This window comes from Oncorhynchus clarkii, chromosome 27 (assembly GCF_045791955.1).
Source record: "Oncorhynchus clarkii lewisi isolate Uvic-CL-2024 chromosome 27, UVic_Ocla_1.0, whole genome shotgun sequence".
NCBI classification, from domain to species: domain Eukaryota; kingdom Metazoa; phylum Chordata; class Actinopteri; order Salmoniformes; family Salmonidae; genus Oncorhynchus; species Oncorhynchus clarkii.
Window position 1 is genome coordinate 4,913,070 of NC_092173.1, and position 72,089 is coordinate 4,985,158.

General features: G+C 45.1%; 2 protein-coding genes across 2 annotated transcripts in view; one reads left to right on the forward strand and one right to left on the reverse strand.

Moving 5' to 3' along the window:
* The first annotated feature begins 4,345 nt into the window (after positions 1-4,345).
* LOC139386277 (tetratricopeptide repeat protein 9B-like) lies at positions 4,346-38,099 on the forward strand. The gene is made up of 3 exons (XM_071131774.1): positions 4,346-5,118; positions 33,520-33,702; positions 33,947-38,099. The coding sequence occupies exons 1-3, from the start codon at positions 4,743-4,745 to the stop codon at positions 34,039-34,041; spliced, it is 654 nt and encodes a 217-aa protein (XP_070987875.1). The 5' UTR covers positions 4,346-4,742; the 3' UTR covers positions 34,042-38,099.
* Positions 38,100-41,310: 3,211 nt separating this feature from the next.
* The window catches only part of LOC139386247 (mitogen-activated protein kinase kinase kinase 10-like), a 31,556-nt gene continuing 777 nt past the window's right edge, over positions 41,311-72,089 (reverse strand). Inside the window, exons 1-11 of the mRNA XM_071131740.1 lie at positions 70,464-72,089; positions 49,400-49,580; positions 48,981-49,129; positions 48,155-48,330; positions 47,720-47,966; positions 47,329-47,451; positions 46,946-47,084; positions 46,659-46,771; positions 46,225-46,490; positions 45,422-45,950; positions 41,311-42,790 (exon numbers count right to left, since the gene is read on the reverse strand). The exon at positions 70,464-72,089 is cut by the window's right edge and continues 777 nt beyond it. Coding sequence (XP_070987841.1) covers positions 42,378-42,790; positions 45,422-45,950; positions 46,225-46,490; positions 46,659-46,771; positions 46,946-47,084; positions 47,329-47,451; positions 47,720-47,966; positions 48,155-48,330; positions 48,981-49,129; positions 49,400-49,580; positions 70,464-71,463 — 3,336 coding nt within the window. The 5' untranslated portion in view covers positions 71,464-72,089 and the 3' untranslated portion in view covers positions 41,311-42,377. The remainder of the gene's footprint in view (positions 42,791-45,421; positions 45,951-46,224; positions 46,491-46,658; positions 46,772-46,945; positions 47,085-47,328; positions 47,452-47,719; positions 47,967-48,154; positions 48,331-48,980; positions 49,130-49,399; positions 49,581-70,463) is intronic.

The following is a 72,089-nucleotide window of genomic DNA, read 5'->3' on the forward strand; positions in this document are numbered from 1 at the left end:
GTTTTTAGAAATGTATAAAAACATTTAAAAAACTGATACCTTATTTACATAAGTATTCAGACCCTAGCTATGAGACTTGAAATTGAGCTCAGGTGCATCCTGTTTCCATTGATCATCCTTGACATGTTTCTACAACTTGATTGTAGTCCACCTGTGGTAAATTCAATTGATTGGACATGATTTGGAAAGAAACACACCTGTCTATAGAAGGTCACACAGTTGACAGTGCATGTCAGAGCAAAAACCAAGCCATGAGGTTGAAGGAATTGTCCGTAGAGCTCCGAGACAGGATTGTGTCGAGGCACAGATCTGGGGAAGGGTACCAACAAACATTTGCCAGCATTGAAGGCCCCCAAGAACACAGTGGCCTCCAACATTCTTAAATGGAAGAAGTTTGGAACCATCAAGACTCTTCCTAGAGCTGGTCGCCGAGTCAAACTAAGCAATCGGGGGAGAAGGGCCTTGGTCAGGGATGTGACCAAGAACCCGATGGTCACTCTGACAGTGCTCTAGAGTTCCACTGTGGAGAACCATCCAGAAGGACAATCATCTCTGCAGCACTCCACCAATCAGGCCTTTATGGTAGAGTGGCCAGACGGAAGCCACTCCTCCGTAAAAGACACATGACATTCCGCTTGGAGTTTGACAAAAGGCACCTAAAGACTCTCAGACAGTGAGAGACAAGATTCTCTGGTCTGATGAAACCAAGTCTGAACTCTTTGGCCTAAATGCCAAGTGTCACGTCTGGAGGAAACCTGGCACCATCCCTACAGTGAAGAATGGTGGTGGATGCATCATGCTGTGAGTATGTTTTTTCAGCAGTAGTAGGGACTGGGAGACTAGTCAGGATCGAAGGAAAGATGAACAGAGCAAAGTACAGAGAGATCCTTGATGAAAACCAGCTCCAGAGTGCTCAGGATATTGATCTTGCAAGGGTCATGTTAAGAGAAATATGTTCTTCAGGTACATAACCCAATTTAATTATATTACTCTCAGCCTGAAACCCAGAATTTGTAGGAAATGAATCAGGCGGAGGCCCAGCTACAATAGTCAAATGTTTATTCACGGGAACGTTCCCCTTATCATTTCCTGTACATTGGTCTATATACCTCACTCCTCTCAGATACAATGGCAATATAGTTCACAAGTCTTCTCACATAGTCTGCCACCTGTTAAACAATCTACTACAAGCCCAATCGCAGTGCTAGCTGCGTTACTACAGATCCTGGTTCAATACCAGGTTGTGTCGCAGCCGGCCGCAACTGGGCGACACACAATTGGCCCAACATCGTCTGGGTTAGGAGAGGGTTTGGCCAGGATGTCCTTGTCCCATTGCACTCTAGCGATTCCTGTGGCGGGCTGGGCGCATGCATGCTGACACGGTCGCCAGGTGTAAGGTGTTTCCTCCAACACATTGGTGCGGCTGGCTTCCGGGTTAAGTGTGCATTGTGTAAAGAAGCAGTGAGGCTTGGCGGGGTTGTGTTTCTGAGTACGCGCGGCTCTCGACCTTCGCCTCTCTCGAGTCCGTATGGGAGTTGCAGAGATGGGACAAGACTGTAACTACCAATTGGATATGACGAAATTGGGGAGAAAAACATGTAATTAAAAAATATGTCCTTTCACTGGAACTAAGGGGCCTGAACAATGAAAAACAGCCCCAGACCATTATTCCTCCTCTATAAAACTTTACAGTTGCCCCTATGCATTTGGGCAGGGAGTGTTCTCCTGGCATCTGCCAAACCCAGATTCATCCTTCGGACTGCCAGATGGTGAACCATGATTCATCCCTCCAGAGAATACGTTTCCACTGCTCCAGAGTCCAATGGAGGCGAGCTTTACACCACTCCAGCCGACGCTTGGCATTGCGCATGGTAATCTTAGGCTTGTGTGCGGCTGCTCGGCCATGGACACCCATTTCATGATGCTCCCTACGAAAAGTTATTGTGCTAATGTTGCTTCCAGAGGCAGCCTGGACCTCGGTAGTGAGTGTTGCAATCAAGGACAGACACATTTTTATGCGCTTCAGCGCTTGGTGGTCCAGTTCTTTGCTCCTAGATGTTTCCACTTCACAATAACAGCACTTACAGTTGACTGGGGCATCTCTAACAGGGCAGAAATTTGATGAACTAACTTGTTGGAAAGGTGGCATCCTATGACAGTGCCACGTTGAAAGTCACTGAGCTCTTCAGTAAGGCCATTCTACTGCCAATTTTTGTCTATGGAGATTGCATGGCTGCAGTGGCAATTTAAGCAAAACAAGTTTTATGCATGCCGGCAAAGCCACAACACTAAACAATACATTAATTGCACTATAACGGTGACAAACGGTGCCCACAAACTGTTAATGCCTTACATAAAGCTGTCCCAACAGCAGAGCTTTCCTTCAGCACCATGGAGGGAATCCTTACCACTGCTACACCTGGCTATCAGCAGAGCCTTGTCTGGCAGCGAAACAGTTCATTCAGCCTCATCTACTGCCTTTTTAAAAAACATAGCTGATATGGCTGACTTGCTTAAACAAATTAGGTTTCTACTAACAATTGAGATGTACAAGCTATGACATAAGGGAACGACTAGTAGATAAGAGGTAATCCAAGCTATGACATAAGGGAACGACTAGTAGATAAGAGGTAATCCAAGCTAGGACGGACGTAGTCAATACACCTTTGTTAATTACTTTTGAAATGTACTATCGACAGAATTCAGAACATGGGCCATTCTTACAGTAAAATTATTAGGGTGAGGGACATGGGCTACTAACAGCTTACTACACAACATACACTTAGTATTACTTTCTTGGCTACAGTATAAGTATCTCCCTAGCATATTACTTGATTTATGCAGCAGCATAGAATACATTTTTGGACTCACCTTGTTGTGCTGTGCTCACTTGAACTGGAAGGTGGCGCAGCGGTTCTTTTTGTATGCTCTAGAAAGAGGCAAGAGTTCTCGATTTGGAATTCCCGAGTTGGATGACCGTTCAAAATCATTTTGTGTATTTTCCTAGTCGTCTTGAACTCACTGAAGTCTGAGATTTCCCAGTTCCGAGTTTCCAGTTGTCTTGAACTCACGAAGTCTGAGATTTCCCAGTTCCGAGTTTCCAGTTGTCTTGAACTCACTGAAGTCTGAGATTTCCCAGTTCCGAGTTTCCAGTTGTCTTGAACTCACTGAAGTCTGAGATTTCCCAGTTCCGAGTTTCCAGTTGTCTTGAACGTGGCAGAAGTCATGCTGGATTGACAGCATGGACAATGTACTCAAACTTTACCAATTGGATATCACGAAATTGGGGAGAAAAGGGGGGTCATTTTTTTACATTTTATTTCAAAGGATAAACATTCAAATGCAACGCCATGGACCAGAACTTATGATCTTGTCACATCGCTGCAACTTGTTTATGTCCAATGGCCGATAAGCAATGATACGTTTTATTGATAATTTTTCATCAAATGACAAGGATTGAAAAGGATTTGCCATTAGATTGTCAACTTGATTCATGATGATGACTGCTTGTCTAGCTTGCTAGCTAACATTTTGAAAGTATGATGTTGACATGTCCAGTACAATCAAAGCTACGGTAGATATAATGTGATTTGACATTATTTTATCTATGGCCAATTACCTTGAGTCTTCTTGGATGGGCACTTCTAATGTAATTCTATGGCAGCACCCAAGGGGCCTGAATGTCTAGCTCTACCTGTAGATTTTGCGCTGACGTAGTGTCCCATGAGTGACAGAACACTGAGCCAATCACGGCACAACAAGGGAACATCACCAACCCCTAAGCTCTGTATTTTCCGCTAGCTGCCCCACCACCACGGAAAGCACTGAGCTAGGCTGAAACACCTGCATTTTGGAGCTGCCTTACTCAAGAAAGCAAAAAACTAAAAGGCAAAGGAGATGCCTAGTCAGGTGAACAACTGTGTTGTGTGGCTGAAATAGCCGAATCCACTCATTTGAAGGGGTGTCCACATACTTTTGTATGTATAGTGTATATGGAATAGTCTTGAGTTCATTGATTTCATTTGCGCAATTGTCATTTGGATCAGAGCTAGAGCACACAGGCTTACTACAATCATGTTGTTGATTACAGGTTTTAAAACGACAGATTTGTAGAATAGATTTAGTCTCTACCCCCGGCATATTCATACAGTAATTTCAACTCCTGGTAATAAATGTTGGTGTTGTTTTTTTAGTTTTATTTCCCGTTTCTTTGCATACATCCATCATGACTCTTGATTGGTCATATGAATCAAAGTGAAGATTGCTTACAACTTTAAGGTGAAAGATCCGATTGAACTCCGCACGACTCTTCTCGATTTCCCCACAATGCATCACGCGCGAGCCTGAGTCCGCTGGCTGTGGTGCTGAAGCGGCGCATGCCGGGGGCTCGAGCGCAGACACACAATCGAAGGCATCCTCTCGCGCGATGGTCAAAAATAGATAGAAGAGGGCTTGTAATTCAGGAATCAGTTCATTTCAGCATTGTCATGTCTGGCCAATTATTTGTGATTTTTATATAAAATACAATTTACGGTAATCTGAATTTGTGTAAGCTGTTTTGATAGTTTATTGCCTATTTGCGCGGTGCGTGCTAGGTTTTTATTCTCTCGCTCTCATCTGTATTGTTGTTGCCTGCCTGTCTCGCGCTTTCTTTATGCACAGCACGCCGCTCCAGTCCTCTCGGAGTAATTAGACCTTCGTCGGAACAGCATGGCCCGGTCCAGTCGCGCCCACTGAGAGAGATGGAAGCAAAACAGCACTCCATAAAGAGCCTGAAGAGCTACCCAGAGGCGGGGGGCCGGAGCCTGGCGGCGGCTGCGGGGGACGTCGGCGTTGGAGGAGGGTGTCTTGCCGGCTCGGCACAGATGGAGATGGAGGCAAACATACAGAAAGCCATTGACTTCAAGGTGGAGGGCCACCGCTGCTACAAGGAGAAGAAATTCCGGGAAGCGATAGGGAAGTACCACCGGGCTCTGCTGCAACTGAAAGGGGTGCATTTAGTGGATGAAAGCACGGACTCCGAGGTCAACCTCCTGAGCCAAGCCGCCGTCAAGCTGACGGAAGAGCAGCGGAGAACCGTGGAGATCACGGAGATCGAGTGTTACGACAGCCTGACAGGTGAGGAGTAGCTAGCCTAGTCAGTGTTGTTGCTCAGCGTCGCGGGTCTTGAGCATGGACAGCTCGTATACTGAGATTCTGCCATTGTTCGTTCCGGTTCACGGGGTTAGGAAGGAACTCGTTTAGACAATTAGCAAGTGTCAAAGCATAATTTCCGCTGCTGTGAGGCCTGTATGAGGTTGGGTAATAAGAATAGGCATTCATACATTAATAGCTGGCGCTTTGCACGGTGGACAGCGCAATGGAGCTGAATATAAACGGGTAGATGGCGAATGTGTCCATATTTTTCATTGTGATATTCCTGTCCGTTCAACGTGAAATGTATTGCCATTCTCGATTAATGCACCCATTTTTATCTCAATATAAAATAATTTATGGGTAACAATTAAGTACCTTACTGTGATTTTTTTCAATAAAAAAATGGTCAAGAATAAACTAAAATAGCTTCTTAGCATAGAGGAATTCTTCAAGCAAGAATTTTGCTAGGACTGTCTGGTAGTGGTTTGAGTGGAGTGGAAAAAACTAAAACTAGCTGTTATTGACAGAGAGGTTTGGAACTCTGTTTCTTATTGTTCTATTAACTAATTTACCGTCTGACGATGTCACCAGGCAGGCCAAAACTCCATCCCACCAAAACAGGCTGCAATTTCAGTCAGTTTTTTCGAACAGCTCTTCTACTATAAGGGCTTTATCATTTTCAAAATGTGACAGGTATTATTCCAACCTCATAGTGTGGAAATGTATATAAAACACAGGAAAATTACATCTTTGACTGCACTGGGCCCTAATCATTATTTTATTAGTAACCGGCACAAAGGTTAATTATAATACATTATAGAGTTGTTTTTGCCTCAAGCCATGTCTTCCTCTTGTGATTCTCATCAAGGTTTTTTTTCACTGTCTATCTCTCTTTGTTGTGCTCCATTCAGTAAATGTTTTTGCTTCTCTTGATTCCAAACCTTTTCTCCCCCAAGTTAATTCCTTTGATAGCCACGGGGGAAACTAGTGATTCGATGGTAATCAGCTGTAGTCAGTGGAAAGGCTATATTAGCAGGAGTGAAGAGGTGTACATCCTGTGGAAAAGGGACACAAATACACAGTGGGAGCCTGGGGGTTAAATGCTGCCATATCATCCAACACATGATTCCTCCCACAGTGCAGCTGTGTTGTTGCAAAAACAGTTCACATGCTCTGAGGTGGAAAAACATGGCGTGGACCATCCCAGTTTACAGGTGAAATCTGTCTAAATGGAACCTAAAATGACCTCACAAATACAAGTAATATGCCACTATGGCTGCATTTCCACAGGCAGCCCAATTCTGATATTATACTCAATTATTGACAAAAGAGCTGATCTGATTGGTCACAAGACCAATTAGTAAAAAAAATATCAGAATTGAGCTGCTTGTGTAAACACGGCTAGTGAATTGAAACTCACAACACTTTTTATGGTTAGAATAATTGACAATATTAGTATTTTCATGTCTGCATTGTCATGTCTGGTCATCAAGGTTAATCCCTCTATCAAACCAACCACAAGTGTCAGTTAAATAGGCTATGTATGTGTAATGTAATTTGAAAAGATAAACTGATATTTTACTCAGAATCTTAAAATCTCTAACAATGAGATTTTAGTAAAGCTGAGTTTACAGATATTTGTTATTGGTAGTGCTTTGAGTAAGAAACAGGATCATCTATTCAATAGATGTGAGATTAAGAGATTGCCTACTGCCAGATAATCTATGAAACAGATGTATGAGATTTGATTTTAACAGATACAGTAGTCTGTCTGGCACATGTGAGTTGGCCTATAGAAGATTAGATGTGTCTGTGGGTCTAATGATGACAGTATAAATATTGTTTACCACAGTGACAGTAGTCTGTCTACATGAGAGTATGGCTAAAATGTTACGTAATGCATTGTGAAATCTATTTATTTATTTACATTAAAAAAAAAAAAAAACTTTTTAGGGGTGGATCAGCTTAATATTGTGGAAAGATTGTTGCTTCCATCAATGTAATTTTCTGCAACATTTCCAATCCCCCATATCTTTTTTTGGTAAATATATATATCCATATACATACACGTATGCATACATATACAGTTGGAAGTTTACATACACCTTAACCAAATACATTTAAACTCAGTTTTTCACAATTCCTGACATTTAATCCCAGTAAAAATTCCCTGTCTTAGGTCAGTTAGGATCACCACTTTATTTTAAGAATGTGAAATGTCAGAATAATAGTAGAGAGAATGATTTATTTCTTATTTTATTTCTTTCATCACATTCCCAGTGGGTCAGAAGTTTACATATACTCAATTAGTATTTGGTAGCATTGCCTTTAAATTGTTTAATTTGGGTCAAACGTTGGGTGAATTTTGGCCCATTCCTTCCTGACAGAGCTGGTGTAACTGAGTCAGGTTTGTAGGCCTCCTTGCTCGCACATGCTTTTTCAGTTCTGCCCACACATTTTCTATAGGATTGAGGTCAGGGCTTTGTGATGGCCTCTCCAATACCTTGACTTTGTTGTCCTTAGGCCTTTTTGCCACAACTTTGGAAGTATGCTTGGAGTCATTGTCCATTTGGAAGACCCATTTGTGACCAAGCTGTAACTTCCTGACTGATGTCTTGAGATGTTGCTTCAATATATCCATATAAAGTGCACCAGTCCCTCCAGCAGCAAAGCACCCCCACAATATGATGCTGCCACCCCCGTGCTTCACGGTTGGGATGGTGTTCTTCGGCTTGCAAGCCTCCCCCTTTTTCCTCCAAACAAAACAATGGTCATTATGGTCAAACAGTTCTATTTTTGTTTCATCAGACCAGAGAACATTTCTCCAAAAAGTACAATCTTTGTCCCCATGTGCAATTCAAACTGTAGTCTGGCTTTTTTATGGCAGTTTTGAAGCAGTGGCTTCTTCCTTACTGAGTGGCCTTTCAGTTTATGTCGACATAGGATTCGTTTTACTGTGGATATAGATACTTTTGTACCTCTTCCTCCAGCATCTTCACAATATCCTTTGCTGTTGTTTTGGGATTGATTTGCACATTTCGGACCAAAGTTAGTTGCGTCTCCTTTCTGAGCGTTATGATGGCTGCGTGGTCCCATGGTGTTTATACTTGTGCACTATTGTTTGTACAGATGAACGTGGTACCTTCAGGCGTTTGGAAATTGCTCCAAGGGATGAACCAGACTTGTGGAGGTCTACAATTTTTTTTCTCAGGTCTTGGCTGATTTCTTTTGATTTTCCCATGATGTCAAGCGAAGAGGCACTGAGTTTGAAGGTAGGCCTTGAAATACATCCACAGGTAGACCTCCAATTGACTCACATGATGTCAATTAGCTTATCAGAAGCTTCTAAAGCCATGACATAATTTTCTGGAATTTTCCAAGCTGTTTAAAGGTACAGTCAACTTAGTGTATGTTCTGACCCACTGGAATTCTGACCCACTGGAATTGTGATACGGTGAATTTTAAGTGAAATAATCTGTCTGTAAACAATTTGGCTAAGGTGTATATAAACTTCCGACTTCAAATGTATATACATACACATACCTATATAAATATACATACTTTTTTTATTTATTATTGTGAAATCTATTTGGTGAGTGATATACTTAAGCAATAAGGCCCGAGGTGGTGTGGTATATGGCCAATATACCACAGCTAAGGGCTGTTCTTAGTCACGATGCATCGGAGAGTGCCTGGGCACAGCCTTTAGCCGTGGTATAAAAAAACCCCGAGGTGCCTTATTGCTATTCTAAACTGGTTACCAACGTAATTAGAGCTGTAAAAATACATGTTTTGTCATACCCGTGGTAAACGGTCTGATATACTATGGCTGTCAGCCAATCAGCATTCAGGGCTCGAACCACCCAGTTTATAATATGATATAATTTATGGTGCTGTATTGTTCAATTTGTTGACTATCTACGAGGATTCAGCACCCTATTATTTAGAAGAATCTATAAAATATTCTAACAAACAGTTAACATGAAAACATAAAATGGGTTAAAGGCAGGCTGGGTTGCTCTGGTGCTGGCTGTGTCTCCTTGAGGTCTGTCTCCGATGGGTCCTGGCTCAACTGGCGTGACAGGCTGAAGGTCGGCTCTCTCGGCCCTGTCTTATGACCCTCTAGCCTGGGCCCTGTGGGGGAGCTACCCTGGCGGAAAGGAGAAATAGAGAGGAAGGTAGGAGGATGGAAAGAGAGGTTAAGAGACAGGGAGAGTAAACGAGAGCAGGAGAGAGAGAAGTAGAGGAAGAAGGAGAAGGAAGAGGGAAAGCAAGTTCAGTGGGTGATGAGGGTCATATTTACCATGGCAACTATCACTGGGCCTTTTCTTGTTGTTATTCTCGTGTCCATCACCGCATTCTTCTCTCACCTCTCACAATAACAAAGATTGTTTGATTTATTTTGTGACCTCTCCCTCAATCTGTGTTTTATTTTAGATTGTGGAAAAAAATACAATATGCGTACACATTTCATAAGACTGGAGACCTCTCCACCCTACCAACGGTCTGGCTACCCAGAGTCCTGCTGGACAGAAGGTGGCCCGTGTTGAGTTAGGCAGCATTTTGATTGGCCAGCTGTCTTACTTTCAGACGCATGATACAGGGGCAACAGAGTGGGCAGCCTCACCTCCAGCGCCTCTGTGTGTGTGTGTGTGTGTGTGTGCTTGTGGGTGATTCTGTTTGTCCCAGCGATCGTTCCTCTGAAGAACAGCAGCTAACCAAGGGGCTGTCTGATATGGAGAAGGGTGGGGGTACACAGATTGCTTCTCGCCCTGCCATTATCACAGTGCCAATGCTGACAATGCTGTGTGTGTGTTGTCTGTTTTATGTACAGGGATGTGCAAGCTCATTTTGTGCGTGTGCGCGTGTGTGCGTGCTAGACTTTTGTTATGACAAGGACAGGACTATTGTCTGTCTTGTGCCAGCCACAGCACCTTTTTAAATGACTTGGCTACCCGGACAAAGGCGGCCCAGAAATATTCACTAAATGCAGCGATTTTGCCGTCAGCATGGCGCAGACAGCGAGTTTGAGACAGAGATCCAAGACAGGTGATGGGATAGAAGCCGACATCAAAGGAGACAAGTAATGATAGAAAGAGACAAGAGGAGGAAACTGTGTGCGAACGACAAAAACAATAAAGAACTGCATACGGCTGTGATGGCGGTTTGGGAGAAAGAATATATACTGAAAAAAGAGAGGGAGAGAGAGTAACAGAAAAATGGAGGTGTGTGCGTACAGTGTTGCTACCTGATTCTTGTATGAGAGAGAGCTATTGAGATGAATGGCCTATTTGCCGTCGCCCTTGATAAAAGAGCCAACATGCTGTTCCCCCATGGGGCTGTGGTACTGTTTCTAAGTGGGTTACACCAGGCTGTAGACGCTCTGGAAATGGTGCTGCAACACGTTGTCCAGAGGGAGACCGTCAGCCACGCAGGTTGACAGTTTTTGGGATGAATCATGTTCCGCAGGCAGCACACCCACCCACCCAAACCACATGCTGTGCTCACAGATACATATGATAACAGCCAATATACTAACAGTTTTCCCACTGTTCTTTTCGTACATGGCGAAAGACGTTGAAAATAAGTCTTTTCAACGTCTTCTGCTGACTGGGGAGGAAGACTATGAAAACAGCAGGAAGCAGTTGCAGGATTATTAGATCATTTTAAACAATACAGATTGCTTATTCAGATAAAGAGAGATCTGCTGTAGAGAACAGACGTCAGTGTAAAAAAAAATGAGTCCGGTACTAACTCCTTTTGTGGGGGAGATTGAACCGTCTTTTTTCCCCTGGCCCTTTTCCTCTGATCGCTGACTCAATTATTCCTTTGTTCCGCGTGATTGGCTGCGATCGGTGCGTGAGTCATGAGTCACAGCCTCGGGTTGCAGCAGCAGCGGCACGACGTTCTGAGCGGAACCGCTTGTTTCGTAACACCCAGCACCTTTTATTCACCCATCAGGATGTTTCCTAACACCCAGCACCTTTTATTCAACCATCAGGATGTTTCCTAACACCCAGCACCTTTTATTCACCCATCAGGATGTTTCCTAACACCCAGCACCTTTTATTCACCCATCAGGATGTTTCCTAACACCCAGCACCTTTTACTCACCCATCAGGATGTTTCCTAACACCCAGCACCTTTTATTCACCCATCAGGATGTTTCCTAACACCCAGCACCTTTTATTCACCCATCAGGATGTTTCGTAACACCCAGCACCTTTTATTCACCCATCAGGATGTTTCCTAACACCCAGCACCTTTTATTCACCCATCAGGATGTTTCGTAACACCCAGCACCTTTTATTCACCCATCAGGATGTTTCCTAACACCCAGCACCTTTTATTCACCCATCAGGATGTTTCGTAACACCCAGCACCTTTTATTCACCCATCAGGATGTTTCCTAACACCCAGCACCTTTTATTCACCCATCAGGATGTTTCCTAACACCCAGCACCTTTTATTCACCCATCAGGATGTTTCCTAACACCCAGCACCTTTTATTCACCCATCAGGATGTTTCCTAACACCCAGCACCTTTTATTCACCCATCAGGATGTTTCCTAACACCCAGCACCTTTTATTCACCCATCAGGATGTTTCCTAACACCCAGCACCTTTTATTCACCCATCAGGATGTTTCCTAACACCCAGCACATTTTATACACTGTTCTCGAATGCTCTTCTTATTGCCATGATGATCCAACTTGTGTGTGTGTGAGCTCTACCACTCAGCAGCAGATCCACCCATAGTCCTTTCAGGAGATTGGCTTTCTTTTAGAGACAATGCATTAAGCCAAAGAGCTGCGACGAGGGCATGATGGACACTTTAGAAGGTTTAGGCTGTGTGTTATTTCATCGATGTCCATTAACATTTTGCCGCGGTATGTTTACACTAATCCATCAAGCTCCTAGAATGCTCATGGGGTTCATTTACAACTAACTGAAGGTAGTGGGTGTACCAGCACAACCTCCCTTAGCTCCATCACTGGCCAGTGTGTGTGCGTTTGTTTGTGTGTGTGTGTACGCCTGCATGTGTGTATCCGCGTCTGTTGCAAAGGGTCAATATTTCTGACCACATCCATTTCCACTCAGGGCTATTACATCGAGACCGTTGGTGAACTCGTGACCCTTGACTTGCAATTACAGGCCCCCGTAGCAACGAAACGTCAATGAGTGTGTAGATACAGCATCCGTTTCTCCCCAGAAAAGGAATAGACAGCCAAGAGTCTTAGAAGAAGACTCACAGTACCGCTACACTTCCCCAACCATCTTGAGATGCATGACATCACCCTCTAATTTTAATCTCATTCCAGAAGGGAACGGGGATGTAATACTGTCAGAGCCTGTGCCCAAATGTCACCCTATTTCCTATACAGCGCACTACTTTTGATCCGGCCCTGGTCAAAAGTAGGGCACTATATAGGGAATAGGGCGCCATCTAGGACACAGACTTAGTCCTCAGCGCTATATAATACTGCAGAGGGGGTGCTACCTGTCACGAGGCATAGCCTACGATACAGTCCAGTCAGCCCCCTCTTATAAAACCAGAGTGGAGCAGCAAAACGCCTCCCTTTTCACCCACTGCCAATAACGTCACTAGAGGAGGAGATGGAGAGGAGGATGTGTATGGGTGAGGAAGAGGAGGAGATGGAGGAGGAAGAGCGAGGGAGAGACAGTTGGTATGAGGTGTATGGAAGAAGAGGAGGGTGGAGGAGAGAGGAAGATGAGGGTGAAAAGGAGGAATGGGGGATTGTGTTTTTCCTTGGTTCGTATGTTGGCAGTTCAGGGGTTGCGTGGTTGTATGAGAGCCATGGGCGCATTATGCCAGGTCTGCAGATGGCATAGCTTCACTGTGGGGGCTCGACTGGGCATTCTGTACTCTCCTCTTTACCATTTCCGTTGCTGCCAAGAGAGAGGGAACAAGAGGGGGAGAGAGAGGGGGAGAGAGAGAGAGAGAGGAGGAGGGTCAAGGAGCCAAGAGAAGGGGCGCTGAGCGTGAAGAGGGGGAGGGTGGGGGAAAGAGAGCGAGAGAAACTGGACAGGATGTTAAGGGCACTGTTAAATATAAAGAGATTAGAAGAGGAATAGAGATGTTGAGAGTGGGGGGGGGGGGAAAGAGAGCGAGAGAAACTGGACAGGATGTTAAGGGCACTGTTAAATATGAAGAGATTAGAAGAGGAATAGAGATGTTGAGAGTGGGGGGGGGGAAAGAGAGCGAGAGAAACTGGACAGGATGTTAAGGGCACTGTTAAATATGAAGAGATTAGAAGAGGAATAGAGATGTTGAGAGTGGGGGGGGGGGGGGGGGGGAAGAGAGCGAGAGAAACTGGACAGGATGTTAAGGGCACTGTTAAATATGAAGAGATTAGAAGAGGAATAGAGATGGTGAGAGTGGGGGGGGGGGGGGGGGGAGAAAGAGAGCGAGAGAAACTGGACAGGATGTTAAGGGCACTGTTAAATATGAAGAGATTAGAAGAGGAATAGAGATGGTGAGAGTGGGGGGGGGGGGGGGAAGAGAGCGAGAGAAACTGGACAGGATGTTAAGGGCACTGTTAAATATGAAGAGATTAGAAGAGGAATAGAGATGTTGAGAGGGGGGGGGGGGGGGGAATAGTGAGGTGACTTTGGTGGACCTTTTTGACCTCTGGGAGGAGGATGTAACGTTGTTTTTCATTTCTTAATTTGCGTATCATTTGTCATTGTAAGTAAGGAGATGAGAAATCACGTCCAAGGCTAACGGTCTTATATCATCGCCCTGGCAGAGCTGGAGTGCTCTTGTCATGGCAGTAAATATGATCCAGTCATCTGTGAAGGAGGGAGGGCCTTTTTAGTCTTCAGTTGAAAGTCACGCCATTAGCTTAGAGGAGACTGAAACAGATGCCCTCTCTGAGAGAGAGAGAGAGAGAGAGATGCACTAAGAACATACAGAGCGTTTTTGGTCAACAGCTACAGTAATGAGAATTTGTACGAATAATTTGTGCATATCTAACTCACTGTGCTCCAGTGAACAGGAGAGACAACTTGTTATTTATCCAGAAAGCTGCATGTTAATATAGGCGGGGACCACACTATGTTCCCTCAGCCCTATGTTCCCTCAGTATCCACTGAACCAAATTTAATCAAAATTGGCACAAAATATTATTGTTATAAGGTAGAAAATGCTGTTTATTTTAATATCTACATATGTAATGGTATAAACTGAGTATACAAAACATTAAGAACATGACATACAGTCCATTCGGAAAGTATTCAGACCCCTTTACTTTTTCCAAATTGTTTTACTTTACCTCCTTATTCTAAAATGGATTAAAATGGATATCTACATTGTAGAATAATAGTGAAGACATCAAAACTATGAAACAACACATATGGAATCATGTAATATCCCAAAAATATATATTTTATATTTGAGATTCTTCAAAGTAGCCACCCTAGGCCTTGATGACAGCTTGGCACAGTCTTGGCATTCTCTCAACCAGCTTCATGAGGTGGTCACCTGGAATGCATATCAATTAACAGGTGTGCATTGTTAAAAGTTAATTTGCGGAATTTCTTTCCTTATTGCGTATGAGCCAATCAGTTGTGTTGTGACAAGGTAGGAGGTGGTATACAGAAGATAGACCTATTTGGTAAAATACCAAGTCCATATAATGGCAAGAACAGCTCAAATAAGCAAAGAGAAATGACAGTCCACCATTACTTTAAGACATGAAGGTCAGTCAATCTGGAAAATTTCAAAAACTTTGAAAGTTTCTCCAAGTGCAGTCGCAAAAACCATTAAGCGCTATGAGGAATCTGGCTCTCATGAGGACCGCCACAGGAACGGAAGACCCAGAGTTACCTCTGCTGCAGACGATAAGTTAATTAGAGTTACCAGCCTCATAAATTGCAGCCCAAATAATTGCTTCACAGACTTCAAGTAAGAGACACATCTCAACATCAGCTGTTCAGAGGAGACTGCGTGAATCAGGCCTTCATGGTCGAATTGCTGCAAAGAAACCACTACTAAAGGACACCAATAAGAAGAACAAACTTGCTTGGGCCAAGAAACATGAGCAATGGACATTAGACCGGTGGAAATCTGTCCTTTTGGTCTGATGAGTCCAAATTTGAGATTTTTGGTTCCAACCGCTGTGTTTTTGCGAGATGCAGAGTAGGTGAACGGATGATCTCCGTATGTGCAGCATGGTTACCACAGCATTCAGCAGTGATACGCCATCCCATCTGGTTTGCACTTAGTAGGACTATCATTTGTTTTTCAACAGTACAATGACCCAACATACCTCCAGGCTGTGTACGGACTATTTGACCAAGAAGGAGAGTGATGGAGTGCTGCATCAGATGACCTGACCTCCACAATTACCCGACCTCAACCCAATTGAGATGGTTTGGGATGAGCTGGACCACAGAGTGAAGGAAAAGCAGCCAACAAGTGCTCAGCATACTGTATGTCGGAACTCTTTCAAGACGGTTGGAAAAGCATTCCAGCTGAAGCTGGTTGAGAGAATGCCAAGAGTGTGCAAAGTGGTCATCAAGGCAAAGGGTGTCTTCTTAGAAGATAAAATTTGATTTGTTTAACACTTTTTTTGGTTGCTGCAAGATTCCATATGTGTTATTTCACAATTTTGATGTCTTCACTATTATTCTACAATGTAGAAAATCGTAAAATAAAGGAAAACCGTTGAATGAGTAGGTGTGTCCAAAACTTTTGACTGGTACTGTAGGTGCCAGGCGCACCGGTTTGTGTCAAGAACTGCAATGCTGCTGGGTTTTTCCACACTAAACAGTTTCCCGTGTGTTTTAAGAATGGTCTACCACCCAATGGACATCCAGCCAACTGGACACAACTGTGGGAAGCATTGGAGTCAACATGGGCCAGCATCCCTGTGGAACGCTTTCGACACCTTGTAGTCCATACCCTGAGGTTGTTCTGAGGGCAAAAGTGGGGGTGCAACTCAATATTAGGAAGGTGTTCCTTTATGTTTGGTGTACTCAGTCTATATGGAACCTACTGAATATGTTCAGTCACAATGACCTTGACCTTTTGTCAATATTACAGCAGCCTAAATGGCCATTTCTGAGATTTGTATTTTTTTTTTTAACTTAGCGTCTACTCAAGTATTTTTTATGATGATTGGCTTTCATATGCGAAATTATATGGCCTAGCCACTGAGCAACAACTGGTTGAATGAATGTTGTTTCCACATAATTTCAACCAAACAAAGTCAATGTGATGACGTTGAATCAACCTGGAAAACTGATTGGATTTGAAAAAAGGCATCAATGTAAGGGTTTTTCACATTTGTTTCACTCAACTTTTTTACCTAAATTCAATGACATGGTGACATGTTTTGTTGGATTCACGTTAGTTGACAACTCAACCAAATGTAAATCAAACCTAAACGATGAACTGACATCTGTGCCCACTGAAATATTGAATCATTAGTGACCGGAAACAAATTTCTCAGTTGAATAATATAATATTTATCTCCACATTTTTCGATCATATACAGTGCATTGCGAAAGTATTCGGCCCCCTTGAACTTTGCGACCTTTTGCCACATTTCAGGCTTCAAACATAAAGATATAAAACTGTATTTTTTTGTGAAGAATCAACAACAAGTGGGACACGATCATGAAGTGGAACGACATTTATTGGATATTTCAAACTTTTTTAACAAATCAAAAACTGAAAAATTGGGCGTGCAAAATTATTCAGCCCCCTTAAGTTAATACTTTGTAGCGCCACCTTTTGCTGCAATTACAGCTGTAAGTCGCTTGGGGTATGTCTCTATCAGTTTTGCACATCGAGAGACTGACATTTTTTCCCATTCTTCCTTGCAAAACAGCTCGAGCTCAGTGAGGTTGGATGGAGAGCATTTGTGAACAGCAGTTTTCAGTTATTTCCACAGATTCTCGATTGGATTCAGGTCTGGACTTTGACTTGGCCATTCTAACACCTGGATATGTTTATTTTTGAACCATTCCATTGTAGATTTTGCTTTATGTTTTGGATCATTGTCTTGTTGGAAGACAAATCTCCGTCCCAGTCTCAGGTCTTTTGCAGACTCCATCAGGTTTTCTTCCAGAATGGTCCTGTATTTGGCTCCATCCATCTTCCCATCAATTTTAACCATCTTCCCTGTCCCTGCTGAAGAAAAGCAGGCCCAAACCATGATGCTGCCACCACCATGTTTGACAGTGGGGATGGTGTGTTCAGGGTGATGAGCTGTGTTGCTTTTACGCCAAACATAACGTCTTGCATTGTTGCCAAAAAGTTCAATTTTGGTTTCATCTGACCAGAGCACCTTCTTCCACATGTTTGGTGTGTCTCCCAGGTGGCTTGTGGCAAACTTTAAACAACACTTTTTATGGATATCTTTAAGAAATGGCTTTCTTCTTGCCACTCTTCCATAAAGGCCAGATTTGTGCAATATACGACTGATTGTTGTCCTATGGACAGAGTCTCCCACCTCAGCTGTAGATCTCTGCAGTTCATCCAGAGTGATCATGGGCCTCTTGGCTGCATCTCTGATCAGTCTTCTCCTTGTATGAGCTGAAAGTTTAGAGGGACGGCCAGGTCTTGGTAGATTTGCAGTGGTCTGATACTCCTTCCATTTCAATATTATCGCTTGCACAGTGCTCCTTGGGATGTTTAAAGCTTGGGAAATCTTTTTGTATCCAAATCCGGCTTTAAACTTCTTCACAACAGTATCTCGGACCTGCCTGGTGTGTTCCTTGTTCTTCATGATGCTCTCTGCGCTTTTAACGGACCTCTGAGACTATCACAGTGCAGGTGCATTTATACGGAGACTTGATTACACACAGGTGGATTGTATTTATCATCATTAGTAATTTAGGTCAACATTGGATCATTCAGAGATCCTCACTGAACTTCTGGAGAGAGTTTGCTGCACTGAAAGTAAAGGGGCTGAATAATTTTGCACGCCCAATTTTTCAGTTTTTGATTTGTTAAAAAAGTTTGAAATATCCAATAAATGTCGTTCCACTTCATGATTGTGTCCCACTTGTTGTTGATTCTTCACAAAAAAATACATGTTTTTCTTTATGTTTGAAGCCTGAAATGTGGCAAAAGGTCGCAAAGTTCAAGGGGGCCGAATACTTTCGCAATGCACTGTATTTGGCACAAATAAGCAAGGCCATTGGACTGACTAAAAATGAAGGTCAAGGTACCGGTGTCCGGAAATGTACACTGAACAAAAATATAAACTGAAACTGCAACAATTTAAAAGATTTTACTATTACAGTTCATATAAGGAAATCAGTCAATTTAGATTAATGCATTAGGCCATAATCTATGGATTTCACATGACTTGCAATACAGATATGCATCTGTTGGTCACATATACCTTAAAAAAAACGAATTGGCAAGGATCAGAAAACTAGTCCGTTTCTGGTTTGACCACCATTTACCTCATGCAGGGCGACATCTCCTTCGCGTATAGTTGATTAGGCTGTTGATTGTGGCCTGTGGAATGTTGTCCCACTCCTCTAACGGCTATGTGAAGTTGATGGGAAATGGAACACGCTGTCGTACACGTCCATCCAGAGCATCCCAAACATTCTCAATGGGTGACATGTCTGGTGAGTATGCAGATCATGGAAGAACTGGGACATTTTCAGCTTCCAGGAATTCTGTACAGTTCCTTGTGACATGGGGCTGTGCATTATCATGCTGAAACATGAGATGATGGTAGCGGATGAATGGCATGACAATGGGCCTCAGGATTTTGTCACGGTATCTCTGTGCATTCAAATTGCCATCGATAAAATGCAATTGGGTTCATTGTCCGTACCTTATGCCTGCCCACACCATAACCGCACCGCCACCTTGGGGCACTCTGTTCATAACTTGACATCGGCAAACCACTCGCCCAAACGACGCCCGGTCATCTTCCCGTTACAGTTAAACCCAGGATTCATACATGAAGAGCACACTTCTTCTCCAGTATGCCAGTGACTATCAAAGGTGAGCATTTGTCCACTGAAGTCGGTTATGACACCGACGCAGTCAGGTCAAGACCCTGGTGAGGACGATGAGCACGCAGATGAGCTTCCCTGAGACGGTTTCTGACAGTTTTTGCAGAAATTCTTTGGTTGTGCAAACCCACTGTTTTATCAGCTGTCAGGGTGGCTGGTCTCAGGTGAAGTCGGATGTGGAGGTCCTGGGATGGCGTGGTTACACGTGGTCTGCAGTTGTGAGGCCAGTCGGATGTACTACCAACTTCTCTAATACGACGTTGGAGGCTGTTTGTGGTCGAGAAATTAACATTAAATGATCTGGTAACAGCTTTGGTTGGACATTCCAGCAGCATGCATGCCAATTGCACGCTCTCTCAAAACTTGAGACATCTGTGGCATTGTGTTGTGTGATGATCTGATGATGTCCAGTTAATTTTGTGCGTTCCTTACTGCACATTTTAGAGTGGCCTTTTATTGTCCCCAGCACGAGGTGCACCTGTGTGTAATGATCATTCTGTTTAATCAGCTTCTTGATATGCCACATCTGTCAGGTGGATGGTAAATCCTGGCAAAGGAGAAATGCTCACTAACAGGGATGTTTTTTCATTTTTTAGATAAATTAGGTTTTTGTGCGTATGGAACATTTCTGGGAACTTTTATTTCAGCTCATGAAACATGGGACCATGTTTAATTTCTATATTTTAGCCTCTCGTCTGATATGAGCATTTGAACACCTGAGTAAGCTCCACTCATTGCACTGGCGCCGTCCTAGCCTTGACCACGACATTTGTTCACCAATGCCCCCCTTGTACTTTCAATCAGTTGAATTTGAGCTTTTTCAAGACCAGGGGCCCTTTTTCAGTCACATTTCTGGAGCCCAAGAAACAAACACTTAGCTTCCTAGAACATATGGAAATGAAAAATGTTTATGAAGGAATTACTTTTTGGAGGGTTACTCTCAAACGGATTTATTACGTTTAAAAATGTTTTGACATGGATGCCAGGCGCTTGGGCCTCCAGAGCGGATCTGTTTTTGAAGTTCCTTACTTATTCATTCATACAACAGTGGATCAACTCTTGGGGGGGAGTGACGCAGCGGTCTAAGGGCGTCACTACAGTGCTAGAGGCGTCACTACAGACCCGGGTACGAGCCTGGAGCTGTGTCACAACCGGCCGTGATCTGGAGTCCCATAGGTCAGCGCACAATTGGCCAAGTGTCGTCCGAGTTGGGGGGAGGGCCGCAATCTTCTGCGCTAACGGCAAAAGATAGCGTCTGTCTGTCTGTCCTTAGTGACATCATCCACCTAGCCAGGTCATCCTTATCTCTCTCTCTGCTGCACACGGATGTCCAGTTAATTTGCTTGCTGAAGGCCACAACAACATCACAGTACCACACGAGGGACCCAGACATACAACATAGTCCCCTCTGTCTGGAGAACACAACAACACTTCAACATACACACACACACACACACACACACACACACACAAACACTTCTTGTAACCACATGCAAATGGAGAAATGGGCAATGGGCATGGCACTGATGTACAGTAAAGTCATATGAGTAGGGCTGTGACCGTATTACCGCCACACTGGCAGCCATGAGTCATAACCTCAGTAAAATTCCATTTGTGTCACGGTAATCTCCTCTTATGCTCTCTGGACATGCGTTGTTAGTATCCAACCATCAGGTCACTAATGGCCTGGTACTCAGGGTACTATTGTCCCTCTAACCACCACTTTTTTTTTGTTCATCAATGCAATGCTATCAAAAATCACATCAAACACTTATCGTCGAAACAGTATGTGCCTTTTATAACTCACCCTCACTGTGATGATCAGTTGATGATCAGAAAACAGTTCAATGGGATGAAACTGAGTGGAAAACATGGTCATTGGAGGTGTTGTTTCAAAGCCTATAACGCAACGAAATGGACGGCGCTTTCTGATTATTTCAAAACATCCATATGCGTATTAGAGCTTATGCCTAGGGCTTTTGCGGTGACCGTATTACCACCACGCCGGTGGTCACGAGTCATGAAGGCAGTCAAATTCCACATGACCATTAAGTCACGGTAATTAGGCTTCTCCAAGCTCTGATGCTGCTGCTGGTCATTAGCAGCCTAACAAACTTGCTAACTCTCTGGTACTCAGCACTCTTTTGTCCCTCTAATCCCTCTGACATCAATGCAAATGTATTCGAAAATCTAATCAAACAGTTAATGAGAGCCCATCAGCTCATGTTGTGCGACATTTCTATAGGCTATGCAATTGCGGGAGAAAACAGAGTGATGGCCTCTATTAAGAAGAGGAGGATCCCATCAGTTTTCTTTTGGCTAGGCCTACTAAATGTATTTCTCAACCTTCCTAATATTAAGCACATTGCTTATATTTAGATCAGGAGTATAGCCTAGCTGGCTGCCATGAAAATAAACCACGGGAAAAGCGTCCTCCATTCACTATTTATGTGCATAGATGACATGTATTTTTCCCGCTGCCCCTGTTTCAATACAGGTGCATGATAATGGTCCATTCTAAATTCTAACAAATGTTACGCATGTATTATTTAGTATATTTAAAGACACGATTAAATGAAGAATAGTCTGATTGGGGACAATATAAGCCTATTTCTTGTGAATTATATATTATCACTTGTGAATGATGCCCAGCATAAGAAACAATGCCTTTTTTTGTGACTTGTTCGATTCAGTCACACACCTCATGTGGCCTAGCCCGTAGGCCTATATCTTTTAATAAGGTTTGTATCACAACTAAAGTGGCCAAATAACTTCTTAAAATGAAGCACATTAATCTGCTTTACAAGGGGTGTAGAGCCTAACTGGCATATATAAGCAGCGCATGCGTTTCAAGTTTGGGGAAGTTCATTTTCACCATAAACATGCACCTTCATAATAAAAGTATTACATGCAGAATTAAATTTTTGGTCACTTTTGATAATGGTGTTTTCTGCTAATGGAACATTCATGCTTATAGTCTACTACCATGTGCGCATTTCTGTGCTTATAATGTGAAGAAATAGCCTAATAGTTTATCAACATTTTAAGCTAAACGTTCTGATCTGTTGTGTCAGCCACATTGCAATAAAAACGTTTTTTTTTTTAAACTAGCGTTGTATTCATTTGGGATCTATCGCATCCCACAACTGTCCCAGACTGTTTGGAATATTTATTTCTTGCACAGAATAGAATAGGGACTTTTGTACTATTGGGGATAGTAGATTGACATAGGCTAGTGCTTTTGCTTTTCGTTAGGCCTACTCATCTTGTTGGCTGACGAAAAGTAAATATGGACAGTTCATCCAAATCCAGTTCATCCAAAAGGCCTGGATTTCTTTAGGGTGCATTGCGGCCACAAAGGGGATGCTGCGTGAAATTCGAGCCATTATCAAATGATTGTCAAATTGTGAATGATAGACTATTGGCGACTGTACAGCCTGCGCCCAAAAAACAAAGCAGAGCTCATCCCTTTCAAGTGACTTTTTTCAAATCATCACTAGAGTCTAATCATGTAGCCTTACAATGTATTAAAAATCTAAACATATACCCCAACGTTTGTAGAACAACTAAAGTTACATCAACAACTCTAAATGAAGCATATAGGAGTACATATTTCTTTATTATTCGCTCAATACAGACTAGACGCACGTGCGCACTCCCTCAAATCGTTTGGAGAAAATATCATATATTTTATTGAGCTTTGTTCAATTGTATTCTTCATACTATAAAATAATGCCACGGAATTATAAGCAAACATTGTCTGCTAAATGAACTAGTGTAGCCCACAGCCATTTGGCAATAGCCACATCTGGACCTAACACAAGGACAACTCTGTATGCTATTCTTGTCTTCGGAAGTAGACTACATTTTCTTCATATCATGCTTCTTTAAGACCTGTCTAAAATAAATCATGTTTTTTTTTTTTGTGAAGGTGTTATGCTATATTCCATGGTTTATAATTAGACTTTTTAAAATGGTTTGTGTATAAGCCCGGAGACGCTAAATGTGTTTATGTTAATTAACGGTCAATTACCATGAGACCGACAGTTATTTGCTTGACAATCGCCAGCTGATGAAGTTTCGTGGCCGCCGCAGCCCTACTTTTGCGTAGGCCTATATATGAGCCCAAGATGAAAATAACCCTGAATTATAATAATGATTGTGCGTTAAATAACACATGGCCTACTGCATATTACTCATGGCAGAAAAACATTTAAAATATATAATTTAAAACGTCTTTGGTACATAATTGTTCTAGCCTATACTCAAAAATTCAACAAATTAGCCTAAAATTATTGAATTTCTATTTGATTTTGAATAGCCTAGTAATAGGGAATATGCTGACACATTACCTTTAGCTACAGAATATCTCACCACTGCGCGTTGCCTTCTCCTCCGCTCTCACCTTCATTGCTTTCTGCAGTGCCATAGAGAGGGGCTGTCAGCAGTTTAATGAAATATGTTTTGTTGTGATTTTTTTTTTACTATCGATTTTCGCGAACAGATTTCACTTGGTTTCCCATGGCATACAGAGTTTGGGAGGAATACCCCCAGTTGCGCAGCGAGGGGCTGCATGTTCCTCAAAGAGTGGTTGATGTGTGAAGTGAAATGACTGGAGAAGCCTATGCTGCCATGACTGAAAAACTAACCTGCGGGAAAGAGGCCTCCATTCACTTTTCGAGTGCGGTACAGATGACGTCTTTTCCCCCTACCCCTGTTCCTGCCCATTTGATAATTAGACATTCTAAATCGACACTAATTTGACATATTAGTAAAGACAAGATTCAATTGAGAGTCGTCTGATGGGTGAAAATATGATCACTTGGGAGAACAGCGTGAGGCAAAGAACAGAGCGCACGTTTTTTTTTTTTTTTTTGTGCGACCTTCTCAAATCATCAACAGCCTGTAGTCGCATCATGCAGCCCATATATGTTTTGATTTGAAAGATGTTCTAAGGTTTGCATCATTCACAACTTAAGTTGCCAAATAACTCTAAATGTATTGCATAGGCCCTGTTTAAAATGATCACTTTTACGCTCAACGTAGCCACTTCATATGCACACTTGCTCCGGAATAGGAATATAAACGTTCTATTTTATTCAGCCAAGTTCAGTTATATTCTTCTTACTATAAAACCATATAGTATAAAAATAATGGCACGGGACTTATAAGCATATCTTGTCTGCTAAATGAACAAGCCTACATCCTATGGCATGGCGCGTAGCCAGATAACACACAGTAGGCCAACTCATCTTCTGTTCTTCTGGAATACAATAAAGAATGGATTTATTGTGATGGTGTATATTCAATTGATTTATTAGACTTTTTAAAAAGTAGATCAGCGCATCAACGGCTTGTAAATGAGGCTTGTATGCAATGGAGCCCTGGAGATGCTAAACGTGTTTATGTTAAATTAACGTCAATTACCGCGAGACCGGCAGGCGTTTGCATGATAATCGGCTGACAAAATGTCAGGACCACCACAGCCCCTACATCTGAGAGCACTATTCACATTGGGCATGCTGAGGTCATCTTACTGCCGATGAAGCCATTACAAGGATAGCTATTTCAATCATATGAATATTTCAATAGATGAGCCATGAATTGAATCCGCTACTATTATGGGTGATGTAGCAATGCAGTGGTTGAGGTTTGGGGCGTTATTAAGGGAGGGAGAGTGGCAAGAGAGAAGCGCTGTGGCGCCATCCGGGGATGGCAATTAGAGAGGCGTGGAGGAAAACACTTGTTTCTCTGCTCGTTTTGCAGTTTCGTCTTCAGCACTCCATAGACGGATGGAAGCCTCCGAGGGTGCTGTGGATGTCACCGAGGCATACACATACACAGAGGCTCATGTTGAACCACTCAGACGAGCAACAAGAGGGTCTAATGATAAGTGATGATGTGTGTGTTTGTGTGTGTCTAATGACGATTTGGGTCTGCATTTGTCTCACTACTGCAGGGACACAGCAACCCAGGAAGCTCATTGGTATAACTGGAACAAGGGATGTAAATGATGCCCCTCAGTCCTATCAACCAATGAGCATTCAGGACTTGAATAAATTAATTGAGTTTTTTTTAATGTTGAAATTCTCCCTGAAACCTTGACAGGGATGTTGGGGATTACATCTGACGGGGGTTTGAATTATGCTTGCAAGTGAAGAAATATCAATGTGATCAACTTCATAGGTAATATATACACAGTTGATGTCGGAAGTTTACATACACTTAGGTTGGAGTCATTAAAACTTGTTTTTCAACCATTCCACAAATGGTCTTGTTAAACCTCTCTGGGATATGTGGGACGCTAGAAAATGCAGAGCGCCAAATTCAAATAAATTACTATAAAAATCAAACTTTCGGGAAATCACACATGTAAGATACCAAATTAAAGCTACACGTGTTGTGAATCCAGCCAACATGTCAGATTTCAAAAAGGCTTTTCGGCGAAAGCAAACGATGCTATTATCTGAGGATAGCGCCTCCATAAACAAAAGAGAGAAATCATATTTCAACCCTGCAGGCGCGACACAAAACACAGAAATAAAAATATAATTCATGCCTTACCTTTGACGAGCTTCTTTTGTTGGCACCCCAATATGTCCCATAAACATCACAAATGGTCCTTTTGTTCGATTAATGTCCATTTATTTGGCGCGTTTGATCCAGAAAAATACCGGTTCCAACTTGAGCAATGTGACTACAAAATATCTCAAAGATTACCTGTAAACTTTGCCAAAACATTTCAAACTACTTTTGTAATACAACTTTAGGTATTTTTTAACGTAAATTATCGATAAAATTGAAGACGGGATGATCTGTGTTCAATACTGGAGGAAAACAAACTGAAGCATGCTTTCTGGTCACGCTCCTCTATCTAACAGTACACTTCAAGTGACCCTCGTTCAAGATGGCCGTACTTCTTCATTACACAAAGGAATAACCTCAACCAATTTCTAAAGACTGTTGACATCCAGTGGAAGCGATAGGAACTGCAAGAAGGTCCCTTAGAAATCTGGATTCCCAATGAAAACCCTATTGAAAAAATGAAGTCTGGATGGTTTGTCCTCGGGGTTTCACCTGCTAAATAAGTTCTGTTATACTCACAGACATGATTCAAACAGTTTTAGAAACTTCAGAGTGTTTTCTATCCAAATCATCTACTAATAATATGCATATCTTATCTTCTGGGGATGAGTAGCAGGCAGTTGAATTTGGGCATGCATTTCATCCAGACGTGAAAATACTGCCCCCTGTCACCAAGAAGTTTTAGCAAACTATAGTTTTTGCAAGTCAGTTAGGACATCTACTTTGTGCATGACAAAATTAATTTTTCCACAATTGTTTACAGACAGATTATTTAACTTATAATTCACTGTATCACAATTCCAGTGGGTCAGAAGTTTACATACACTAAGTTGACTGTGCCTTTAAACAGCTTGGAAAATTCCAGAAAATGCTGCATTGGCTTTAGAAGCTTCTGATAGGCTAATTGACATCATTTAAGTCAATTGGAGGTGTACCTGTGGATGTATTTCAAGGCCTACCTTCAAACTCAGTGCCTCTTTGCTTGACATCATGGGGAAATCAAAAGAAATCAGCCAAGACCTCAGACCTCAGAAGACCTCATCGTTGGGAGCAATTTCCAAACGCCTGAAGGTACCACGTTCATCTGTACAAACAATAGTACGCAAGTATAAATACCATGGGACCACGCAGCCCTCATACCGCTCAGGAAGGAGACGTGTTCCGTCTCCTAGAGATGAACGTATTTTGGTGCAAAAAGTGCAAATCAATCCCAGAACAACAGCAAAGGACCTTGTGAAGATGCTGGAGGAAACAGGTACAAAAACATCTATATCCACAGTAAAACGAGGCCTATATCGACATAACCTGATAGGCCGCTTAGCAAGGAAGAAGCCACTGCTCCAAAACTGCCATAGAAAAGCCAGACTACAGGTTGCAACTGCACATGGGGACAAAGATCGTACTTTTTGGAGAAATGTTCTCTGGTCTGATGAAACAAAAATAGAACTGTTTGTCCATAATGACCATCATGTTGTGGGGGTGCTTTGCTGCAGGAGGTACTGGTGCACCTCACAAAATAGATGGCATTATGAGGGAGGAAAATTACGTGGATATATTGAAGCAAGATCTCAAGACATCAGTCAGGAAGTTGAAGCTTGGTCGCAAATGGGTTTTCCAAATGGATAACCCCAAGCATACTTCTAAAGGTGTGTCAATATGGCTTAATGACCACAAAGTCAAGGTATTGGAGTGGCCATCACAAATCCCTGACCTCAATCCTATAGAAAATGTGTGGGCAGAACTGAAAAAGCGTGTGCGAGCAAGGAGGCCTACAAACCTGACTCAGTTACACCAGCTCTGTCAGGAGGAATGGTCCAAAATTCACCCAACTTATTGTGAGAAGCTTGTGGAAGCCTACCCAAAATGTTTGACCCAAGTTAAACAATTTAAAGGCAATTGTACCAAATACTAATTGAGTGTATGTAAACTTCTGACCCACTGGGAATGTGATGAAAGAAATAAAAGCTGAAAGAAATCATTCTCTCTCCTATTATGCTGACATTTCACATTCTTTCCAGATAAGGGAAAGAAACCTCCTGAATGGAGAACGGAAAAAGACACAAAAACACTGGGTGAGAAGTGGACGGAGACAGAGAGAGGTAGACAAGTGCAAAAGGGAGAGGAGGAGAAAGAGAAAGAGTAGAAGGGCGGAGAGGAGGACAGTGCTGTGTCACCTCGTTGGAGCCAGTCTGCTATTAAAGGCAGCCAGCAGCAGCAGCTCCGGCCCTGCCCTGTCCTTCTGAATGACGGAGACACACATTCACCGTAGACTGGTGCTTAAGGGAGCTATTATTAACGGGCCTGGAGAGAATCTGTGTATGCAGAGAGTAGCCATGTTGAAGTGTGATGGCACTGCAGGCGTTATATTCACACACGCAGGCTAGTGTGTGTGTGTGTGTTTGTCTGTCTCTCTGTGTTTGTGTGTGTGTGTTGATTGGGCTGGTAGGACTACGAGGGCTGGAGTGGAGTACCCTACCCACCCTTTGTACCTCGAGATACCAGATATCCAAACTAATGAACATTGGGTATCAGCTAGGTACTAGATCCTTATGGCTACCAACATACTACATTTTCTGACGTGCAGATACCCAAAACATCAGCGTGTTCTTGTGGAGTTTAAGTTGGGCTTTATCACGGGTTCAGGGGCAGGCTCATAGCTCTAGGCAGCTGGTAGCCTAGCGGTTGGAGCGGTGTTTCGTTAAGTGAAATGTTGCCCGTTTGAATCCCCGAGCTGACAAGGTGAAACATCTGCCGATGTGCCCTTGAGCAAGGCACTTAACCCTAATTGCTCCAGGATTGCCGTTGATAAAGGTTGACTCCCCCACTGGGCTCAGATGTAAATGCAATGTCTTATTCCCACTCTTGGAAGGTGTGTGAGGGAAAACACATTTCCAAGTCACGCGTGTGTATTAATACACGCTTGTACAAGTGTAAAATATGTGAGAGAGAGAAAGTCAAGGCAGTGTGTCAGTGATTCAAGGGAGGCAGCGGTCGCTATATCCGCTCTGGTCAGTGAGTATCAGAGGTCAATGATGACACAGTGGGGAGGAGATGGGGAAGCGGCGGGATGACAAATAGATGGAGTCCGAGATTGATGCAGGTAAGGTAGCGTGAAAATGGATGTGCGAACTAATTATAAAAGGATGGAGAGCAAACTGATCACCACCATCATCAGTGGCTTTAAATTAGCCAGCTCACAGCTGGCCCTGAGAGAGAGGTGGGGGGCAGACAGAGAGTGTGAGGGGATCGAGGAAAAGAGAGTGAGATGGGAGGAGAAAAAAGAGAGAGGCCTCCTCATCAGGCAGTGGGAAGAGACAGGAAGAGTGAGCGCTGGCAGTCGATCGATGCAGAGTTTTCTCATACTTTACGCTGTTTGACATGTCTCTCCACCATTTCTTTCTTCGCCCCTCCTCACTCCTTCATTTACACTAGAGTATCTCTCCCTATCGCTATTAACCATCAACGTATGTGTTTCTCTCGTTGTTTATCACAACAGAGCTTATTTCTCTCTCTCCTCCTACACTCTAAATGCTTCTCGCTCTTTTCTCGTCCTTCTTTTGTGGTCTGATCTTTTTTATTTCGATCAGGCTCCTTTGTCCTCTCTATTTAATCTCTTCTCTCTCTTTCTGACATCTATTCTCCCCATCTCTGACTCCCCCGCTCTGGGATAAAAGGCAGTCTTCTGTTTTTCAGACAAAATGCTCCAGGCACATTAGTGTGAGGATTCCGAGAATGTGATAAACTGCTTGCTTCATCTCTCTCTCTCTCTCTCTCTCTCTCTCTCTCTCTCTCTCTCTCTCTCTCTCTCTCTCTGTTTCTCTCTCTCTCTCTCTCAAACGCACACTCACTTTCACTCAGAAGCTGTCATTGCACCTGTTAGGTTTCTCCCAAAAAAGATTTAAGAAGCTGGTAAATTCCAGCATTTTCCCAAGTATGTCGCACTATCATTCTCCTCCCTTCTTCTTCTCCTCTTCTTCCTCCTCTTCCTCCTGCTTTGAGTCTGCTCAGTATTCCAGACCGGTGTGGTGCTTAGCGATATGAAAAAGAGAATCCTTAGAGAGACGGTGTTTTCAGATCACTGACACTGACACTAACTCAATGTGCACAAGGTCATCGCCAAACCACTTAAAGACTCAGCTCTTTCCTGGTTTCTCCCTAGATAGCCTCTCTCTCTCGCTCTCTCTCTGTCTCTGTCTCTGTCTCTCTGTCTCTGTGTTATTCTCTGATGAGAGCTAGAAGAGTGGATGGGCGATGATAACAATGGATTGAAGTGAGAGTTTATTTTGATGCTACCATTATCACACCGTGTCCGGATGCAGCCCTCGATGCGTTTACCCTGACAACCCATCCATCTGTCTAACGGCTCAGTGGGGTGTGGTCAGGGTGCAGTATGTGTGTGCTTTTGTGCGTGTGTTTGTGTGTGTGTGTGTATGTGTGTGTGTGTGTGTGTGTGTATGCGTGTGTTTGTGTGTGTGTGCATGCATATTTCTACCCGTGTTTGTTCAGGCCCATGTTTTTACACTGTTTAATCGTGTACATTTCGACACATATTTCTGTGTGCCCGGGCACTCGCGTGCACGTGTCTGTGTGTACGAGCTTGTGTATTTGTGAGAAAAGAGAACACTCTAACAGCGTTAGCCATTATATAGGCCATTATGTGCTGGAACTGAATCCGCTGAAAGCTTTCCCGTACTCTACTGGCTCCCTTACCCTGTAGGATGATGGATGGGGGGGGGTGCGCCACGTTTTTATAGTTGGCTGGATGGAAAAACGAATATGGTTCATATCTAGAGTACACAGAGGGAATCCGATGTGGCTGGCAGGAAGACTGTTTAGAAAATCAGCTGAGTTTGAGGAAAAAATTTGACCTTTGGCCCCTCTGTTGTGATCTCAAATCTGCTGAGTCATATCCACTTATCAAACGTGAGAGTTCTCCATCCCCTAGCTTTCTATTTTAGCTCCCTGGTGGCTCGAATAACTTGAACTCGCTTGAACTACGCGCGCGTGCTTGTACGCGTGTGTGTGTGCGCCAACCCCTCTGCTCCCCCATCTCGTCCCTCCCAACCCGCCTTCTCATTGCATGCGAAGGAACAAGGTCTAGTGTCACGAAAGTGTAGGCATACATGTCTGGAGGCATTGTGGGTTTAAAAACAGAGTAGATCAACAGCGGGAGGGAGGGAGGGAGGGAGGGAGGTTTTTGTAGAACAGCAGAAGTAGGGTCGTTTTACGACCCGTGTACATTTAGCTTCACTTTTATATTTGAAGTAGAAATTGTACACCAATATTGCATTTTAAAAGTCTGTCATATTAAATGAAGTTCCCTTTAATATAGACTACCTGGGCCATTTTATAAATCTGATGTTTAATATGAATAAAGACTTAACCCCCAAACATCTCAGCGTTTTCACCATCATTATCATTTATTTTGTGTGACTAGCGATTCTTTTACGTCTCTCTCCCTCGTTTTGAGGTCAACCATTTTGACGTAAACTGAACTCTCGTTTTAATGTGATGAAACTCTTCCTTTCTTCATTCTTATTTTCCCCGAAAGTAACATTGAACAAAATCATAGTGCAAAATGGGGTGAGTCGGTTCCAGTCTTTTTAGCAGATTTCTGGTGTTTTGTGGTGGGAAACTGACCGCGTGGAGCATAATAGGTCAAACCCTGTAAAGAAGAAGAAGAAGCTGCATTCAATAGCCTCTCTCTATTACACAGAACATGCTTTCATTCCCCCCGTCACAGGGGGATTTCTGGCGGATTTAAGATGAAAACCTCAACCATGATATACGGTCAACACTGTACCTTTAATAGCACTTCATTGGCACTTACTATATTCATCTATTTTATTTAACCCCTTGAGATGGGAAACCGTGCGTTTTATGAAGTTGAACATGTGCTCTTTAGGACGAAATGTTACAATTCGGTAAAATGTGTAGTTATTTACTAAGTTACACTGTCCAAACATCTACTACATTCGTGGAACGACCCGCTACTTGACGTCGGTTGACTCTGGAGAGGACTGAAATGAACTGTGTAGCAGGTCTCTACCGACAGTCTGTAGACAGTCTGTAGACAGTCTCAGAACACAAACCGGTAGAGATCTATTGGATGGGATCTTGCGTTACTTAGAGTGATGCATTTGTGTTGCAGTCAGACGCCCAAAGCTAGATGTAATCAACATGGCTCCATTTCCTTATCCTATCTTGTTGTCAATTGGCGTATTGGCAGGACACAAACACGCACGCACGCTCGCCACGCACAAACACACACACACTCTCCCAGAGACCTCTTTGAGTTACAGGAAGGTGACAAGCGCTGGAACACATACAGTCTCCCAGTGTAACCCTCCCCCTAACATCTCCACCCCGTCCCCCTCCCACTGTGTCCCTGTCCCCCTCCCTCCCGGTCTCTCGCTCCTGACTCACCCTGGCTCCCAGCTAATAGACCCTGACTCATGCTATTCACAGAGCTGTCTGTGTGTCAAGGGCAGAGATAGAGGAGGGAGGGAGGGGGTGGTGGGGGGTAGAGAGGGAAAGGTTAGAGGAGACTAGTACAAAGTGGTGGAGGGAGAGATGTTCTTGTACTGACACAGGCTTCAGTGTGACGGGGGAGGGTATAACTATAACTGTGTGTGTGTGTGTGTGTGTGTGTGTGTGTGTGTGTACTAATGGCTTTACAGACATTAGCTGGTGAAAGGTGCTGCTGTAAGACACACCCATACGATTAATGACCACAATGAAACACAGTGTCTCCAAAGTGCTACCTTTCCATATCTCAATAGTGTCATCACTATCTCCTGCCGCATATATCACCTGTATCTGTCTTCTGTTCCCTGTGAACCTGTCTCCTCTCCCTCAACCCTCTCTCTCTCTCCCTCTCCCTAACTCTCTCTCTTTCTCATCTCATCCCCCTCAACCCTCTCTCTCTCCCTCTCCCTAACTCTCTCTCTTTCTCATCTCATCCCCCTCAACCCTCTCTCTCTCTCCCTCTCCCTAACTCTCTCTCTTTCTCATCTCATCCCCCTCAACCCTCTCTCTCTCTCCCTCTCCCTAACTCTCTCTCTTTCTCATCTCATCCCCCTCAACCCTCTCTCTCTCCCCCTCTCCCTAACTCTCTCTCTTTCTCATCTCATCCCCCTCAACCCTCTCTCTCTCCCTCTCCCTAACTCTCTCTCTTTCTCATCTCATCCCCCTCAACCCTCTCTCTCTCCCCCTCTCCCTAACTCTCTATCTTTCTCATCCCCCTCTACCCACTTCATGTCTGCCCTGTCATGAAATAAAACTTCACAGTAAATATCCTTCACTCTAAAGGTGTGCAAAGTTAGCTAGATTCCCCCCTCTTTTTCCTGGGCCAGTTCATCAGCAGTTATCTCTTTTTAAATGTACTCAACAGCATAAGCTAAATTCTCTATTTGAATGTGTAATACATTGACCAGATTTATTATTTTATTTATTTTTGCAGCGTCCTAGCTTCTAGCTATTTTTATCTCCCTGTCATCCTGAAGGAGTAGTGCGCTAGCTGAATTGTACACTGTTTAAAAGGCCTGGCCATCAGCTCTTGCCCTCTCTCGCTCTCTCTCGCTCTCTCTCTCTCTCTCTCTTGCATTCTCTCTCTCTCTCCAACCTGTCCAAACTCTTTTTGTTTTTTTTACCCCTCTCTCTCAATTCAGTCCGATGCCGACAAGCTATACGGGCACGAAAAGAGCAAACCAAGCAACATTTTTCAAAGGAATGCACAATAGTCCAGAAGTGACTGATTCCTTTCTCCCCATCCCTGTTTCTGTGCAGCGTGCCTGTTGCAGTCCGAGCTGGTGAACTATGAGCGTGTGAAGGAGTACTGCCTGAAGGTGCTGGGCTACCAGAGGGACCACTTCAAGGCCATGTACCGCGCTGGCATCGCCTGCTACCACCTGGGAGACTACGACTGTGCCCTGCGCTACCTGCGTGACGCCAAGCACCGCGAGCCCTCAGGTAGGCTGAGACAGTACTGCCGGTCAGTAAAGTCTGTCAGTAAAAGAGAGAATCTGGTTTACTCATGTCATCTTATCAGGACATGTCGCTTAATGCCAGCGGCAACACTAACAATTATCTCCCTCTATTTCTCTCTCTCTCTCTCCTCTCTCCTCTCTCCTTTCTCTCTCTCGCTTTCTCTCTCTCTCTCTCTCTCTCTCTCTCTCTCTCTCGCTCTTCCTCTCCCTCCCTCTCTGTGACACAGACACAAACGTGCTGCGGTACATCCAGTTGACGGAAATGAAGATGAATAGGGAGGGTCAGCGGGAGCGGGAGAGCGGCAAAGAGGCCCTTGGCTAACCTTTGACCTTTTGGCCTCTCTATCACTATGGCCTATGCTACGACCCATCCTACGTCACCTCTCCTCTCTGACCTCTTCTCCTCCTTTATGGAGCCCAGTCCCATTGATGACTGGCCCGAGCGATGCGCCTCAACCATGTAAAAGAACAGGGCAGAAAAAGCCCTGTCTCTCACCCTCTCTTCTCCTCCTTTTCTCTCCCCCCCCCCCCAGGCGCTGTTGTTCTGTACCCCAGATGCAGACTGACAAACCAAGAAAAAAACGAAGCAGAGGAAAATACTATACTATACTCATACAAAACAGTCATGGTTGTCCGAATGAAAAAAAAACTGCTTAAAAAAATATATGATCCAAGAAAATTGCGTAATTTAGAGAAGGTGTAAAAAAATGTAAAATAGAGTAGAATTTCTTCTTTATTCTTTCGATGTGAGGACTGAGGAGAGGTCCAGGGTTGGGAAAGGGACCAGGGGAGGGCAGGGGAAGGAGTTTAGGAGAAAGGAAATGGTGTAACACATATCAAGACCTTAGGCCAATTCAACTGTACACCCTGACCCCTGCCCTGTCACAATGGAGGGAGGTCTGAAAGCCACTGACCTAGACTTGTCCCGGAGAGAGATTGTCCCCCCAGTACAGTACAGATCAGGCTAGCTAGCAGGCTACATCTCTGTCTTTTTAATACGAAATAGTCTTCAGACAAGCCGACCTTTGCGCTCATGTTCAATCAATCTTCTTTTTCATTTTCAGCTTGTAGTACCTTGTCTCTATTTCTGGACGGTTTTTAAATTCAAGGGCTAATTCAAGTGTTTGTCATTTGTCCTTTGATCATTTTTTTTGTCTCCTGTTTGATTTTCATTGCACTTACAACTATCGGTTGTTATGAAGCAAAATGTGTCACAATGATAATGATGTCACAATGGAAAATAGCCAGTGGAACTGAGGTTCCATCAAGCACCCTTGGCTGCACTGAGTTCTCTGATTGTTTTACTTTGAGATCTACTTCCAGGCCCTTGATCACTCATGCTGAACCTTCCCAGGCGTCAGTGACATCACAAGACACTCTTGGCAGTGTTCGTGCAGGGAATCCGATCCCACATGCTGTATCCGTCTGAGGTGTATCAGCCATCTCAACCCAGTCAGTTAAAAACATCAACCCGAGTGTGCCATTTGAGATTCCGAATTTTGTTGTGCATATTTTAATAGATATCAGTGTTGCGACAAACAAAGAAATCGGTTCAGAAAATAAATGGGTACAAAAATCGCTGTCTCCATAGGCAGATTACACAACAGTAGTGGTAGACCAAGACAAGGGAGGATTGTGATTGGGGCAAGGCCAGATAATGACATATTACACATACAGACCATCATACCACTGCATACTTTCTAAATACCAATCCCAGTGATGCGGATAAAGCCTGAAGGGTTTCTAGGATTTATAGAAATACGTAGACGTACCTGCCCTGTTCTAAAGGAGAGGTTTGAGTTGACCTTAATTCCGCCATCTAATACCGTGTAACCCAGTTTCCTTCACCCTATGTGCAAGCCAAGCCCCTGCATGGTAATGTGTGGCTCAAAGGGGAAGCCATTTTGGATGTCAGGGATAATGTCTGGTTCATTGCTTTCTATAACAGGGCAGGTTGCTCCCCCTATCCAATGTATCTTGCTAATACCCTCTATGCTCCCTGCAAACGTAGAATGGGTTAATGGAGTAGTCAGCGACATAGCCTGAAAAGGACCTCGGTATCTTGTGTCTCGCATCGGGTAATTTTCTGAGACTTCTGAGACTTATATGAAAGAAATTAAGGTCAGCAGCAGTGGTCTGCCTTGGCCAAGGCGAGGAGAATAATTCCAAAAGGACTTCAGAGGAGTGGATAATACAAGATCAAAACGATAACAGATCTCATCATTTGCCTGTGGCCTAATATGAGGGACATTGGGACCAAAGTGCATCAATAAGAGGAGGCTGTTGAGGGGAGGACGGCTGATAATGATGTCCGGAACGGTGGAAACCATGTGTTTAGACGTATTTGATACCTTTCCACTATTCTGCTCCATCCATTACCACGAGCCCGTCCTCCCCAATTCAGGTGCCACCAACCTCCCGTGGTGTCAATGGGACTCTGGAGAGGCAGTAGCGCGATGCCTGGAGCAAATTTGTGGGATCCAGAGACGCGCTCCACTGTAGAGGGAAATGGGCCAGCAGCACCAGTAACACAGCAGGAGTGCAGTGTCACTCTGACACTGTGGAGATGGGATTATGTTAAAGCAGCGTTGTGAAGAGGTTCGGGGGAAGTTTACACCTTGGTACAGAGACACGGCGTGGAAAAACCCAGAGGCACCAAGAACTCTCTTTCTTTCTCGCGCTCTCTATTTCTCTCTCTGATTCTCATTCTCATTATCTTCCCCTCTCTCCAGATCTCTCTCCATATCTCAATTTAAATTCAAATTGCTTTATTGGCATGACGTTTCAATGTCCATATTGCCACGCCTACTTTGCAAATGGATATATATTTAACAATATTAACATCATCAACAAAATGTAATAATAATAATCGGGATTGTCAATGAGTATACACCGAGTATACCAAACATCGGGGCATGGACTCTACAAGGTGTTGAAAGCGTTCCACAGGGATGCTGGCCCGTGTTGACTCCAATGCTTCCCTCAGTTCCGTGTCAAGTTGGCTGGATGTCCTTTGGGTGGTGGACCAATTCTTGACACAAACCGGTGTTCCTGGCACCTACTACCAAACCCCGTTCACTTAAATGTTTTGTCTTCCCCATTCACCCTCTGAATGGCACACATACACAATCCATGTCTCAATGATCTCAAGGCTTAAAAATCCTTCTTTAACCTGTCACCTCCCCTTCATCTACACCGACTTGAAGTGGATTTAACAAGTGACGTCAATAGCTTTCGCCCGGATTCACCTGGTTCCGTCTACGTCATGGAAAGAGCAGGTGTTCTTAATGTTTTGTATACTCAGTGTATATCTCTCTGTCTCTTCCTCTCTCAACCTCACCACTGTGCAGTAGTGTTGTATTGGTCCCTATGGCTGGCTGAGCTGGGCCTACTCCCACATGGCCCTATAGGGAATCTCCCCATGGTCCTATCTCCAAGGCATCCGTCCACCATCCTGTTGTTATCCCAGTGTGCTGAGTCATTATCGCTCCGTGTCTAATGGTTACTGTCTACACATAAAAACAGGTCAGGGCTAAGTTCTTCCCACCCCTGCCCTAACATGACCCATTATGAGATAAACAAAGGAATGACCCTGGACCAGTTATTGTGGGAATAATGTTACAACGTGCTGTCTGTGCAAATATAGATAGAGAGAGACATCGTCTCTTTAGCCGTCTAGTTCTGAAAAGACACGGCAAAAGCACAAAGTAAAGTGGGAAAGCAAATACGGGCCGTTTTTCTTCTTTCCTTTGATGCCATCGAGGTACATGTTTGTCAAATGTCAAAGTCGTTTTTTGTGCTTAAGAAAACAATTGTGAACAAAATACGAAACTGAAAAGAAAAACGAATGGCTGTTAAAAGCTTTACCTTATTGAGTAATTTTATCAATGGATGAGAACGCAAGTGAAGGGGGAAGTGAGTTTGGTGTAGCTACACCACAGGCTCTCTGTCACGGTGTCTCTGTGTGTAGATGTTAAGTAGGATTTGTTGTCCCCTGTTTTTGGGAAAGTCCATACCCAACTCTTAAGAGTTTGTGAACCCCACAAAGTGACAGTGGATCTCGTTGAAGAAAGTGGGCGTTGGAGAACCGAACCAGTTACAACAGTAGAAGTTATTTATGAGCTACAGCAACGAAGAACTCCGCGAATCTGTTTTCCTTTCCTTTTTCCTCATTTGCTTGTACCGGAGAGTAGGACATGATGATGAGTACATCGTGGTTAGAAGTACATTTTTTCCCCATTGGACCATGTGAGGAAACGGTCGTTCAATATTCCAAATCCAAAACATTGGAGGACATGATAACTGGTTACATTGAACTGTTAGCCCGGGAATGCACTATAGATTGGTAAATGAAGACTATAAATAAAATTGTAAATGAAATTGTGCCTGCGTGATTGTCTTCAGGGTTGTCCGAGTGCATGGTGATACCTCAATGTAGGAGGTAAACAGCAACAGACACACACACACACACACACACACACTTCTCTCTGCCCACCCCTCTCCCTCTCTTCTCCCTCCAAAGGTAATAATCTCTGTTACTACTGACTGCCCTGCTTAATTGCTCCCTGAGCTCCAGAGAGAGAGAGAGGGAGGAGGGGGTGGAGGAGAGAGGTGCTGAGAAAGGCATTGGCGGAAAGATGGAGGGGGAGAAAAAGAGGGATGGTGCAAAGAGATATCCCACTGGGCACACACTGGTTGAATCAACATTGTGTCCATGTCATTTCAATGAAATGACGTTGAACCAATGTGGGATAGACGTTGAATTGACGTCTGTGCCCAGCAGGGTAGACCTGCTGAAAGGCGCTAGGGGGAAGATGGGGGGAGAGAAAGGAGAGGGGAGATGCTGAGCTATAAAAGAGCAAGATATGGAGGAAGCAAGAACCCAAAAAGACAAAAGGGGAACAGGGATATGAACAGACATATAGACGCACTGTGACGCAGCTACCTCGGCACAGGTGAAACCCAGACTGGCGTCTGTAGGTGAATTGAGGATATACATGAGACCTTGCTAAACAAATCCTTATTGAGTCTAAAACACCTGTCCATTTCCTCCATCATCCCATTTCCCTCTTTCCTTTGCTGTTGATTTTAATAGCGTTGCCACGGATGTGAAGGGTGGTTGCTAGGCAACTGGCAGGCGTCTGGAACTGAGTTGGCTCGGCGGATAGCACTGACAGACAGAGCAGTGAAGTGGATCGGGACTGCGTGTGTGTGAGAGAGTTGTTTGTGCCTTCTAATTGAACGCCTCTCATTTGGTTTTCAGTTTCGATGCATATATTCATGAGAGCCGTGTTTTTATTCATTAATTCCATGTTACAGATTAGCTGAATGAACAGCTGACGTTCTTTCATCCTCCTCACTGCTTGTTGCCATGAGCCCTGTTTATATCAGGTGCCAACATGTGTTCCATGTCCTGATCTTGTCCACATTTTGATTGTCCCCACATTTTTAGACAGGTATAGATGATTAAAAGGTTCATTGTGGTCTGTTTGTGAGGTAGTCAAGGATGCATTGTCTGGATATCGTACAAGTGTAGAAGGATCTGGACAATGAAAGAATTGAAATCAGTACTTATTTTGAAACAATAACTGTCAAATGATTTGTATACAGGGAAATCTGGTGACAATGCGGACACATTTTAATACCATGTGTAGATGCAGCGGCTAATATGTGGACGCAATCAGAATGTGGACAAGATCAGGACAAAGGACGTACGTTCATTCAGCTAACCAGGCACAAACTGGGCCATGAAAGCACCCCGATAAGCCTGTTAGATCAAGTCAGGTGTCTGAGATATTGAGATGTCTGTTGTGTGATTCTAGCATTATGTTAACAATGACAGGTCACCTACGCAATTCTGTTACAAAGGCAACAAAAAAAATCCTGTTGGACTATTTAGTAAAGGTGGTCTCATGCTCAAGTGGGAGCAATCCCTTAATACTCATAACAAAAGACAGAGGATAATGTCAGAGCGTACAACTCCACAGAAGGAAACCTGAAAGATACCTGTGAACAACTTAATGACAATCAAAATGCACAACCAGCTACCATGCTTGTCCTAGTAAGTATATTTGGCTCAAAGTGACTTGATCGGCTTTGATGACATCTAGAGGACGACCACTGTTATTGCAGCCAGGCATTTCTCCTGCTCACAGGGATACAATATAATGTGTGTTATTTGAAAAAATAAGCCATGGAAAGGTTCAGCTATTACAAGCATTAGCGCACACGGTAGAATATAACGGAATGTAACGACAGTCAACGTTACGGATATAACTCCACAGAGCGAGTGACAGGAAGAGCAGAGACAGAGCAAGCGCCTCTCTTCCTTCTTTATTACGTAATTCATTCAATCATTCCTCACCGCAGCCTCAACAGTCAACAACACATCACTCTTTCGTCATGTATCCCAGAACGTCACGGATTGAGACAGGTCGAAGACAACCTCCCATCCATACTCTACATGAACGTCAGCCTGTAGTTTGCTTGGTTTTCCTTGGTTGGTCTGTGTTATATTAACAAATATATATATATATATATTCCGGGACAGAGAATCATAATGACAATAATGAATCATTATTTCAATTATAACAATCATTTTAATAAATACTCTGAGCGTTCTTAACCACACAAGGAGAATAAGGATGAGTTTTGCTCACCCCTCTACCTATGGGATTGACATCATCCCATACAAATAATAACACTAAATACACACGCACACACGCACACACACACACTCCCATATACACATAGCCAAGTAAATACTTGTATGTAGCCTTGACTAGCTGTGCCATTAAAAAGTGGTATTCTTCATCGTCTTTCAGCAACCAGACAGTACGGGTACACTCATGGGCCTGCGAGAGAATCCAGAGTTCTCTCGATTCGCCGTCCACATCCCAAGCACCTTGTGTCAAGTCCTTCACAGTCTGTACTCTTGTGACACGGACATGTCAATATCATGGCTCTTTAACCAAAGATTGGGACCTTTTTTCCCTTCAATGATGCTGTATCACTATCCAGTAGGTGAGGAAAAGGAAGTCAGGGGTACGGAATGTGGGAATTCGTTTTTTGTTGTTGTAGAAAACAGGTAGTATTCATTAACCATTTATTGCAAGTGGATTAACCCTCATTTCCCATGGTCCTCCTCTGCTCTCAGAGGACTTTTGTTAAAAATGAACTGTCCATATAACCGAGTGTATAAGGGGCTCTTTACAGAGCAGTGATGAAGGTGAGAGAGAGGACGTTTGCTGAGAAACTCCAGCTTATGAGTTTCACACTTTCCCTAAATTCCCTGGTTTTCCAGAAATAGTGGATCAACAATTCCCGTATTTCCTGCTTCTTCCAGGAATCTTTCAACCAGGATTTCTGGTAAACCAGGGGATTTTGGGGAAAAAATATTGGACATTTTGCAACCCTATGAGGACGTAAGGTAAAGAATGAGGGAGAAAAGCATCCTGTTTCGGCTCCCTCACAACTGATTTGCTAGTTCTACAGTACATCCTTCACACAAAATAACATGCGGTACCAAAACACAAGCACACATGGGTGCGCACGTGCGCACCCACACAGACACACAGTGTACACCCACACAGACACACAGTGTACACCCACACAGACACACAATTCGCCAAACCAATAGAAAATGCTGTGCTAAACAGGTTATGGCTGGAATGGTTCAAGCATTGAGAAAAATAAAATTAATTTGCTGTACAGAGCTGAGGAAATAAAGTCCTGTCAATTGTGCTGTGGAGCTTAAAATGGCTTCCCTGTTCCTGTTGCAGTCTTTGGGAGAGGGGGAGGACAGAGACCATCCCTATACAGGAAGATGCTATGTGGAGGTGAGGGAGGTGAAAATGAGTTCTATAGAAGGTGATGCACAATAAGAGGGCAACTTACGCACTGATTTGGAAGTCCCTCAGGATTTGAGCGTCTACCTACCATGACTACATGTAAATATGAAGGAGGGGCAGCAGGGCCCACATGATGGGACACCCAGAGGTGCTCTCATAACAAATCAGGGCACCCCCACAAAACAACTATTAACATGGACACTTCAAGGGCACTCCCAAGAGAATAATTCCAACCCTGTTGAGATGTGAATGTGTCTATGGCTGGCAAAGCTTCAGCCCAAGTCTTTGGGGAAGGAGCGAGCAGAGACAGACACAACACCTGTGTAGAGAGAGGCAGAGAGTCAATGGTGTGGTTTAGCAGAACGAGTCCTACTGTAGCACATGTAAATCGGGATGAGCACTTGGAAGTGTCTGTCTGGAAGTGGAATGGCTTACACGTTCCTTCCTTTTAGAGGACAGGTAATATGCGGAAGGTTAGCAGGGCACACTGGTCACTAGGGCACTAAAGGTTTGGACTCTAGGGGTTGCAGAGTGGTCACTTAGAGGAATGTTGTCCAACACTGGGCGGCTTTGGAAGGGACACTAAGACGTGTGCTGTCCCGGGTGCTGGGCACTATGAGACTAGGGGGCACAAGGCTTAGGAGTGACCACCAGGAGAGAGGTACAGCCCGCACAAGTGGGCTTCAGAGTGGACACTAGTAGAAGTATTGTTCGCAAAGGGATTGGGTACCAGGAATAAAGTGTGCACACTAGGAGTCTTTGAAGTGTGCACTAGGAGCAGTGTTGCCCATATACAGTAATGTGTGACTTAGCCGTAGTTCTGTCCACAGAGCTGTGCAGCCTGGTGCTGTTCACACAGGGGCACGGTGCCGTCCAGATCCTGTCCATCCACGTCCATGTCCATGAGGTTGGGCCTGGCAGCGCCGGTGCTGGCACTGCTGTCCCCAGAGCCCAGAGGACTGTCACAGCTGCTGCCCGGGGACGAGCTCAGGGTTCTGGACAGGGAACCCAGCTTCCATGGGTCCGGTCGCACCCTGGCTGGTGTGGGCCGAGGCCGGGGGGCGAACTCCAAGGTCTTGGGCCTCTCCAAGGGACTGATGATGGTCAGGGGCTCCAGGACCGGGACAGGGACAGGCGGAGCAGGGGCCTTGCGGCGGAGGACCCTTGGGAAGAGGCTGGAAGGGTCAGGGAGACGGGGGATATCTAGGGTCTCCTTGTAACCTGAGAGAAGAGAGAGAAATACAGTGACCAGAGGGAGAGCAGAGGGAGAGAATAGATGGATGGGAGAACAACATGAACACTTTGTTGACATGGGATGCCAGAGCCATGTGTTTTTTTAAGTTCGGGTGTAACTGAAATATACTCTGAGTGTACAACCCACTCAGGTTGGCTGGATGTCCTTTGGGAGGGTGGACCATTCTTGATACACACAGGAAACGGTTGAGTGTGAAAACCCCCGCAGCGTTGCAGTTCTTGACACACTCAAACTGGTGCACCTGGCACCTACTACCATACCCTGTTCAAAGGCACTTCAATCTTTTGTCTTGCCCATTCACTCTCTGAATGGCACACATACACAATCCATGTCTCAATTGTCTCAATCCTTCTTTAACCTGTCTCCTTCCCTTCATCGACACAAAGTTGAAGGGGATTTAAATAGTTACATCAATAAGGGATCATAGCATTCACCTGGATTCACCTGGATTCTGGGCTCCCGGATTAGCTGCATTGACCACGCCACCCATTTTTACGCTGACGATACTCCCTGTTTATTATCTATGCATAGTCACTTTACCTCTACCTACAGTTGAAGTCAAAAGTTTACATACACTTAGGTTGGAGTCATTAAATCTCGTTTTTCGTTTTTCAACCAATACACACATTTCTTGTTAACAAACTAGAGTTTTGGACAGTCGGTTAGGACATCTACTTTGTGCATGACACAAGTAATTTTTCCAACAATTATTTACAGACAGATTATTTCACTTATAATTCACTGTATCACAATTCCAGTGGGTCAGAAGTTTACATACACTAAGTTGACTGTGCCTTAAAACAGCTTGGAAAATTCCAGAAAATTATGTCATGGCTTTAGAAGCTTCTGATAGGCTAATTAACATAATTTGAGTTAATTGTGGATGTATTTCAAGGCCTACTTTCAAACTCAGTGCCTCTTTGCTTGACATCATGGAAAAATCAAAAGAAATCAGGCAAGACCTCAGAAAAAACATTGTAGACCTCCACAAGTCTGATTCAGCCTTGGGAGCAATTTCCAAATGCCTGAAGGTACCATGTTGTTCTGTACAAACAATAGTATGCAAGTATTAACACCATGGGACCACGCAGCCGTCATACCGCTCAGGAAGGAGACGTGTTCCGTCTCCTAGAGATGAACGTACTTTGGTGCAAAAAGTGCAAATCAATCCCAGAACAACAGCAAAGGACATTTTGAAAATGCTGGAGGAAACTGGTACAAAAGTATCTATATCCACAGTAAAATGAGTCCTATATCGACATAACCTGAAAGGCCGCTCAGCAAGAAGAAGCCACTGCTTCAAAACCGCCATAAAAAAAGTCAGACTGCGGTTTGCACATGGGGACAAAGATCATACTTTTTGGAGAAATGTCCTCTGGTCTGATGAAACAATAATAGAACTGTTTGGCCATAATGACCATTGTTATGTTTAGAGGAAAAAGGGGAGGCTTGCAAGCCGAAGAACACCATGCCAACCGTGAAGTTCGGGGGTGACAGCATCATGTTGTGGGGGTGCTTTGCTGCAGGAGGGACTGGTGCACTTCACAAAATAGATGGCATCATGAGGAAAGAAAATTATGTAGACATATTGAAGCAACATCTCATCAGTCAGGAAGTGGAAGCTTGGTCGCAAATGGGTCTTCCAAATAAACAATGACTCCAAGATACTTCCAAAGTTGTGGCTAAATGGCCTAAGGACAACAAAGTCAAGGTATTGGAGTGGCCATCACAAAGCTCTGACCTCAATCCTATTAAAAATTTGTGGGCAGAACTGAAAAAGCATGTGTGAGCAAGGAGGCCTACAAACCTGACTCAGGTACACCAGCTCTGTCAGGAGGAATGGGCCAAAATTCACCCAACTTATTGTGGGAAGCTTGTGGAAGGCTACCCAAAATGTTTGACCCAAGTTAAACAATTTAAAGGCAATGGTACCAACAACTAATTGAGTGTATGTAAACTTCTGACCCACTGGGAATGTGATGAAAGAAATAAAAGCTGAAACAAATAATTCTCTCTACTATTATTCTGACATTTCACATTCTTAAAATAAAGTGGTGATCCTAACTGACCTAAGACAGGGAATTCTTACTAGGATTAAATGTAAGGAATTGTGAAAAACTGAGTTTAAATGTATTTGGCTAAGGTGTATGTAAACTTCCGACTTCAACTGTATATGTACTGTACATATTACCTCAAGTATCTCAACTAACCTGTGCCCCCGCACATTGACTCTGTACCGGTACCCCCTGTATAATTCCTCGCTACTGTTATTTTATTGTTTCTCCTAAATTATTTGTTTATTTTCTTTTTTCTTTTTCTTTCTTTCTTTCTTTTTTACTTCAGTTTATTTTAGTAAATACTTTCTTAACACTTCTTTTTCTGAACTCATTAGTTGGTTAAGGGCTTTTCACTGTAAGGTCTACCTACACCTGTTGTATTCGGCACATGTGACAAATACAATTTGATTTGATTTGATTCACCCGGTCAGTCTGTGTCATGGAAAGAGCAGATGTCCTTAATGTTTTGTACACAGTGTATTGCTTCCTGTCCTTCAATCAAAAGCTCATAGTGACATCATGCTTTCCCAACATACTCACCTGCATGTAGGGGGAGGATGCGAGGCCCTGGTGGAGGCGGCATGGGCATGCTGCCGTCCGAGGGGGTCCTGCGGTGCCCTAGGGTTTGGGCGCGGGGGCGTATTGCCCCATCAGAGGGGGTGCGTCTGTGCCCCCTGTTCATGGTTGCAGACACGTGGGTGGGTGTGAGGGACTGGTTGGGCTCCCTCTTGAAGCTCTCTGCCCTCAGATCCAGGAGGGGGTTAAGGGCGGGGACAGGGGTCGCCATGGGGAGGGAGGCGCCCACTCCGGGGGTCAACGCCAAGTCCTCAAGGTCCGAGGGAAGGAGGGATTTGGTGGAGTTGCAGTCTGAGAGGGAGGAGAGGGAGAGGAGGGTGACGGAGGGAGAGGGGTCCGTGCAGGGGAGAGTAGAGTCGCGGCGGCGGGACAGCGAGAGGGACAGGGCGCGGCTCGGGGGAGAGGTGCTACGACGGAAACGACCCGTTCGCTGGAAAATGCTGTCCTTTTTCTTGCGCTGCTCCTCTCTAAGGTCCTGCTCGTCCTGTTGGACCTAGACACACACACACATGGAAACTCTTCAGTTCTTCTACTGTACAATCTACGGTTGTATAATGTCAACTGACACACATACCAGACCTTGTCAACTCCCAGGTGTAGAGTATAAACCATTATTCCATGTATTAAGATAGTCTCTAAAGCAGGTGGCAGGATTGACTTGTTTTTTTGCCATGGTTTGGGTCATTTTGTCCATCTGGGTGTCACAGACCCTTTTCCTGCTACTCCCTTCCTCCTTCCCTCCCTTCCTCCCTCCCTCTCTCCGTTACCTGTAGTCTCCCCATCTGTAGCAGGTCCAGCCCCAGACCTACAGAGGCCAGTATTGAGGCACAGCCCAGTAGCAGCAGGTCGCTCTTCTTCCTCTGGCTGCAGCGCCGCAGAGAGTCCTGGTAACCCATCCCGCTCCCTAGCCCAGCAGGCCCCAGCCCGGGCCCCAGCCCGCCACACGGGGGGCCTCCCTCCTCCACAGACCCGTTACTGCTGGTCTCTGGAGGCATCAGAGACCCGGGCGACTCCTCCAACTCACAGTGCTCCTCTGTCAGAGAGAGAGCGAGGGAGAAAGAGAGAGAAAGAGAGAGATAAGAAAGTGTGAGAGGGAGAACAAGGCGTTTCAATCAATCAAGAGTCTAACTGATTTTGTATCCATAGTATGTTTTACAATCTCTTTTCTGTTGCAGAAATAGTGATAAACACAGAGACTCACCCATTTCATTGAGGCTGGAGAAGCCGGCGGTCATGGGGGCGTGTTTTGGAGACTTGCCCAGATTCGGGGCACTAGAGGACCACACCTTGCATCCGTCGCCTAGCGACTTCAACCTGCAAGACGAAAGAAGATTGGGTCAATACTGTTTACTGATACCATACACCAAACACTCGCCAGAATAATGTTCAGAGATTATTTGAATATGCAAATGCAAAAAATCATAAAGGTTAGCAGGCAAGTAGGAGAATGGGGCTAACAAGGGGCTGTTTTTGGACCATGACTGTTACCTGTCCTCTCCGCCCAGTCTCTCTCTCTGGAGGGTGGAGCTGGGGCCCCAGGTGCGTCCCTTCTTTTTGCTAGCTGCCAGGTCCTCCTTCTTACACACGGCACTGCGGCCCCATGTCTTATTGCCATCGCTGGGCGTCACTGAGGGCCACAGTGACACAGGTGTTGTCGTTATAACACAACAAATCAAATTCCTGATGTGCAATGAGCGTAACAAAATGTAGTCACTTGCACACAAGATCCAGGGAGGGAATCCCCAATTTGGGATTATGTTGACAAAATACCGTCCCTGACAATTGAATAATTGGTATTAACTTTTGGTGTGTCCTCTGTCCTCTAGTCCCCCTCAACCCCTGTCCCTGTCTCCCCCCACAGATCAACTCACGTCGTATGGCCCTGAGGCGGGGTATGACCCCTGGGCTGGCTGGAGGTGTGGTGCTCTCACTGCCCTGGGGCTTCCTCTTATCCACGCTCGGAGACGCCTGCACTGTGATCTTATGCTCGAAACCTGTGTGCATACAAAACAGGGAGGAATTAGAGTCAAAGTTCCAAAAATGCTTGGTTTTAACAGAAATCCTGGTTGGAAGATTCCCGGAATCAGGAGGGAATAAGCAAAAAAAAGCTGGGAATCCTCCAACTGGTATTTCTTGAAAACCTGTGGATTTTGGAAAAGTTACCAGAATTTTACTATCCTAATAAGGATAGAAAGAAAAAATTATGATGCCCAATTCAAATAATAGGATAAATGTTTGGGTGCAATATCTGCCACCACCCACCAGAGGGCAGACTGATGCTGTTGCTGTCTCGGCCCAGTTTGAGTAGTCTGCTCTTTTTGAAGTGGCCCTTGCGCTTCTTGACCCTGGGCTTCTCCTGGTACATCTGGTGGATGATGATGTTGAGTTCACGCTCCACAATATCAATCTCTCTCTCAGCCAGCTCCTGCTCTCTCCTCTTCAGCTGCTCCTCCTGCTCCCTCTGCTCCTCGGCCGCACGAGCCAACGCTTCCTCCCAGGAACGCAACTCCTACAGGAGAGAAGAGAGGCATGTCAAGGAAAATGGGAGCATTTGGAACAAAAATGTAGATGTAATGTTACAGCAACATAACACCCTGTCGAAGATCATCACATTGCCAAGGCAACAGCACTTTGCAACCTGCACTTTTGAGGGGGATGTTGACAACATGCCCACGTGACCGTGTGGGCTCCTCTCACCTTCTCCTTGGCCCTGAGCTCGTCAAACATCTGCTGGATCTCCAGCCTCCAGTCCTCCTGCAGAGAGTGGAAGGACTCCAGGGGCATCTGAAACATGGCCGACTGTTCGATGGCCAGCAGTCGCATGAGGATATTAGTGAAGGACGGGCGACTGTGGGGGTTTGGGCTCCAGCACTCTGAGGATGGGGAGAGGAGGTTGAGTAAAAATAACTTTCATGTAAATTCCCAAACAACAAAGTGCAGCGGTTGTCTTTTAGTTGTGCACGTCTCCCCTCCACCTCCACCACTGAACAGACCGCAGTGCTCTGTAGCACCACTTGCCCTCAGATCCCAGATAGACAGACAGATAATACTTCAAGTCGTTGGAATGGGCAGAGGAAAAAGAAAGGAGAGAGGAGAGACAGGAGTAAACAGAGAGCAGACACAGTAGAGAGGGGTGACAAAGGAGAGATTAAAGGATGAACAGGGATAAGACGGAGGAGAGGGAGAGAGGGATGAAGAGAGAAAGAGCATTAGGGATGCATGGAAATAGTGGAAGAAGTGGAGCAAGAGACTATAAAATCACCAGTTTGCTGACTGGGAGGTGAACCTACTCTCACTCTGACCTCCAACAATAATAGACGTGAAACTGGGCTGACAGGAAGCCATCTTGGCTCTCATCAATAAGTGAAACTGGGCTGACAGGCGGCCATCTTGGTTCTAATCAATAAGTGAAACTGGGTTGACAGCCAATCATCTTTGCACGCGAACCTGGCCTGACAGGCAATCATCTTTGCTCTACTCCACAGGTGAAACTGGGCTGACAGGCAGCCATCTTGGTTCCTACCTGCCAGCAGGAGTGCGAAGGGCTCGGGACAGGTGGACGGAACGGGCAGGGTCAGTTTGTTCATGGCCACTCCGTACGCCACGGCCAGCGCATCTATCTCACGGTACGGAACCTCTCCTGTCAGCAGTTCCCATAGCAACACCCCGAAACTGAGGAGAGAGAGACAGGGGGGGGCACTTGTCACAGGCACTTGTCATGATTGTACAGGCTATTCATATATTAACTTAACACACCCTTTATGTTACCTACTATACATGGCGGATGTAAATTGCCTCTGAGGGTATGAATAGTGGAAGTATTGAAAGAACAAGGACACTAGCTACTGACTGTGGGTGTTGCATTTGTACCATGCTGTGTGTACTACATGTCCCACAGTAACAAACAAAAAACAGTACAGTTTACATGACAGAGTGTTGTACCTCCAGACGTCGCTGCTCTTGGAGAACAGGGAGAGTTTGATGACCTCGGGGGCCATCCAGGCATAGGTGCCTGCCGCGCTCATCTTGGTGGTCTGGTGCCACTCCCGTGCCAGGCCAAAATCTGTGATCTTCAGGGTCCTGCCACCCAGATCCTCCCTCTCAATAGGCTCCAGGATCAGGACTGAGGGGGAAGGGGGAAGGAGAGGGGGGTGGGGGGGGGGAGAATAGGTGGAGAGAAGGGTGTGGGGAAAGAGCGACAGACAGAAGGGGGGGGGGGGGGGGGTAGGTGAAGAGAGGGGAGAGATAGTTTGAGTTTGTCATGCATACCACTAACTCTACTACTCTCCATCCTCCAACAGAGGCCCTTATCCAAAGCATAGCACACAGCACACAGCGCACAGCACACAGCACACAGCACACACCCCACCATCACATACATCGATAGTAGGTGTGGTTATTGACAAAAGCAATTCAGGTTAAGTGTGTGATTCAAGGGCAGTGCAACCTGGGGATTATCAGCCAGTATATGACCCTAGTCATCTGGCCATATTCCTCTAATAGGCTATAGGCCACATCTGTCATCAACCTGTATTTTCCTCGGGTCTACACTCAACATGTAGCCCCATTGACAAAAGGTTTGGTCAGAGCAGTGTTCAGGTCTCTGCCTCACCGACATTATGCACTGTGCCCAGCACGTCCGTTCTGAGAATTTCCATACGATGTTGCAACCGTTTCAAAGTCTCTGGGTGACATAGGTGAGTTGGCTTTTCCTGTTGAACTCCCAGCATTGGCCTTTCTGCTCTCTCCTGTCCTCTCCTCTCCATGCACTTCCTCCTTCATTTCCGCATGAGGGCTGGCTATGGAAATATTTGGTGTACACAGTCCACAGTGCTGGGAGAGAGGAGGGGATTGTACTTGCTTATCTACAGGCGTATGCAAAGGGAGGCGGGGAGAGGCACAGCACACAGCTGAGTCTTTGTTTAAGCACACGCACACTCTCACACACACACACAGACCTGGCTCACGTGAAACAGGTGTGCCTCTGAGACTCATTATATGCCGACAGGCAACTAATGTCCAAGCACACGCAATCAAAAGGTAATGTCAAGCACAGTACATGTAGTATATGTTGAGTCTTCAATTGATCAAGATTTCACCATATCATTCATGGGCTTTTCTTAATCTCCCGATGCCGACCACTATTCATCAAATAGCATTCGGACATTTCCTTTTCCAATCAACAATGTGCTGGGTTCAATGGCATGATAACATACTGTATACGGTGCCTTCAAGAAAGTATTCATACCCCTTGACTTCCTCCACATGTTGTTGTGTTACAGCCTGTATTCAAAATGGATTAAATAGATGTTATTTCTCACCCAACTACACACAATATCCCATAATGGCAAAGTAAAAACATGTTTTAATAGACATTTTTGCTAATTTATTGAAAATGAAATATATAAATATCTCATTTACATAAGTATTCACACCCTTGAGTCAATACTTTGCAGAAGCATCTTGGCAGTGATTACAGCTGTGAGTCTTTCTGGGTAAGTCTCAAAGAGCTTTCCACACGTGGAGTACGTAACATTGGCCCATGTTCTTTTCAAAAACCTTCAAGCTCTGTCAAATTGGTTGTAGCTCATTGCTAGACAACCATTTTTAGGTCTTGCCATAGATTTTCGAGTAGATTTAAGTCAAAACTGTAACCCGGGAACATTCACTGTTTTCTTGGTAGCAACTCCAGTGTAGATTTGGCCTTGTGTTTTAAGTTATTGTCCTGCTGAAAGGGGAATTCATCTCCTAGTGGAAATCAGACTGAACCAAGTTTTCCTCTAGGATTTTCCCTGTGCTTAGCTCCAGTCTGTTTCTTTTTTATCCTGAAAAGTCCTTAACGATTACAAGCATACCCATAACATGACGCAGCCAACACCATGCTTTAAAAATATGGAGAGTGGTACTCAGCAATGTGTTGTTTTGGATTTGCCCTAAACATTGTATTCAGGACAAAAAGTTAATTGATTTGCTACATTTTTTGCCGCATTACTTTAGTGCCTTGTTGCAAACAGGATGCATGTTTTGGAATATTTTTTTTATTATGCACAGGCTTCCTTCTTTTCACTGTTAATTAGGTTAGTATTGTGGATAGTTTTCTCCTATCACAGCTATTAAACTCTGTAACTGTTTTAAAGTCACCATTCGGCTCATGGTGAAATCCCTGAGCGGTTTCCTTCCTCTCCGGCAACTGAGTTAGTAAGGATGCCTGTATCTTTGTGGTGACTGGGTGTATTGATACACCATCCAAAGTGTATTTAATAACTTAAACAATATTATTGCGCACAGAGTGAGCACATGCAACTTATTATGTGACTTGTTAAGCACATTTTTAATCCTGAACTTATATAAACTTGCCATAACAAAGGTGTTGAATACTTATTGACTTAAGACATATCAGCTTTTCATTTTTCATTAACTAGCTTCTAAAATCATAATTCCACTTTGACCCTTATGGGGTATGTGTGTATAGGCCAGGGACAAATATATATATATATATTACAATTCAGACTGTAACACAACAAAATGTGGAAAGGTCAAAGGGTGTGAATACTTTCGGAAGGCACTGTACAGTATGTCACAAAAGGACTTGGGTAATAGTTGGTGGCTCATTTGGGAGAGCATTGCACTTTTGTAACATTGTAACACCAGGGTTGTGGGTTTGATTCCCACAGGGGACCAGTAGGGGAAAATGTACGAACTCACTACTTTTAAGTTGCAAGAGATAAGAGAGTCTTCTAAAATGGTAAATATCACCTGTCTATTCGTCAACATGCACATTTGTGTTTGTGTGTGCATGCGTCTCTGTATGTTTCACATGTGTGTGTGTGTGTTTAGCTTCCACCCAAGTCTAATCTGAGGGACAGGGAATAGGGGACGGCTGATGACAATGATAATAAGCCATTGTCGTCCCCCAGCTCTCTTTTTCTATTTCAATACCACTGTCTCTCTCTCTGTGAGGGACAGCTGTCTCCCCAGGGCTGGCTGGGCTCTGTGTGTGTGTGTGTGTGTGTGTGTGTGTGTGTGTGTGTGTGTGTGTGTGTGTGTGTGTGTGTGTGCGTGTGTGCGTGTGTGCGTGCGTGTGTGCGTGCATGCGTGCGTGTGTGTGTGTGTGCGTCGGTGAGTGCCTGTGAAAGATGGAGAGAGTAAAAGAGGCAGAGAGAGAGGGAGGCAGACAGAGGCAGCGAGTGTGAGAGAGGCGTGGATGTTGTGCGTCTGTTTGCATGTGAAACTGAGGGTGTCTGTGTCCGTCATGAGTCCATGTGTGTGTTTGAGTTGACACTACTTTTTGGTGTTCGACTACAGTATGTGCGCTGCACGTAGCGGTGTGTGAATATGTTGGAGCGCGCGAGTGTTTGTGTCTGTGTATCTCACTGAGCTTGGGAGCGAGAGAGGGAGAATGTGTACAGATATCTGTGATCAAAGCAGAGCCACCTGCTCTCCACTAGCTCTCATGTTGTCACCATGTTTTCAGCACCAGCGCAGCATTTCACAGTGTAACCACACTGATAACTTATACAAAATATTGAAATATTTACACATCTACTGTAGCTAAGCTTGAAAAACAACACATACATATTATTCACAAAGAGGTCAAGTATTCCCGTGCTGCATGGCATTAATGTTGACGTCAGTTACTGGCACTCAAACGAAGTGCCATCAACATCAACGAAGTGCCATCAACATCAACGAAGTGCCATCAACACCAACGAAGTGCCATCAACATCAACGAAGTGCCATCAACATCAACGAAGTGCCATCAACATCAACGAAGTGCCATCAACATCAACGAAGTGCCATCGAGTTTCCATTACCTTCCTCCGCCACAGCCCAGACATAACCACCCCCTCGTTCCTTCGATCCCTCCATCCCCCATCCCCAGCCACTGGACCCTGACCCTCAAAGGAGAGCAGAGGAATGTTGTGAGTCACTCTTTACACAGAGGACAGATAAAGACTAACCGTGGAGACTTAACCTCAGGGACTAGTCTTTAAAGAGGCAATCTGCAATTTCTACATCCATTTTGCGATTTGCCACATCCATCATTTTGATTATTTTTATCCATAGCTCTGCCTATGATTTTGAGTTCGGTTACATTTCTCCAGCCCCATCCCTCAAATGTTTACCAAAACAGGGTGTCCACTTTGTTAAGGTTAGTCATGACAACAGGTTATGTTAAGTACAGGTGGCTGATACACATTGGAGGTGGAGGGGAGGGAGACAAGACTAAAACGCTTATTACTGTATATAAGGCAGCGATCATATACATTTATATATGGGTAACTATTACTATTAAATGGGAAGTTCCTTGGTGTCCACATCACCAACAAACTATCATGGTCCAAACACACCAACACAGTCCCGAGTGCAAGACGCTAACGAGGGTAGTGCGTACGGCCCAGTACATTACTGGGGCCAAGCTTCCTGCCATCCAGGACTTCTATACCAGGCGGTGTCAGAGCCCTAAAAATTGCCCAAGACTCCAGCCACCCTAGTCATAGACTGTTGTCTCTGCTACAGCACAAAAAGCGATACCGGAGCGCCAAGTCTAGGTCCAAAAGGTTTATTAACAGCTTCTACCCCCAAGCCATAAGACTGCTGAACAGCTAATCAAATGGCTACCCGGACTATTAGCATTGATTTGCTACACAGCTTAACCAGTTAGTCTACTTTACTTTGGTGTGGGGTGACTTTAATGTGCAGGGTCATCAACCTCAGTTGTTATGGTAACCAGGGCAGAGGTCGTGCTCTGTCAGACAGGAAGCTAAGGAGCTGAGACTGAGATGGAGAGATGAGCCTGGGAGAACTAGGTAGATTTGACAACACAATTAGTAAACAGTGGCCTCACTGACCTGGACCTCCCTATGCTCCTCTTCCCCCTCCTACTCGGTCCTCATCCCTCCATTCCTCTCTCTCTTATCTTTCCATCCCCTCACTTTCTTTTCCTCAACCTCTCTTTCACTTCTAACTTCTTCCCCATCCCTTCCTGTCCTTAATACTAACAAGAAGCTCATGGCTGAGCTCTTTAATCACACCTTCATTAAGCCAAGATTCCTTGCCCGTCCAACACCTCCCAGCCCTTCTAATGCAACTAGCCCTGATGCTCCTCCCTCTTTTTCCCCTGCCCCGCTACAAAGTTTCTCCCTGCAGACGGTCACTGAGTCTGAGATGCTAAAGGAGCTCCTTAGACTTGACCCCCCAAAAAAGATTGCAGCCCCTATCATCGCCGAGCCTATCTCTCACCTTTGTAACCCGTGGCTCCTCTCTGGGGAGGTTCCCAGTGCTTGTAAGCCATCCACTGTGCATCCTTTATTTAAAGGGCGAGCTCAAGCTGATCCTAACTGTTATAGGCCAATTTCTATCTTGCCCTGTTTATCAAAAGTGTTGGAAAAATTGGAAATAATCAACTGACTGGCTTTCTTGATGTTTATAGTATTCTCTCTGGTATGCAATTTGGTTTCCACTCAGGTTATTGTCACACTCTGATCTGTTTCATCTGTCCTTGTAATTATCTCCACCCCCCTCCAGGTGTCGCCCATGTTCCCCATTATCCCCCGTGTATTTATACCTGTGTTCTCTGTTTGTCCGTTGCCAGTTTGTCTTGTTTTTCAGGTCAACCAGCGTTTTGTTCTCAGCTCCTGCTTTTCCCAGTCTCTCTTTTTCTCGCCCTCCTGGTTTTGACCCTTGCCTGTCTTGACTCTGAGCCCACCTGCCTGACCACTCTGCCTGAGCCTGCCTGTACCTTTGCCCCACCTCTGGATTGTTGACCTCTGCCTACCCTGACCCTGAGCCTGCCTGCCATCCGGTACAGTTGCCCCACCTCTGGTTTACTGACTCCTGCCTGCCTTTACCTGTCTATTGCCTGCCTCTGTTGGAATTTTAAACCATTGGCAATTCGACGTGTGATGCATCTGGGTCTTACCTTGATTCCTGATAGTTATGGATGTGTCACTGCAATCTTAAATGTCCTAAATAATGTCCCCATTGCCATTGATTCGAAGCAATATTGTGCTGCTATTTTTATTGACTCGGCCAAAGCTATTGACTTGGCCAAGACCATTCCATTCTTGTGGGTCGGCTAAGGAGTATTGGTATCTCTGAGGGTCTTTGGCCTGGTTTGCTAACTACCTCTCCCAAAGAGTGCAGTGTGTCAAGTCAGAACATCTGCTGTCTCAGCCACTGCCTGTCACCAAGGGAGTACGCCATGCTCTTCTCAATTTACATCAACAACATACACTAGATTACCAAAAATATGTGGAGACCTGCTCGTCGAACATCTCATTCCAAAATCATGGGAATTAGTATGGAGTTGGTTCCCCCTTGCTGCTTTAACAGCCTGCACTCTTCTGGGAATTCTTTCCAAGAGATGTTGTGACATTGCTGCGGGGACTTGCTTCCATTTAGCCACAAGAGCAATAATGAGGTCGGGCACTGATGTTGGGTGATTAGGCCCGGCTTGCAGTCGGCGTTCCAATTCATCCCAAAGGTGTTCAATGGGGTTGAGGTCAGGGCTCTGTGCAGGCCATCCAAGTTATTCCGATCTCGACAAACCATTTCTGTATGGACCTCGCTTTGTGCAAAGTTGGAAGCACATAATCTTCTAGACTGTCGTTGTATGCTGTAGGGTTAAGATTTCCCTTCACTGGAACTAAGGGGACTAGCCCGAACCATGAAAAACAGACCCAGACCATTATTCCTCCTCCACCAAACTTTACAGCTGGCACTATGCATTGGGGCAGAGAGCGTTCTCCTGGCATCCGCCAAACCCAGATTTGTCGATCGGACTGCCAGATGGAGAAGCGTGACTCGTCACTGCAGAGAACGCAACTTAGACTTGTGTGCGGCTGCTCGGCCATGGACATTCAATTTTTACTCACTACGCTCTTCAGCACTCGGTGGTCCCGTTCTGTGAGCTTGTGTGGCCTACCACTACGCGGCTGAGCTGTTGTTGCTCCTAGATGTTTCCAATGCACAATAACAGAACTTTGACCGGGGCAGCTCTCGCACGGTAGAAATTGGACGAACTGATTTGTTGGAAAGTTAGCATCCTGTGACGGTGCAGCATTGAAAGTCACTGAGCTCTGCTGTAAGGCCATTCTACTGCCAATGTTCGTCTATGGAGCTTGTATGGCTGTGTGCTCGATTTTTATACACCTGTCAGCAGCCGGTCTGGCTGGAATAGCCGAATCCACTAATTTTGTGTAGTATAGTGTAGTTCAGGAAGGACTCAACATTAGGACCCCCACCCCCACTCCCCCACCCCGACTGGTGTGATTAATACCTCGGAGGGTTTATAGCTTCAGGTAGTCACATCAAAGAAGTACTTGGGAGTATGGCTAGATGGTACACTGTCCTTCTCTCAGCACATATCCAAGCTGCAAGCTAAGGTGAAATCTAGACTTGGTTTCCTCTATCGTAATCTCTCCTCTTTCACCCCAGCTGCCACACTAACCCTGATTCAGATGACCATCCTACCCATGCTAGATTACGGAGAAGTAATTTAGAGAGAAGGTAGGTAAGGGTGCTCTCAAGCGGCTAGATGTTCTTTACCATTCGGCCATCAGATTTGCCACCAATGCTCCTCATAGGACACACTGCACTCTATACTCCTCTGTAAACTGCCTATCTCTGTATACCTGACACTAGACTAGGTTGTTGCTTTTTATAAAACCCTCTTAGGCATCACTCACCCCTATCTGAAATATCTACTGCAGCTCTCCTCCTCCACATACAACCCTCATCCTCCCGTTCTGCCAGTCACATTCTGTTAAAGGTCCCCAAAGCCCACACATCCCTGGGTTGCTTTTCAGTTCGCTGCAGCTCGCGACTGGAACGAGCTGCAAAAAACACTCGAACTGGACACTTTTATCTCCATCTCTACATTCGAGGACTCAATCATGGACACTCTTACTGACACTTGTGGCTGTTTAGCGTGATATATTGTTGTCTCTACCTTTTTGCCCTTTGTGCCGTTGTCTGTGCCTAACAATGTTTGTACCGTGTTGTGCCTCTGCCATGTTGTGTTGCTACTGTGTTGTTGTCATGTTGTGTTGCTACCATGCTGTGTTGTCATGTGTTGCTGCCACGTTGTGTTGTTGTCTTAGGTCTCTCTTTACGTAGTGTTGTGGTGTCTCTCTTGTCGTGATGTGTGTTTTGTCCTACATTTTTATTTTAATCCCAGCCCCTGTCCCCACAGGATGCCTTTTGCCTCTTGGTAGGCCTTCATTGTAACTAAGAATTTGTTCCTTGTGGACTTTCCTAGTTAAATACCGGTTTAATAAAAACAAAACAAATTAAAGTATTTCTCTTAGTTAATCTCTCCCGCTCCCTCTTTCCTTCCTCTCAGTCCCCCACCTCTCTCCCTCCGCCCCCCTCTCTCTCTCTACGCCTCTCACTCACTCCTTCTCATCTCCCTCTCTCTGTTTCTGTCCACAGAGGAACAGGTGTAGCCTGCAGGGTGGAACAGCTGTTGCCTCCAACGAATCAACCCCCCCCCCCCCCCTCCCCCCCCGCTACACAAAGACCCCAGCACCCCGGCATCCCTCCCAGCCCTCCACACACACAGACACCACTCTGATACCTGCTGGGTCCACTAGTCTAACAGGGCAGAGCACTATCCATCGCCGTCCTGCAGATTAAACAGCCCCTGCGATGAAGCTGCCCAGGCAGCGTGGCATGTTTCGACTGTCCTCCTCCTCCTCCTCACTAGGGACAGGACCTTATGACTGGAGTGTGTTCTGCCTGCAATTGCCCACCTCAGTTGAATTTCCAGACGGAAAAACATTCTTCAAGAAATAGGTTGCAAGATTTCCTCTGTGGGAATTTCTACATGGTGGCAAAAGGGATTTCTGAGAAGAGGGTTTTGGGCTGGCTAAAAGTTTAGGTGACAGACGTGGCTGTGAGCCAACCAGGTAGAATGATTGGCATGGCTGTGAGCCAATGTGAGAGTGCAAAGGGCTCTATTATCCTTCTACTCCAATAGAGGTCTTTGATACAGTCACTACCCCCGCCCCTCATGGCCAGTCTGTGGGACTCCGTTTCTACTTCACTGCAGATCACAGCCCTGCCAACCCCCCCCCATGTACCCACCCAGCCATCCCCTACTTATCCCCTTATCTCCATCCCTCGCTCCCCTGTGCCCCCTCCCATCTCTGTCTGCCATTCCAGCTGTCGCCTGCCTAGGATCAACTCAGACTACCCACACTGGGAAGATGAGATGGAAAGAAAGAAAGTGAGAGAGAGAGAGAGAGCAAGAGAGGGAGAGAAAGAGAGAGAGAGCAATGGGTATGGGTATGGGTATGGGAGGGAGAGTAAAGGTGACCACATGCTTACCATCTGAAACAGTTTGTGTATATAGAGTGCCAGTCAAAAGTTTGGACACACCTACTCATTCAAGTGTTTTTATTTATTTGGACTATTTTCTACATTGTAGACATCAAAACTATGAAATAACATGTATGGAATCATGTAGTAACCCAAAAAGGTGTTAAACCAATCAAACTATATTTTATATTTCAGATTCTTCAAAGTACCCACCCTTTGCCTTGACGACAGCATTGCACACTCTTTGCATTCTCTCAACCATTGAAGAATCCCTACTGTTGACTAATCCCTGACGAAGGGGCGTAGACTTCGGCCACTAAACTTCGGCTTGAGAAAAAAACACGAAAAAAAAACCCCGGAAAAAATAAACGGACAAAAATGTCCAAAAACGGTGTCATGAAACATGCACAAACGGTTTCGGGTGGGACGTAAGCAGATGCCTTTAAGGGAGAGGGACAGAAGGAAGGGACAGAGAGTCTGTGGAGAAATGGGGGAGAGGGGGTAGAGATAAGAAGGAAGGGACAGAGAGTCTGAGGAGAAATGGGGGAGAGGGGGTGGAGATAAGAAGGAAGGGACAGAGAGTCTGAGGAGAAATGGGGGAGAGGGGGTAGAGATAAGAAGGAAGGGACAGAGAGTCTGAGGAGAAATGGGGGAGAGGGGGTAGAGATAAGAAGGAAGGGACAGAGAGTCTGAGAAGAAATGGGGGAGAGGGGGTGGAGATAAGAAGGAAGGAAGGAGACAAGGAAGAGAGAAAAATGACAAGAGAGAGACAGGAATGAGGGCAAGGGCAGAGGGATGAGGATAAACTGGCAGACAAGGTGGCGGAGAAAGGAGGGCAAGGGCAAGATGGAGAGGAAAATGGAGCGAGATTGGTAGAGGATTAGTGGCATGACAAATAGAGAAGTGGAGTTGATGAAAAAACGAAGGGTGAAGGAGTGAAAGAGATGACTACTTTTTTTTTCATCGTGCTGGTAGGATATCTGGTAGGATATTCTTCATGTCTTGATGTCCATCTAGGTCTTTCTTTCTTTCGCACGTTCCTGTTCTGACACTCACCAAAGAGAAACCATACACCAGTCAAGAACACTAACCCATCTCACAAAACACTACACTGGGATACAAGTACAGTATGCAACACTGCTCTTAATTGTGCATGGCACCATAGCCGGCGCGTTCATGAAGCTAAGGGCAGCTTTCCCTAAAGTAAATTGAAATATTATATAGCCTTATATAGCCTAACTCCCGTCTATACAGAAATCAATTAAATCATTCAAAATAGGCTACTAAAGCATGATTTGGCCTCAGAGGATCATTGGCTTCTGTTGTGGATTGTTTTACATCTCATTGCCTACAGTCGGAAGGAAAGATAGCGTGCACAATTTGGGCAGCGTGCGAGGCAAATACAAAATATATGATTGTTGAATTGCGACTGTCAATGAAAAGTAGAGAGGCCCAGCCAAGCATATCGCAATATTTCAAAATGCAATGGCGGGGAAACTATAGTTTGGAAAGCAAATGGCTGTTGCAGTAAAGAAGACAATGAAAATACTTGAATCTGTGTTATAGTTGATCAAAATTCTCAACTTAATTGAGCTAAGAACAGTATATTATGTTATTGGTACCAGCGGAGAGCATCGGCCTTATCCCGGGTGAGTACACTGCGCACTGCGCATATTCATTCTTTATCATTGTTGGGTCGGTGTCAAGTTTGTTTTTGGACAATACTTTTTCTCCGGGCAGGACACAATACTTGTCTCCCATTCTCATAGGCCTATTATATTGATCTTTTTGTCAGTGTCAACAGAGTAGCGTGGGCTACCATGTCATTTATCGTATTTAAGAAAAGGTTCTGCTAATGTTTCTAGTTTTATAACGTGTAGTAGAATTGCATGAAATGTTGTTTATACATTTTTTTTGTTGAAATGTCCTGTACAAAGAAAGAAGAAACATATCTCATATAGCATATAGCCTTAGCCCACTCTATGCAATACTCGCTCAGCCATACACCGACCGGTCTTTTTTTTTAAATGTCCTGTGCAAAGAAAGAAGAAACATATCTCATATAGCATATAGCCTTAGCCCACTCTATGCAATACTCGCTCAGCCATACACCGACCGGTCTTTTTTTTGCGAACAGTGAGAGTTATATTATTAGCCTTAAATGATGATTATCGAATCTACTCATTACATTGCGAATAGTAGGCTATCTTACGTAAGTGTTTAAATGCGATGATGCGTGGAATGCTTCATTGTAAAGGTGCAGTTTTATGGTGAACATTTGCTTCCCTAAACTGGAAACACAAACGCCGGCCTATGTTTGATACTTTACAGGAAGCCAATAAATAACATCAGCATAATGGATGCTGCACCCACAGTATCGCAGCCAGAATTGCTGCACTTTGCCTGCTTGGATATGGAGGTTGTACTGAATCTGCTCGCATGTCATCGATACCCCTGGTTGGCTCCATTCGTATTAACCAGAGGCCATTTGGGCTCTAATCCTGAGCCGTGCAGTTGCACAGTTTCACCCTGGAGGCATTCACTTTGTCTCCACACAAATGCAGCTGCCAAATTCATGTGACCAGGCAGCCTGGTTCTCATAAAGGGTTGAGGTATTAAGTGAGACTGCTTTCCCCCCAGTATGTGGGGATTTGGTCATTTGAATTCGAGACATATTTCACTCCCCACCTCAAACATTTGGTAGTGAAATTGACATGGTTTTTACCGAAGAAAAGACATCTCTTAGCATTTGGCCGATCCATTTGACCCTTTTTGTTCTGTCTATTTGAGACACAAACCATCGACACCAGGAAATCCATCTAAATATTGCTGGACTGGGAGGCTAGTCTTAGATCCACCAGGCTCTGTAAAGCGAGCAGGTTCAACACACAAACACAGTCCAATGTTCATTTCACACAGTGACATTAGCCTTGATTTCTATAACAGCCCGTCTTTTTTTTATACCTATTGTAGGTCGGCACGTAGTTCTAGTTGTAGTTCTTTATCGCATCGTAGTGTATCCCTGTGAAGCCGTGTGTAGCTGCATCATGGAGTCAGTGCAGCAGTCGTCCCCTGCTTATGACCCCATGACCTTTCCGCAAACATGCACACAGACACGTTTCCGGGCCGGTAATACTATGTGATGTCCAGGGAAATCATAACCCATAGGATGTTAGCATTCTCCCTTGTTTTCAAAGAGCACGCCACAGTATAGCTCTCAGTGTGTCCTCTACTCTTCTGTGGTTGGTCAAGGAACCTGGCTCAGGGGGACACCCTGTGTCTCGCGCTGGTATAAAGGATTTGGAGACAGGCGCAAGAGTACACAATCGTTTTTTTATTTTTAAATACAGCCAATAACAAACACGTATACAAAAACCCTGGGCCGTACCCAAACAAAAGAGCGAGGGTAAACCTCGCTGAACGCCACGGAGGCGATATATAAAGCCCGCAGCATAACAGCTGCACCAACGCATAGGTGCTCACACCACCAACGGACATGGGAACGATAACCGACAAAAGACAGAGGGAACAGAGGGCACCTATATAACATACTAATCAGGGGAAATGGGAACCAGGAGTGTGCAATCAGACAAGACAGTCCGGGGTTGATGATAATGAATCCCGTTCAGGGAAGCCTAGAAAGTCGGTGACGTAGACCTCCAGGAACTGGTGAACAGAATGAGCAGCAGTACCGGGGGGGGGGATCCGTGACACAGTGCAAGGCCCCCTGTGTTGGGCCTCCCTTCTCTCAGTCCCCCCCCCCCCAGGTCCCTGGAGCCCTAGGCCCAGTGCAAGCCTGGCCAGCAACAATGCCCTTCTAACAGCAGTCGCCACACACAGCCTGGCCAATGTGCCTTGTGTCTGCTTCGTCTGTATGTGTGTGTGCGTGCACGCGTCTGTGTGCAGCGTGTGCTCTCTGTGGCTGTTGTCACGTGAGGCTGGCAGAGGTAGGCTGGGTGCCAATGTTGCCCTGTTAACTGGGTTCTGTACAGTATGTACAGTATGTCACCATTCTGGGAATGTCAGGAATGCAGGGAAATTAGTCACTAGGATGAACCTGAATACATGTCAAATTCCTCAAATCAGTGAATAAGTGGAAACTAGAGAAGTTCATGGGGTTGGGATACTGTGTAGTGTGACCTGTGTCCTCATTAGTTTACTGGTAGCCATTGGCCTCATCTCTTATCTGTTCATTGACTTGTGTAGACAGTACCAGTGTGTGTGTGTGTGTGTGTGTGTGTGTGTGTGTGTGTGTGTGTGTGTGTGTGTGCTTGCGCGTGTGCGTTTCTGCAATCTGACTGACCATTGATCGGTGTCATTTCAGACACACTGAGCTATTCTGCTTTCCCCTGCTATCCCTCTCCCCCTCTCTTTCTTTCTCCCTCTATATCCCTCTTTATCCTCCCCCCTCTCTATGCCTCTATCCCTCTCTCTTTCCCCCTCTACCTCTCTATCCCTCTCTTCCCCTCTCCATGCCTCCATCCCTCTCCCCCTTTCTCACTGTGGGCACTTTCATCATGTTTATCAATTCAGGGGGTCTAACTGAGCTTAACAGACAGGGAATACAAACATCTGTTTGCAGTGTGCCCCTGTTCTCACGGTGCCTCTGCTGAGTCCAAGGCCTTTCTGGGAGCCAAACACAGAAGTAAGACAGACAATACTGACACTACTACTCACAGGATTGGCCTCATTTGACCTGATTGGAGACTATTCGTTCGTTCTCTTTGCGACCAATTACTATGTTAAACGAATTGATTGGTGAGGTGTTGATTGGTGAGGTGTTTTGGTTGGGAACATACAGATGTGTGGAGTAGGAAGAGCGGCACAAGAGGAACTGTATGATGTTGAGTCCTCTTAGTCTGTGGAACACTCTGACCGTGTCTCCAACTGAGCCCATCCCTCTACCGCTCCCTCCCTCCACCACCCCCTCCCCCAACCTAGCCCGCAGGGCCCACTCTGCAGCAAGCGCATTCCTTCTCCTTTTCTCTACCCATCCATCCCTCCGTCCTGTCATTCAAGGTCTACAGTCGACCTCACTCCCTCCATCTCTCTGTGTCGTCCGTCCTCTCCGCGCCCCCTCCCCCCGCGGTGACTCCTGTCATTGTGAGCCCAGCTCTGTCTTGGCTTGTTGTGTGAGAATGGGGTCATTGTTGCTGCACTACCAGTGAGTATTTCCTGCCCTAGCTAGCGAGCACCACCGTGTCCCTCTGTCCCACATCCATACACACACATATATAGCGCATTCGTGAAACTATTCAGAACCCTTGACTTTTTCCACATTTTGTTACGTGACAGCCTTATTCTAAAATGTATTCAATATTTGAATGCCCAATAATGAAAACAGGTTTTTAGACATTTTGGGGAAATTCAAAAAAAAGAAAAGAAAAACAGATACCTTATTTACATAAGTATTCAGAGCCTTTGCTATGAGACTCAAAATTTAGCTCAGGTGCATCCTGTTTCCATTGATCATCCTTGAAATGTTTCTACAAACTGATTAGAGTCCACCTGTGGTAAATTCTATTGATTGAACATGATTTGGAAAGGCACACACAGTTGACGGTGCATGTCGAGGCACAGATCTGGGGAAGGGTACCAAAAAAATCCTGCAGCATTGAAGGTCCCCAAGAACACAGAGGCCTCCATCATTGTTAAATGGAAGAAGTTTGAAACAACCAAGACTCTTCCAAGAGCTGGCCGCCCAGCCAAACTGAGCAATCGGGGGGAAAGGGCCTTAGTCAGGGAAGTGACCAAGAAACCAATGGTCACTCTGACAGAGCTCCAGAGTTCCTCTTTGGAGATGTTAGAGCCTTCCAGAAGGACAACCATCTCTGCAACACTCCACCAATCCGGCCTTTATGGTAGAGTGGCCAGACGGAAGACACTCCTCAGCAAAAGGCACATGACAGCCCGCTTGAAGTTTGCCAAAAGCCACCTAAAGAACTCTCAGATCATGAGAAACAAGATTGTCTGGTCTGATGAAAACAAGATTGAACTCTTTAGCCTGAACGCAAAACATCACGCCTGGAGGAAACCAGGCATTGCTCATCACCTGGCCAATACCATCCCTACGGTGAAGCATGGTGGTGGCAGCATCACGCTGTGGGGATGTTTTTCAGTGGCAGGGACTGGGAGACTAGTCAGGATCGAGGGAAAGATGAAAGAAGGAAAGTACAGAGAGATCCTTGATGAAAACCTTCTTCAGAGCGCTCAGGACCTCAGACTGGGGCAAAGGCTCACCTTCCAACAGGACATCGACCCTAAGCACAAAGCCAAGACAACGCAAGTGGCTTCGGGACACGTCTCTGAATGTCCTTGAGTGGCCCAGCCAGAGCCCGGACTTGAACATCTCTGGAGAGACCTGAAAATAGCTATGCAGTGACGCTCCCCATCCAACCTGGCAGAGCTTGAGAGAATTTGCACAGAAGAATGGGAGAAACTCCCCAAATACAAGTGTGCCAAGCTTGTAGCGTCATACCCAAGAAGACTCAAGGCTGTAATCGCTGCCAAAGGTGCTTCAACAAAGTACCGAGTAAAGGGTCTGAATGCTTATGTAATGTGATATTTCCATTTTTGCTTTGTCATTACGGGATATTGTGTGTAGATTGATGAGGATGTAAAAAAAAAATAATAATTTAGAAGAAGGCTGTAACAATAACAAAATATAACAATAACAAACAACAATAACAAAATGTAACAATAACAAAAATGTGGAAAAAGTGAACGGGTCTGAGTAATTCCCGAAAGCACTGCATATGCAACTGCGTACACACACGCACGCATGTAACACATACAAAGACGTGCATGCACAAACACACTACTCTCAGTGATAAATTCAAGGAGGGGAGGATGCATTGTCGAAAGCATTCAAACAGGGCCCTTGATTGATTCATTCATTGATTGAATCAGGTGCCGTAGTGCTGGCCAGTATTTTCCTACTGCTGCCACGAAGAGGAATCAAGTCGGTCTGTGACGGCTCTTCTAGCAGCAACACCCCTCTTTCGGAGTGTGGGAAAGAAGCCAGACAGACAGGCTACTCCGAACGCTAATCCTTTTCTAAACAAACACACATTTAAACTCTTTTCAATGGCATGCTATGCACTAATCCGATAAATAGCAATTATGGGAACGTGTATTCAAATCATAATTGAAGGATACCTATATGTAAGATGAGGATACTCAATATTTCAGTCCAACTCACACCATCTAACCAAATAATATCCAAGTTACTAGTTCCTGTAATTGATGCTGAATTATCCCGTGGTTGGAAAAAGAATATTACAGACTGGACAGGCCAGCTTGCAGACACAAGGCCCCACTATTCAGATGACTGTTAACTTGCTTTCCATTTGAAGTGACGGCACTCAAAAGAGCAGCAGGTAACGTCAACCCCTCCCCCCCCACCCCCCGTCCCCCCACCTCCATCTTTTTGAAGCCTATATGCAGCATAATAGCCTATTGTTCAGTATCTTAATGCTCAAACAGCTGTCACAGAAACTCCCAACCAAGGCTACAAATGTGGTTTTTAATGGTATTTTCTTGGTTCCTTTCCTTCATATCGACTCGTCCATAAAAGGACTTGATGTGGGTGAATCCTCAGATATGGATATCAATCCAGTCCTCTTACCTATCAGTGGTCATCTAGGAAACGGGGTCATGGGACAGTAAGACCATTGGGACACAGTCATGTAGGTTATATAACATATCTACCTCTGCAGTATAGAGGGGTCGATCTGACTCATGGGTGTCCATAGAACTAGAATCTATAAAAAGGACTTGGAACCTCTAACTCTAAGTTTACATACACCTTAGCCAAATACATTTAAACTCAGCTTTTCACAATTCCTGACTTTTATTCCAAGTTAAAATTCCCTGTCTTAGGCCAGTTAGAATCACCACGTTATTTTAAGAATGTGAAATGTCAAAATAATAGTAGAGAGAGTGATTTATTTCAGCTTTTATTTCTTTCATCACATTCCCAGTGGGTCAGAAGTTTACAAACACTCAATTAGCATTTATTAGCATTGCGTTTAAATGGTTTAACATGGGTCAAACGTTTCAGGTAGTCTTCCGCAAGCTTCCCACAATAAGTTGGGTGAATTGTGGTCCATTCCTCCTGACAGAGCTGGTGTAACTGAGTCAGGTTTGTAGGCCTTCTTGCTCGCACACGCTTTTTCAGTTATTTTCTATGGGATTGAGGTCAGGGTTTTGTGATGTCCACTCCAATACCTTGACTTTGTTGTCCTTAAGCCATTTTGTCACAACTTTGGAAGTATGCTTGGGGTCATTGTCCATTTGGAAGACCCATTTGCGACCAAGCTTTAACTTCCTGACTGATGTCTCGAGATGTTGCTTCAATTTATCCACAAAATTGTCCTGTCTCATGATGCCATCTATTTTGTGAAGTGCACCAGTCCCTCCTGCAGCAAAGCACCCCCACAACATGATGCTGCCACTACCTTGCTTCACTGTTGGAATGGTGTTCTTCGGCTTGCAAGCCTCCCCCTTTTTCCTCCAAACATATCGATGGTCATTATGGCCAAACAGTTCTATTTTTGTTTCATCAGACCAGAGGACATTTCTCCAAAAAGTACGATCTTAGTCCCCATGTGCAGTTGCAAACTGTAGTCTAGCTTTTTTTATGGCGGTTTTTGAGCAGTGGCTTCTTCCTTGCTGAGCGGCCTTTCAGGTTATGTCGATATAGGACTAGTTTTACTGTTTCCTCCAGCATCTTCACAAGGTCCTTTGCTGTTGTTCTGGGATTGATTTGCACTTTTCACAACAAAGTACGTTCATCTCTAGGAGACAGAACGCGTCTCCTTCCTAAGCGGTATGACGGCTGCGTGGTCCCATGGTGTTTATACTTGCGTACTATAGTTTGTACAGATGAACGTGGTATCTTCAGGCGTTTGGAAATTGCTCCCAAGGATGAACCAGACATGTGGAGGTCTACAATTGTTTTTCTGAGGTCTTGGCTGATTTCTTTTGATTTTCCCATGATGTCAAACAAAAAGGCACTGAGTTTGAAGGTAGGCCTTGAAATACATCCACAGGTACACCTCCAATTGACTCAAATTATGTTAATTAGCCCATCAGAAGCTTCTAAAGCCATGACATAATTTTCTGGAATTTTCCAAGCTGTTTTAAGGCACAGTCAACTTAGTGTATGTAAACTTCTGACCCACTGGAATTGTGATACAGTGACTTATAAGTGAAATAATCTGTCTGTAAACAATTGTTGGAAAAATGAGTTGTGTCATGCACAAAGTAGATGTCCTAACCGACTTGCCAAAACTATAGTTGTTAACAAGAAATGTGTGGAGTGGTTGAAAATTGAGTTTTAATGACTCCAAATTAAGTGTATGTGAACTTCCGACTTCAACTGTAGATTCTGTCTCTATGTGTGATACAGTAGACAGGTGATCAGTGGAAAAGTATTTTGGTACCTAATGCTGAGTCATGTCCATATAATGTACAACTCAGTGCAGCGGCTGCAGACACGTTAGCCATCACGGGGTAGAGTTTTCAAGACCTCTTTCTGAACACCCATTATCTAGGGTGGGTTGGATTTCAACTTGATCAAATCACCTGATCAATGAGGTTTTGAATTGAATGGCTATCAACTAGAGCCATGTTTTTGAGAAATGTGTTATTAATGACGCGATTGTTCACATGACCATATTCTTAGGGCTTCTCTGAGTCAGCCTGTGCTTATAAAACTGTTGTAACAATTATATTCAGATTTATTTTAGATTTTGCTGCTAAATAATATGGCCCAAGGAGGATTGGGCACCACTGAGAGAGTGGGCTGATTCTGGATCCGTGTGACAGGTATGGCTAAATGGAACAAGGGACAGAGACCTGCCAACCCACAAACACCGCTGTCACATCACTCTAAGGAGGTCACCGTAATCAGATTATCCCGGTTAGACAGTCAGGCTCACTACTCTAGCCTCAGCCAGGCAAACAACAACACAGAGAGAAAGGCAGAAGCACATACACATACACACACTACAAATTCGGTGAGTGTGTAGAGGAGAGGTTGGCAGGCCAGCGAGGGTGGTGGAGAAGAAACAGAGGAGAAGCTGCGGTTGCCTAAAGCTTCTCCGTAAACCGCAGTGATGCCAAACGGGCGGCGGTTTGAAGAGGATATCTGAGACCTGTACACTTGGACAATGAGCTGAGGTGTAACCCTAAACTAAGACGAACCTCTGTTTATCCCCCTCGCTCTCTATCCCTCTCCTTCTACCTCCCCAATCTCTCTCACCTTCTATCTCTCTATCTTTCTTCTCCCTCTCTGTCCCTCTCTTTCCTCCCTCGTCTTTGTGACCTTTCCTCTCTCCCCATCTCTTTTGCTTCCTTCTCTCTGTTCCTTTGCTTCCTCCTCTCTCTTCATCTCTCTCACCCACCCTCCGGGCTTCAATATAAGCATTCCTCTTTAAGTCATCGGCTGATCACATACTTGAATACTTTGTTTGTTTTCAATGGGAACGTTTTCAATGGGAACGTTTTCAATTGTTTTCAGTGGGACGCGTCCTCCATAGAGGAAGGAGACGGCTTGACAGATGGAGACACTCCTTTGAAATCATCTTTTCACACGGAAGAATTATAAGTGAAGGAATTGACATTTGTGCAGAGAGGCTGACAGCTGGATGACTCAACACAGCCCAGTGTCGTGAAGGAAGTTCTGCGCGGTTGTTCAAGGCTTCACTGTCCAATCTGATCCCTATCGTTACGGTTACTGAGGGCGAGGCGGCCTCTGATATGGCGGCTCTCGCTACATCGCAGCTTCACAAACCAGAGAGCGATTAGGAACATTTTGTAAGATCTGTGAGCAGGGTGTCTTTAAGCTACAGATACTCCAGATCGCTCTGCCTCTCTCCTTCAAAAAGCCCTGTACTCAGCATCCTGTACCCTCAACTCGTATCTCTACACCCCATCCCCCATGCTAACGTCCCACACAGACAGACACACTCACACACACACACAAACACAGTGTATATACCCCCCCCCCCCCTTACACCAACATCTGCAACTGCGTCTTTAAACAGTAAGTAGCACAAAGGACCAGAAATAGCTTGGCGAGCTGCAGAGCAGAACTGCTCTCCTTGAGGAGGGGTGGTAGAAAGAGGAGGATGAGAAGAGAGGATCGGAGGAGGAGGGGAGAAGGGAAAGATGGCAGAGAGAGCCAGCTCTCCAGGGCTGATCTTACCCTGTCATTCTCAACTCAACTGCCTGTGTGTCAACCAGAACACTCCTATTTCATTTCATCCACACGACACTTGAATGAACCCATCAACACACAGGTTCACAGTACGTACAGTACTGCACATTCTGTAAGTGTCCACTCATCCATCCTCTGTTAAATGGATTTCATATACTATACTTCCCTTAACCGGAGACTGGGACTAAAACAGGCTTGAATACAGTCTGTCTACGACCTATATGTGTCTTTGACCAATCAAATGTGTATGCATGGCTGATTCAACATGCAAATAAACCAAAGGAAAGAATGAACGTATTCCCATTCTGAGTGTGATTTGCCCCCAAATGTTTTATATTTGACATGAAATAGAAAAGGACTCATTTGGAGCGAATGGGTCAGAAATGAAATTTTTGAGATAGCAGCAGACACACTGTGGTATGTATGAGTGGAGTGGGAGACGAGTGTTGGCATACTCACTGTTGCTAGACTTGAGGTCTCTGTGTATAACCGGTACAAAGGTCTGATTGTGCAGGTAGTCCATCCCTGTGGCGATCTGCACGGCCCAGTTCACCAGCACCCTGGGGGGTACCTTCTTCCCAGCTAGGGCTCTGTTCAGGGCCCCCCCGCGGGCGTACTCCATCACCAGGCAGAGGTTGGGCTCTCGTAGGCACACCCCTATCAGGTTGATGATGTTGGGGTGTCTGAGCATCCAGAAAAGCCTGGCCTCTTGTCGTACGCTTTCAGCTGTGGCGCTGATGTCCTCGTCAGGGTCCTGCCTGGCAGCTTTAACTGCCACCTCCTCCCCTTGCCACATCCCCCTATACACCTTCCCAAACCCCCCTGCCCCAATCACCTCCTCCAGCACCAGCTCCGTGAAGTCAATCTCCAGGGGGCACCCCTCAGGCACCCCACCCGCCACCAGCCCTCCTGGGGTTAGCTGCGGGTAGCTGCCGGCGTCCCTCCGAGTAACGTAGTTGCATGGGAAGATGCCCACCTTGTCCTGGATCTTGCCCGTCCACCAGCCCTCGTCCCCGGACACTTTGGAGTCCTTGGAGAGGACCTCCAGGAGGTCCCCGCGCCGCAGGGTCAGCTCCTCGTCTGCCGTGGCCTCGTAGTCAAACACGGCCGTCCAGTAGGGGTTGGAGGTGGTAGAGCCGCCCTGGTGGCCAGGGTGGGAGTCTGAAGAACCAGAGGAGGAGTTCCAGCTGCTGCCATTCTCAGCCTGGACAGCTGTAGCAGCACACACTGGGGGAGCAGGGGTCATATGTGGGGGCATGGAGGAGAGAGGGGGGCCATAAGGGGGGCCAAGGGGACCAACGAGCATGAGGCCAGGGGGAGGAGGGTCGCAGCAGCCCCCACAGCTGGCGCAGGGCAGTGGGGCTGCTGTGCTGCTCGCTCTGGCATATGGGTCCATGGCTGCTCGGCTGCTGGTCAGCGGTGTGGGCCTGCCCTCTGTCAACTCACGCACAAAATCCATGCAGGGCCCATCAGCCGAATCCAGGCCTCCTTAACCAGAGGAGAGACAGATCAGTGGACAGGCAGGCCAAAGCTCCACTGTCCCATCACTGTCCCCGTTTACTGGGGTAGTTCCAGTTCCTGTCACCAATCATGTGTGTGTAGCAGTCTGTACTACCATGTATAATGCAGTGTGTATTTAACATGTATTTCTACAACAGGTTCTCTCTGGGGTGTGTTTCTAAAGGGGAAAAAAGCAATCGGGGCAGAACCATGGTCATCCCTGAGAGAGGCTACTGTTTATTCTTCAATGGTATGGTCTAGAAAGCTACCAGAGAGTCAAGGCTGGCCTGGGAAAACCCCAAAGTGGACCCTCTTCATTACTGTGAGATGAGGTCCTTGTGGGTGGTACAGCTTTGCGCTGCTCGGGAGAGCATGGTCGGGATCTGAACACGGGTCTCTGTAACGTCCCACACTGCTTTTACAACTAGGGTATCTCTGAGCATCTATTGCTATTTCATATTAGACTACTGATTGTATTTACTGTCTCCCTCGCAAGATTCAGCAAGCGCCGGATAGTCTGAGTGGGCCACAACAGTTGCGTTTATTATGGCGTCTTACCATTTTTAGTTCCTTACATTTTTGCCC

Bases quoted from the DNA above. Each gene is read 5' to 3' on its own strand.
- LOC139386277 (XM_071131774.1), top strand. From the start codon at position 4,743: ATGGAAGCAAAACAGCACTCCATAAAGAGCCTGAAGAGCTACCCAGAG. The intron at 5,119-33,519 runs GTGAGGAGTAGC...GTTTCTGTGCAG, and splicing joins GTGTTACGACAGCCTGACAG to CGTGCCTGTTGCAGTCCGAG. The intron at 33,703-33,946 runs GTAGGCTGAGAC...TCTGTGACACAG, and splicing joins CAAGCACCGCGAGCCCTCAG to ACACAAACGTGCTGCGGTAC.